Source organism: Schistocerca cancellata, chromosome 3 (genome assembly GCF_023864275.1).
Source record: "Schistocerca cancellata isolate TAMUIC-IGC-003103 chromosome 3, iqSchCanc2.1, whole genome shotgun sequence".
Taxonomy (NCBI): Eukaryota; Metazoa; Arthropoda; class Insecta; order Orthoptera; family Acrididae; genus Schistocerca; species Schistocerca cancellata.
The window spans coordinates 75,322,394-75,394,482 of record NC_064628.1 but is presented as its reverse complement, the minus strand read 5'-3'; the positions used below and the strand labels follow the sequence as shown (position 1 = coordinate 75,394,482).

The following is a 72,089-nucleotide window of genomic DNA, read 5'->3' as shown; positions in this document are numbered from 1 at the left end:
AACAAGTTTTCCAATCTCAGATGATAATGATGGTTATGATGTGGTGGTATGGGGCACAGCAACAAGGCCTTTAGTGCCCTTTTCCAATATCAGTTGCAATGGCAGGGAAGGTTACTGTTGTACAACGTCAGTTTCCGCACACAATCCTGACTGTGGTATATCAAACGAGGCTTTCCGTTACATTCAGACCCAATAACCAGAGGAAATGTTCGACCTTTATGTTTTCTTCTAGTCTTGTGTTAGAAATTGGTGCATAGGTTCGTAAAGTTTTTCCGTAAGTTTAATAAGCACAACAGAGACACATAACAGACACTTTCGTCATCAATAATGTATCCTTCTTCACTATTTACAACAGTGTGCCAACACTGGGATAGCTTTTCGATTCCACGACTGAAGAAATTACGTGGTTTTCAGGACAAGAACTCGGAGCACAACCGATCGAGGTGGCGCTGTGGTTAAACACTGGACTCGCATTCGGGAGGACGACGGTTCAATCCCGCGTCCGGCCATCCTGATTTAGGTTTTCCGTGATTTCCCTAAATCGCACCAGGCAAATGCCGGGATGGTTCTTTTCAAACGGCACGGCCAACTTCCTTCCCCGTCCTTCCCTAATCCGATGTCTGGTCTCCTTCCCCAAAACAACCCAACTCGGAGCATATTTTCACCCGGAAAGGTAGTTCCTTGAAAGCTGTTAGACACAGAGAGAAAATGATGAGAATCTGAGACCACAAGATCAAATGAATAATTTTGCCCTGAATGACTTCCTAACCCAACACGTGTATAGTGTTTTTTTCCAGTGTAGTGAAATGCGGGTGATCATTATCGTAGAGTAACATCACTTCACACAATGTTGCCGGTAGTTGTTCTCGGATTGCGCCTGCAAGACGTCTCAGTTGTTGACAGTAACTGTCAGCACCTATGGGAAGCAATTCGTAGTACACCGTACCGTCGCTGTGCCACAGGATGCATGACATTATCTTTTGCGGATGCGCCCAGATCTTCATACGGGGAGTTGTTGTTTGGTTTGTGCTCAATCATTATCTCCTTTTCGCTACGCTAGCAAAAATTCACCATTTATCGTCACCAGTAACGAGACAGGATAGGAATCGGCGGTGTTGTTTATGAGCCAACTGATGAAGAGCAAGCATATATGCACATACGGTGTATGCCAATCTGCTGACTTTTTGTGCTTTTGGTTTAGAGCAGGCAGTACCCAAACATCCGATATTTGAACCTTCCCCATTGCATTCCACGATGATCGAGTGATCACAGTTCATCACGTATGGCAGTTCTCGAGTAAGCTTAAGTAAGTATGATGGCGGCCGAGTTTAGGTTCGTTGTGCGCATCTGACGTCAGAAAACACAGTCAGCCAATGAACAGAGAACGACGTTGCCAGAGCTCGACTGCAGTGCAGAGCACGGACGAGTGTCTTCAGTTTTAGAAACGTTCAGTCATAAATGAAGTAATTGAACTAAAGCAGTGTCTTGATAGCAGACTTTCTTTTATAGAAAGTTTGGAAAAAGCATTCTTTATACCAATTGCTTCATTTTCTATTAATTAATTAAACCAAACAAGCAATAAGCCTCCTAATTCAGGCGATAGCAAGGAAAGGTGTTGGTACCATTCTCACAAACCGCTTTTTCGCAATAAAGAACAGCGGTAATTGTTTATCTCCTATTGTACTTCGACGAAACGTGAGTAATTTATAGTCATACCAACAGTGTTTGTCGGTATTTTGCATGATATTTTAAAGTCTTCTGGGAGGCATATTAAATGACGAGCTGCGTTAGCGCAATGGTTAAAGTGTATGGCTGACTAAGGGAAAGGTTCTGTAGATCGTTGTGGATTGTAGTGTTTGAACGATGTTCATTAAATGACGAAGGTCTTCCTGAAACTGGAGAGCCACTAATGTGAAAACGAGCCTCTTTAAACATGAAAATGGTTTTCTCTCCATGCTCTGTCCAGTGATATTATCCCCCTACACGGTACAAGTGTTTTTGGTTATCTCCGCTGCTGCCACCGCACTATTGAACTCAAGCAGAAGAATATAGCGGACATGTACGTGGCACTGCATTTTCAAGTGTCCACTCACTACCTCTAAATATCAAAATGACAATATGTAAACTCAAAGAGCAGCAGTGAACTACAAATAAGAAATGGCAATCGACAAATAAACCCATAGCAACCGAAATACCGACAAGCAAAGCTGAAATACTATGAACACGCCACAACCTATTAATGGTTCAAATGGCTCTGAGCACTATGGGACTTAACTTCTGAGGTCATCAGTCCCCTAGAACTTAGAACTACTTAAACGTAACTAACCTAAGGACATGTCACACATCCATGCCCGATGCAGGATTGTAACCTGCGACCGTAGCGGTCGCGCGAATCTAGACTGTAGCGCCTGGAACCGCTCGGTCACTCCGGCCGGCCCACAACCTAGTAGCACGAGACTTGTTTTCTTGGAATTAGGAGACCATCTGCCCTCTGCGAACCACAATTTTGAAGTCGTCACTTCGATAATTGCTAAATTACTTACGTTTCATTCCAAGAATGTACGAAACTCGTGTCATCCATAAACTGAAATATTGCCTGACTCATCTGTTTAGATTTGTGGCACATTACATATACAAATCAAGAAAAACAGTGCTCCTACAAGAGAAAAATGTAACACCCAACATTTTAGGAAACTCCTGAGTTTGTAGCGTAATGTTAAGACAATAGGGTACTTGTTGCAGAATTGCAGTGATAAAGGAAATAAGGAATCACAGAATTTGTTTTGTGATGTTTTATTTATTTTTATACGACATAGATAGAGACGTTATGAAGGGAAGATTAATCAGACATTTCAGCCCAGCAGAGCAGCCTTGGCGTGGAGGTGGGCGGCAGCTGCGAGGGCACCGGGGGCAGCATAGGCGGCGGGGGCGGCGTACGCCACTGGAGCGTGGGCGGCGTACGCTACAGCGGGGGCGGCGTAAGCGTGGGCGGCGTAGGCGTGGGCGGCGTGGGCGGCCAGGGCGGCGGCGCCGTTGACGACGGCGTCACGGGCCTGGGTCTGGGCGACGGCGGTCAGGTGGGCGGCTTTGGTGACGGCAACGTCAGGGGTGTCCAGCAGGTAGCCGTCAGAGCGGACGGCGACGGGGGCGGGGCCGTAGGCTGCGTAGCCGGCGTGCACGGGGGCGGCCACCACCGCGGGGGCGGCGTAGGCCGCGGGCGCGACGACTGCGGCGGGGGCGGCGCCCAGGTAGCCGGGCTTAGCCACGGCGACGGCCAGGACGGCGCAAAGGACGATCTGAAATGCGAGAAGTAATCTCAGGCAATGCTTTATTTTCCTACTGGTGTAATGTAACAGAAAAGTACCATCAAAGGATTTTCAGTCTGCGTGAGTGGTGAATAAACACCACGGCAAGTACGTACCAGGGTGTTCATGGTTGGGGGAGTTCCTGCTGCTGCTACTGCCGCTGCCGAAATGTACCTCAGTAGTGGACGGTGCGGGTTTATATACACCGGCTTCACTTGACGTGAAAGCATTGCTCCTCGCGCCGAGGCCTTGCCTGAGGTCCTGTGTTGGGCGTTGGCTCGAAACTGCCGGATTTAGTCACGCATGCTACAAAAACCTGCCGATTTCGGCTGAGAGAAGCGGTAATATGCTGTATCAGTGCTGTAGTGTCTTTCAGCTTCTTATGATTGGCTACGAGTCTTTCAGCTTCTTATGGGTGGCAACCAAAACCTCAGGAAATCTGAGGAATCATATCGTACCAATAGGCTGTACTTTAAAATTGTACTTCCTAAAGCACTTCTAATTTCAAACGGGATTCATTATCAAAAGCATCTAAAAACATAAAAACACACCGTAATCAAAATCATTTTATAAAGTGTACATGTTTATGCTACCGTCACATGTGTACAAGAGTTCACGGAAAGATGTAACTGTCAAAGAGAGCACAAATAAGGCACCATCAATGTAACCGTACCGTAAGCAGCTTTATGTAATGGTTCAAATAGTTCTGAGCACTATGGGACTTAACATCTGTGGTCATCAGTCCCCTAGAACTTAGAACTACATAAACGTAACTAACCTAAGGACATCACACACATCCATGCCCGAGGCAGGATTCAAACCTGCGACCGTAGCAGTCGCGCGGTTCCGGACTGAGCGCCTAGAACCGCTCGGCAGCAGTATGTAGGTGTACTTTGTGGCTGTGCATCGTGATGTTTGTTTCCCGCTTGTTAATTTTTATTACCACTAGTATGAGTATCAAGAGCTCAGAAGGAAACCCAGTTCTAAGCAAAGAAGGGAAAGCAGAAAGTTGAAAGCAGTATATAGAGGGTCTATACAAGGGCGCTTTACCTGAGGACAATATTATGGAAATGGAAGAGGATGTTGATGAAGATGAAATGGGAGATACGATACTGCGTGAAGAATTTGACAGAGCACTGATAGACAAAAGTCGAAACAAGGCCCCAGGAGTAGACAACCGCCGGCCGGTGTGCCCGAGCGGTTCTAGGCGCTACATTCTGGAACCGCGCGACCGTTATGGTCGCAGGTTCGAATCCGGCCTCGGGCATGGATGTGTGTGATGTCTTAGGTTAGTTAGGTTTAAGTCGTTCTAAGTTCTAGGGGACTGATGACCTCAGAAGTTAAGTTCCATAGTGCTCAGAGCCATTTGAAGCACTAGACAACATTCCATTAGAACTACTGACAGCCTTGGGAAAGCCAGTCCCGACAAAACTCCATCATCTGCTGAGCAAGATGTATGAGACAGGAGAAATGCCCTCAGACTTCAAGAAAAATATAATAATTCCAATCCCAAAGAAAGCAGGTGTTGACAGATGTGAAAATTACGGAACTATAAGTTTAATAAGTCACGGCTGTAAAATACTAACGCGAATTCTTTACAGACGAAAGGAAAAACTGGTAGAAGCTGACCTCGGGGAAGATCAGTTTGGATTCTGTAGAAATATACTGCCGTGAGGCAATACTGACCTTACGCCTTATCCTAAAAGATAGATTAAGGGGTGTTGCGTGCTGTCCTTAGGTTAGTTAGGCTTAAGTAGTTCTAAGTTCTAGGGGACTGATGAGCATAGATGTTAAGTCCCATAGTGCTCAGAGCCATTTGAGACATTTTTGGTAGATTAAAGAAAGGGAAACCTACGTTTCTAGCATTTGTAGACTTAGAGAAAGCTTTTGACAATGTTGACTGGAATACTCTCTTTCAAATTCTGAGGGGTAGCAGGGGTAAAATACAGGGAGCGAAAGGCTATTTACAATTTGTACAGAAACCAGATGGCATTTATAAGAGTCGAGGGACATGAAAGGGAAGTAGTGGTTTGGAAGGGAGTGAGACAGCGTTGTAGCCTATCACAGATGTTATTCAATCTGTATATTGAGCAAGCAGTAAAGAAAACAAAAGAAAAATTCGGAGTAGGTATTAAAATCCATGGAGAAGAAATAAAAATTTTGATGTTCGCCGATGACATTGTAATTCTGTCGGAGACAGCAAAGGACTTGGAAGAGCAGTTGAACGGAATGGACAGTGTTTTGATTCTTTATTTTTTAATTGTGAAACCTGTGTACAGGCAGGCCAGCAGCAGCATACTGCGCCGCTCTTGGGACACAGAGAAACACAAAAGATACAAATGAAGACATTTAGAGAAACATATACGGTGGACATATAAACGGAGACAAACACTTCTTAAAAATACATGGAGCCGTTCACAGGCATAGAGTCCAAGATAAAATGTGTTCAGGCACTTCGACACAGACATAGACGAAAATTGTCACACGTGAACGTAGGTGTACAAAACGAATAACACTGAACCACTGCAGCACAAAACAACGGCACACACAGAACACGAGGCGTTGATCTCCGGCGCGCGAATGTTCACTAACCGTGTACGAGTCCGGGGACCTGCCAAGAGAGGAGGAGGGGGGGTGGGATAGGTAGAATGGAGAGCAGATGCCTCGGACAGGGGAGATAGGGGGAAGTGAGGAAGGGGGAGGGGAAGCCCGGGGGAAGAGTGGTGGAGGGAGGGGATGGGGGAAAAGGAAAGAGAAGGGAGGGAGGGTCCTAAAGGATAGGACACAGGTAGTGGGAGGGAGAATAAAAGTTGATAGGAGGGGTAGATGTAGGGGAGGAGGACATCATCAGGGAGGGGGAGCTGGCGGAAGCCACCTTGGGAGAGGGTAATGAGGGTGGAGTCCGCGTGGGACGAGGGAATACAGGCGCGGCAGCAGGCGGGGGTGTGAGAGGATGGGTGAGATAAGCGGATGAGGAAGATCGAGTTTGCGGGAGGTGTACAGGATCCGTACCCTTTCAAGGAAAAGGAGGAGGTGGGGGAAGCGGACGAGATCGTATTGGAGGGGGAGGGAGAGGGGACAGATGCGATAGGCGAGGCAGAGAAAATGGCGTTCAAGGATTTGGAGGGATTTATAAAAGGTAGGGGGGGGGGGGCGGAGATCCAGGTCGGATGGGCGTAACAAAGGATAGGGCAGATGAGGGACTTATAGGTGTGGAGGATGGTCGAGGGGTCCAGACCCCACGTACAGCCGGAATGTAGCTTGAGGAGACGGAGTCGGGAGCGTGCGTTGGCTTGGATTGTCCGGAGATGGGGAGTCCAGGAGATGGATAGTGTCTTGAAAGGAGGATATAAGATGAACATCAACAAAAGCAAAACGAGGATAATGGAATGTAGTCGAATTAAGTCGGGTAATGCTTAGGGAATTAGATTAGGAAATGAAACACTTAAAGTACGAGGTGCATTCAAGTTCTAAGGCCTCCAATTTTTTTTCTCCAGCCTGGAAAGAGATAGAAACACTGGAAAGAGATAGAAACATGCGCATTGTTTTAAAATGAGGCCGCGTTCATTGTCAATATGTCCCAGAGATGGCAGCACCGTACGGCAGATGGAATTTTACCGCCAGTGGCGAGAATGAGAACTGTTTTAAATACTTAAAATGGCGACGTTTTCCTTACTTGAACAGCGTGCAACCATTCGTTTTCTGAATATGCGTTGTGTGAAACCAATTGAAATTCATCGACAGTTGAAGGAGACATGTGGTGATGGAGTTATGGATGTGTCGAAAGTGCGTTCGTGGGTGCGGCAGTTTAATGAAGGCAGAACATCACGTGACAACAAACCGAGACAACCTCTGTCTCACACAAGCCGGTCTGACGACATGATCGAGAAAGTGGAGAGAATTGTTTTGCGGGATCGCCGAATGACTGTTGAACAGATCGCCTCCAGAGTTGGCATTTCTGTGGGTTCTGTGCAATCCTGCATGACGACCTGAAAATGCGAAAAGTGTCATCCAGGTGGGTGCCACGAATGCTGACGGACAACCACATGGCTGCCCGTGTGGCATGTTGCCAAGCAATGTTGATGCGCAACGACAGCATGAATGGGACTTTCGTTTTGTCGGTTGTGACAATGGATGAGATGTGGTTGCCATTTTTCAATCCTGAAACAAAGCGCCAGTCAGCTCAATGGAAGCACACAGATTCACCGCCACCAAAAATATTTCGGGTAACCGTCAGTGCTGAAAATATGATGGTGTCCATGTTCTGGGACAGCGAAGGCGTAATCCTTACCCATTGCGTTCCAAAGGACACTACGGTAACAGGTGCATCCTACGAAAATGTTTTAAGAACAAATTCCTTCCTGCACTGTAACAAAAACGTCCAGGAAGGGCTGCGCATGTACTGTTTCACCAAGACAACGCACCCGCACATCGAGCTAACGTTACGCAACAGTTTCTTCGTGATAACAACTTTGAAGTGATTCCTCATGCTCCCTACTCACCTGACCTGGCTCCTAGTGACTTTTGGCTTTTTCCAACTATGAAAGACACTCCCCGTGCCCGCACATTCACCAGCCGTGCTGCTATTGCCTCAGTGATTTTCCAGTGGTCAAAACAGATTCCTAAAGAAGCCTTCGCCGCTGCCATGGAATGATGGCGTCAGCGTTGTGAAAAATATGTACGTCTGCAGGGCGATTACGTCGAGAAGTAACACCAGTTCCATCGATTTCGGGTGAGTAGTTAATTAGAAAAAAAATCGGAGGCCTTAGAACTTGAATGCACCACGTAGTAAAGGAGGTTTGCTATTTGGGGAGCAAAATAACTGATGATGATCGAAGTAGGTAGGATATAAAATGTAGACTGGCAATGGCAATGAAAGCGTTTCTGAAGAATAGAAATTTGTTTACAGCGAGTATAGATTTAAGTGTTAGGAAGTCTTTTCCGAAGATATTAGTCTGGAGAACTTCCATGTATGGAAATGAAACATGGACGATAAACAGACAAAAAGAGGATTGAAGCTTTCGAAATATGGTGCTATAGAAGAATGCTGAAGATTAGATGGGTAGATCACATAACTAATGAGGAGGTATTGAATAGAACTGGGGAGAAGAGGAATATGTGGCACAACTTGACTAGAAGAAGGGATTGGTTGGTAGGACATGTTCTGAGGCATCAAGGGATCACCAATTTACTATTGGAGTGTAGCGTGGAGGGTAAAATTCATTGAGGGAGACCAAGAGATAAATACACTAAGCAGATTCAGAAGGATGTAGGTTGCAGTAGGTACCGGGAGATGAAGAAGCTTGCACAGGGTATAGTAGCATGGATAGATGCATCAAATGAGTCTCAGGACTGAAGACCACAACAACAAGAACAAATGTTTATTGTGGTCTTTATTTTTGTGTTATTGCTCTAACAATCGCAATCATTGTCACTCTGTGGGTTTTATGTTTTAGATTGCCACTTTGACGACAGTGGTATACACGGATGCTTATGAAACGATTTTTGTGTGACATGGTTGGCGTGTCCTAATACTTACAGACAGTTACCGTTATTTTGGAAAATACTGCTCCAATACGATTGTGGAGGCTTTTGTAATTCGGCTGTTATACACTTCTGGAGTGCTAGTATGTTTTTAAATACACCTTGGAAAGAGCGACTGTCGAAACTAGAATTTCTTTGTAACGCACAGTTTTAAAAAATATATGTCGGTGATGTGGTAAGCTTTCCATATTATGTGTTTCTCAAACTATCTTGTGCGTGCCTAATCACTTTTGTTATTCCAAGAAATTGCTGGTTTTTATCTCCAAGTGTCATTATATTTCAGTTTTCCTTGTAGTCTGCAACTTTTCCTTCTGTAAGTGACACTGAGATGGACTGTATAGATAGAAGATGACCAAATTATTAATCAGGCATTATGGTGAGAGATGTGGTGGATTAAAGGCTTAAGGAGAAAGGGAAGAGTACTTCTGAAATGTAATTATTGATTTTAAGATTATCAATGTCAGCACAAACGTGGACCATCTAACGACACACATTCTCTCTCATATCTACCGTGTTCAGTTCACATCCAGCATCTTCCTGGAATTATGAAACTTTCCCATTATTCGGATACAGACAGTATCTAGTCAGCTTTCTGTTCAACACCTGTTGCAGTCGGACGTCTTCCTACTGGAGATCGTGTGGCAACAGAGACATGAGAAAGGGCAGGCAGCAAATTCACTTTTAGTTTCAGCTTTTTGTACGTTTAAGAGGGATTCTGAATCGATACGGTCATCCGCAGGTTAGTCGAAAAGATCGGTTCTTCTCAGCTTGGGGTGATCGGCATTTTTATCCTACGTAATTTGCGTGAAATATGTTTATTATATGCACGAGTGAGCGACTGCTTCTGTGGCACCACTGGTTATCCTGTTCCACGGAAATGTCTTATGAAGTGATATACTCAGGTGCGCGCCGTCTTTGGTATACAACGTGCCCTTTGTGGCACGCAGTGAGGCTATTCAATAGGAGCTAGCACATATGGGATGTGTTCTGAAAATTAAACAGGAAAACATTGCCCAACAACAGGCAGTTTACTCAATATACCAGTTGTACTGATCGGTTAGAAGAGATATGTCCTCTCATACTAGCTCGTAACCGTTCCAAGGTTACACTCCACATGAAGATCAGCCTCTAACCCATGTGGTGTTCGGAACTTCACTTACACGTCCAAAGCCTGGTTATAGATCCAGTCAGACAAGTACTTAGGTCCCACGAAAATGGACGAACTCAATAGTTGAAAACAGTGTCCTATTCACCCTAATTGACTGATGGCTGACCCCCTCCCCCCCCCCTCCCTCACCCAACCTCCCAACTGTAACATCGGAAGCAGTTGAACTCAGCCACCGACACTTGGCCTCGAACACCAGCCTCCCTCGGCCTAGGCAACCGCCCCCCCCCCCCCCAATAGCTCGTCGGCCGCGCCACGTTTTCCCCAGATGCCAGCCAGTAGAACAGACACAGCCAGAAATCTTTTGAATTAACGCCCAGAGCACGCGGCACAGCGATAACCGAGTGTCCAAACGAGACACCACGGCACGCGCTACCTTCCACAAGTGTGCATACCGAACAGGTAGAAGGGTGTTGCTTAGCTGCTCGTACAGTGAATTTCAACTATTTTTGTCCTTCGAATACTTTCCAGTCCTGGGAACAAAAGTGTCGTGTCCTAACATATTTTGCATTTTTCCTCTGAATAGTGTCTTATTATACAAATTTCTGGCTTAGCTCATGACTTATAACGGAACTATTAATTGCAAGAAAGCGAACAGTAAGAATGATATGTGTTCACCTGTACTCATCTTGTAGACACCTTTTGAAAGAAGCATTTAACTGCATCTTTATATTCTGTATATGATATGTGTCATAAATGATGAACAACGATTTGACTATTACACTAGCAGTAATAATTACCTATAATTAAAGCTGTAAGTGCCTCTGAAGAGAGTTCAATGTGCATCAACTAAGGTTTTTCATCATTCACCCTATAACATAAAATGTGTGTTGAGAAGCGAAGCAAGTTTTAAATCTAACGTAAAACCATTTCTTCTGGACACCTTATACTGTTACACAGACGAATTGTTATTTAAAAACCGATAGACTGGAAACAAACAAGCTTTTTGGTTCAGTTACTTGAGTAGAACTGAAAAATATGTGCAATAATATTAAAACTAATCATGTATACACATCCTGGTCACTCGAAACGATTTCTATATTAAAATATCGTTCAAATAATCCATGGTACACGGTAATAACCTACCTACTGTAGCTTTCGAAATGAATTTCTGATACCTAAGCATCCTCATCAGATGGTTTGCAACGCACGTTGGACACCAGGAGGATGTGGACTCAGCTGTTTGACAATGCAAATACGTTGACATACACTATGTGATCAAACGTGTTCGGACACCTGGCAAGAAGTTACTTACCAGTTCGTGGCGCCCTCCATCAGGAATGCTGGAATTTAATATGGTGTTGGCCCACACTTACCCTCGATGACAGCTTCCACTCTCTCAGGCATACGTTGAGTCTGGTGCTGGAAGGTTTCTTGGGGAATGGCAGCCCATTCTTCACGGAGTCATCAACTGCGGAGGGGTATCGATGTTGGTCGGTGAGGCCTGGCACGAAGTCGGCGTTCCAAAACATCCAAATGGTGTTCCACAGGATGCAGGCAGGACTCCGTGCAGGCCAGCACATTATAGGAATGTTATTGTCGTGTAACTGCTCCACCACAGATCGTGCATTATCAACAGGTGCTCGATGGTGTTGAAAGATGCAATCGCCGTCTCCGATTTGCTCTTCAAGAGTGGGAAGCAAGAAGGTGCTTGTTGTTGTTGTGGTCTTCAATCCAAAGACTGGTTTGATGCAGCTCTCTATGCTCCTCTATCCTGTGCAAGTTTCTTCATCTCCCAGTACGTACTGCAGCCTACATCCTGCTGAATCTGCTTAGTGTATTCATCTATTGGTCTACGATTTTAATACGTCAATGTAGGCTTGTGCTGTGATAGTGCCACGCAAAACAACAAGGGTTGCAAGCCCCCGCCACGAAAAACATGACCACATCATAACGCCACCGCCTCCGAATCTTACTGCTGGCACTACAAACGCAGGCAGATGACGTTCACCGGGCATTCGCCATACCCGCACCTTGCCATCGGATCGCCACATTGTGTACCATGATTCGTCACTCCACACAACGTTTTTCCATTGTTCAATCGTCCAATCTTTACGCTCCTTACACCAAGCGAGGAATCGTTTGGCATTTATCGGCGTGATGTGTGGCTTATGAGCAGCCACACGACCATGAAATCCAAGTTTGCTCACCTCCCTCCTGTCATAGTTCTTGCGGTGGATCCTGATACAGTTCGGAATTCCTCTGTGATGATCTGGATAGATGTCTGCCTATTACGATCCTCTTCAACTGTCGGTGATCTCTGTCAGACAACAGACGAGGAGGGTCTCTACGCTTTTGTGCTGTACGTGTTCCTTCACGTTCCCACTTCACTATCACAAAAGAAACAGTGGACCTATGTATGTTTAGGAGTGTGGAAATCTCGCTTACAGACGTCTGACACACGTGACACCCAATCACCTGACCTCGTTCGAAGTCTGTGAGTTTCACAGAGCGCCCCATTCCAATCTCTCATGACTACTGAGGTCACTGATATTGATTACCTGGCAGTAGGTGGCAGCACAATGCACCTAATATGAGAAACGTTTATTTTTTGGGGTGTCGGGATACTTTTGGTCACATAGTGTAAAACATTTATTTTATCTTTTAGCAGTTCATTTGAGTAGCCTATCATCTGATAGTTAACATCGACACCTCTTCGTCCACTGTTCCCTTAATCGTTTCGCTGATGAATTCAGTATTAAATATAACTAAATAATAAGCAACCAATTATATAAAAGTAATTTAGTTTGTCATACTTCTTTTATGCAACTGGTTGCTTATTATTTCATTAATACTACAGAAGCTGATGTATAAGATACAAAGTAGTATGATATGTTGACCTAGTATGTAAAAAGATATTTGAAGCGTAAACGTTTTGCAAAAGTTCCCCATAAAATTGGGCTTAGTTTTCACACAGAGTAAAAGTCTGGAAAATGTGGGCACTAGCACATTTTGCAGCTGATGTAATACGATTCAAGATTAATAGATCCAACTGGGAACGTAACTCAGTGTTCGACATCATTTGACCTCAATCTGTTGGCGTTTTCTGTCTGGGGTCATCTCAGAAGTGCAGCGTACGGCTCTTCCGTTGATATGGTTGCAGAAATTGAGCAGCACATTATACAGACATGTCAAGATCTATGAGATGGTGTGCCGTAACTCATAGGATATACGAGTTCAGTACTGCATCCAAATGTGAACATGATGCGTGAAACATCTCCTTTTACAGGCATGAGTCTACAATAAACTGTGACATGTAACCTGCTGAAGTAGTATTGTATTTCTATTTAACGTAGGCCATAGATAAAATTTGAGCCCGGACATTCGGTGACTTAGTGAAAGCGTCTCAAACAACCAGGAAAATATGTCATACTGAAATCAGCGGTGACTCGTCACCCCATAACTGAAATAATATCGCGAAAGATTTTTTCTTTCGGACGAACGTCTGCTGTAATGTTCTTACTTCTGTTGTAGTAGGACCCATGGTTTCTCTGTTGCTTGAATATTTTCGGTCTCAGATGATGATGATGATGATGATGATGTTTGGTTTCTGTGGCTCTCAACTGTGTGGTCATCAGCGCCCGTACAAGGTCCCAATTTTTTTTACGTAGTCCAATTTTTTACGCAATCCAATCGAGCCACTGTCACGAATGATGATGATGATGATGATGATGATCATGAAATGATGAGGATAACACAAACATCCAGTCCCCTGGTAGAGAAAATCCCCAACCCGGCCGGGAGTCGAATCCGGGTTTCGGTCTCAGAGACTGGCCAGTGATTCTAAAAGAAGTAGCAGTTCCTCCGTCTGAAAGTGAAAGACTGATTTTTGAAAAGTTCTCTGGCCTATAGCCAAACCGTTTCCCCAAAATGTACTTCTTCTAACCTTCGTCTGAGGCTGTTTTGGGTACTGGTAGTAATTGGAAAATAACTGCAACGAACATTTCGAAAGAGTCAGTGGTTAAAGATTACGTCTCCAGATAATGCTTAACCAAGTTGAGAGAAGAAATCAATGATAGGCTCCGTAACAGACTAAGCAAAAACAGCCGAAAATATTGAGTCATCCTTTCTTCTAGGGACACTAGTCTAGCAAGGTACATAGGTGTGCTTCTGTGAAGTTAGGAAGGTAGGAAAGAAGTTCTGGCAGATGTAAGGAAGTGAGGGCGATACACTTTCTTACAATGGACAACAACTTTTAAATAATAAATTCCCAGCTTAATCAGAATTAAAGTGCCCACCAATCTTAATGACCTCTCTGAATTAAACTGAATGCGTTTTAACTGTGCTACCCTGGGATTTCCTGGTTTGACGAAAGTGCCGCACAAGTTCTCTGCCGAGCCGGTGGAAATCACTTCGTGTCAGTAAGTCAGTCGTGATATTCTGGAACGAATATATAGTCATGTGGCTACGAAGGCTTTCCCGGCGTAGTAATTGATAATATTATTCTCGGGTATGCAGCCAGATCATAACGTCTTCATGACACAATATTTCCGCGGTCCAACTGTCCGCCATCTTCAGGTGAGGGTGCTGGTGCACGATCTCGCCGGAACTGACTTCATAGCGCAAGCTGCGGCCCCTATATAGGCCGTAGAAGACCCACAACGCGTGCGCGAGAAGGCGCCGTAACTGCCCTCTAGCGCAGTAAACATACCGCGCCGCCAGTGGTGGAAATAGGTGAAATCGATATATCGCTGTCAAAAATTAAAAAATTTTTATTCCGACGATCGAAACACAGACCGTTGTTTTTTAATGTCAGATAACACCGGGTCCCACGTCTTACTTAAAAGATAACCCTTGTCTCTATTAATAAGATTGTCAGATAAACGAATCTCTATGGATTCTTTTAAAACACAGTCCCAGTAGCGAGATGCAGGGGCAACGATTTGTGTCTCGTCATAGAGCATTCTGTGTCCCTCGGTGAGACAGTGCTCCGCCACTGCAGATTTCTCAGGTTGAAGCAGCCGTGTGTGCCGCTGGTGCTCAACACATCGGTCCTGAATGGTCCGGATTGTTTGACCAATATAAGCCTTCCCACAGTGGCAAGGGATCTTGTACTTACAGGGCTTCCTCAAACCCAAGTCATCCTTTACAGAGCCAAGGAGCGCTCTAATCTTGGCTGGCGGACGAAAAATATTTTTGATATGGTATCTTTTCAGATTTCTTCCTATGTTCGAGGAAATGCTCCCAGCAAAAGGCAGAAAAGCCACCGATTTGCAGGTAGCTTCTGGTGGTTCAGGCGAAGGTCCAAACTGGAAAGCACAACGGATCTGTTTATCTGTATAGCCATTCTGCTTGAACACAACCTTAAGATGGTCCAATTCTTGTGTCAAGCTTTCTCCATCTGAAATGGCATGAGCTCTTCTCGCCAACGTTTGCAGGACCCCCGTACGCTGGAACGATGGATGACAGTTAGAAGCATGCAGGTAACGCTCCGTGTGTGTGGGCTTTCGATAAACTCTGTGTCCCAGTGTCCCACCATCCTTTCTGTACACCAGAACATCCAGAAACGGAAGGTTTCCATCACTTTCCACCTCCATGGTAAACTTGATGCTAGGATGCAGGGAATTAAAATGATCTAGAAGGCGGTCAAGAGATACTCTCCCATGAGGCCACACCATAAACGTATCGTCAACGTACTTCCAGAAACAGATTGGTTTTAAGGACGCCGTCTTCTGCGCCATGTCCTCAAAATCTTCCATAAAAAGATTGGCGACTATTGGAGACAATGGGCTCCCCATAGCCACTCCGTCAGTCTGATCAAAATATTTGCCATTGAATAAAAAGTACGTCGACGTCAGCACGTGGCGACAAAGCCTGGTTGTTTCCTCATCTAGTTCCTCACCAATTAATTGCAAGGATTCTTCCAGAGGAACCCGGGTAAAAAGCGACACGACATCAAAGCTCACAAGTAAATCCGAGGGACTAAGAGACAAGGACTTCAATCTCTGAATAAACACCATAGAAATGGAAATGTGATGTTCGCATTTACCGACGTGAGGGCCAAGAACAGATGCTAAATACTTGGCTAGATTGTAGGTAGGAGCACCCAAATTACTCACGACCGGACGAAGTGGGACCCCTTTCTTATGAATTTTGGGTCGACCTATAATCTCGGTGGCACGGCAGCACCAAGACGAAGGTTTTTGAGAACGTCGTCAGGTAAAGAACTCTTCTTCAGCAATGAAAGCGTCTTCCGTTTTATCCGTTCAGTTGGGTCGTCCTGCAATGTTCTGTATGCTGAGTCTTCAAGTAAGAGATCCATCTTTTCCAGATAGTCATAACGTGACAGAAGAACCGTTGCGTAGCCTTTGTCCGCTGGTAGAACTAGCAGATCTTTGTCTTCTCTAATGGACCGGACGGCTGCCCTTTCGAGAGAGGAGATGTTACTCCGTGGAGGCGGCGCCCGCCGCAATGTATGTGAGACCTCTTGCCTAATCTCTTCAGCTTGGTCCTCCGAAAAGCTGGACACTGCTTGTTCGACTGCGCAGATGAATTCGGTGATAGGCACATTCCTCGGTGTAGGGGCAAAATTCAGGCCTTTCTCCAACACTGACAGCGTGGCGTCGTCCAGTTCTTTACTCGTGAGGTTAATCACTGTCCGTCGACGGGTGTCGTCATCAGATATTGTGGGTTGAGAACAAAGCCGTTGAAACTTCGAAGACTGTTTCACGACGGTGCTCTTATGAGTCCAATCTGATAGTGCCCAAGAAGAACTATCCACCCATTCCCAGGATGCGTCCGACAGCAGCGACGATAACTCCAAGTGCAAGAAAAGTAAATCCTTGAATATGAGATCCAGTTGTCTTCGAGTGAAGCGAATGCGCTCCTTGACTAAGGCGAAACTGGCACGCTTCTTGATGTTGTTGGCCGTTTTCGTATCAATAAAATGCACAAATCTAGCAAACTTAGATATTACTCTACCATCGCGGCATCTCAGCAAAAAGGCGAGGGCACTCAGCAACTTGCCTTTCTTCTTACGAAATTTATCAAACTTCTTCACAAGTTCCACCATCTCCTCCCCGTAGAGGCTTCTGATGTGGTTACGAAGGCTTTCCCGGCGTAATAATTGATAATATTCTTCTCGGGTGCACCAGCACTCTCACCTGAACATGGCGGCCAGTTGGACCGCGGAAATATTGTGTCATGAAGACGTTACGATCCGGCTGCATATCCGAGAAGAATATTATCAATATATAGTCATGATATTGTATAAAAACAGTTAAAATGTATCTATTATACAGGATGAACTTGTATTACAAATTTACAAAGTGTTTATTAAGCGGCATGCCGACAAGCGTAAACACATGTGCGAGCAAGGAATTAATCATTTGTGGAGGAAAGAGAAGGTGAAGTTCACTGACAAGAATTCTCTTATCGATCATACAAATCAAGAGACTGAAAAGCTACGTACTCATACAGTTGAAAGGAAGTTTTTCATCTGCAAAATAAGTAAAGGTTCAATATCATTTAATATTATTATATAATGTACTAATGAGATGTCAATTTTTTTACATTTCCGTCAAAATGGTTAATAATATATATTTTTAAATTTTCATTCCATTGTGGTAGGGTGCCATAGCAACCAGTTTCGAATTATTTCAGAATAAAAACAGTGTTCGTTGCAAATATTGTACTGTGTCAACACAGTAACATTGGTGTGCACGCCAAACGGACCTTGTGTTCTGTACGGCTCATACCGCGACTTCTGTAAGCGCGGTCCTATTTTATGCAGCTATTACGGAATCATTTGGTGCTCTCAAGGTCCACCATGCGTTTGTATTTTTTTTTATTACGAATGGATTAAATATCCAGTTGCTTTTAAGCCCATATTCCATTTTATATGACTTCATGATGGCTGAGTTACATTCCTGGCTACGTTTAGGCAACATGATGATGCTCCAAAAGGATGAAACGCGTCATTGATATTAAATAATTGCGCAATCATAACTGTTTTTCTTCTGAAATGATACTACTTTGGTGGAGGGTCTTCGCCCCTTGTAGATGTCCGTTCGGGTACTACTTAAGGTTAGCATACAGTATTTAAAGAAAAGTATTTTAGTCACGTGTTAAAAACACCGTTTAGTCATCATCATCATCATCATCATCATCATTTAAGACTGATTATGCCTTTCAGCGTTCAGTCTGGAGCATAGCCCCCCTTATACAGTTCCTCCATGATCCCCTACTCAGTGCTAACGTTGGTGCCTCTTCTGATGTTAAACCTATTACTTCAAAATCATTCTTAACCGAATCCAGGTACCTTCTCCTCGGTCTGCCCCGACTCCTCCTACCCTCTACTGCTGAATCCATGAGTCTATTGGGTAACCTTGCTTCTCCCATGCGTGTAACATGACCCCACCATCTAAGCCTGTTTGCCATGACTGCTACATCTATAGAGTTCATTCCCAGTTTTTCTTTGATTTCCTCATTGTGGACACCCTCCTGCCATTGTTCCCCTCTACTAGTACCTGCAATCATCCTAGCTACTTTCATATCCGTAACCTCAACCTTGTTGATAAGGTAACCTGAATCCACCCAGCTTTCGCTCCCATACAACAAAGTTGGTCGAAAGATTGAACGGTGCACAGATAACTTAGTCTTGCTACTGACTTCCTTCTTGCAGAAGAGAGTAGATCGTAGCTGAGCGCTCACTGCATTAGCTTTGCTACACCTCGCTTCCAGTTCTTTCACTATGTTGCCATCCTGTGAGAATATGCATCCTAAGTACTTGAAACCGTCCACCTGTTCTAACTTTGTTCCTCCTATTTGGCACTCAATCCGTTTATATTTCTTTCCCACTGACATTACTTTCGTTTTGGAGATGATAATCTTCATACCATAGTCCTTACATTTCTGATCTAGCTCTGAAATATTACTTTGCAAACTTTCAATCGAATCTGCCATCACAACTAAGTCATGCAATTTATAAATAAGGCATTGTTTTATTAAAATTAAAGTGTTTTCATCAGTGCCTAAAACAACTAAACACAATTCATTTTTACGTTTACCCAGACTATGGTGACGGAAAGGGGAGGAGGCGGAATGTCTCACATCTCACCAAATCTCAACAATGTTGGAAAGGGTCCACATCTTTTTTTTTTTTTTTTAAAAAAAGTCACAGTACCGATCCAGCTGCCTGGAATGTCACTGACACGAACAGAATTTTCTTCAGTGATCCGCTTCAGACTGAGCCCCCATCACTTTCGGTGGGATACGAACCAGACTGTCGCCAGCCTTACGGATCGACAACCAAGAGTGGTGGTCTGAGTTGCAATCTCACGTCGTAACAGGACACGTTTGGTTGTTATCTGCGCCATTATTACGGAGCAACGGTACCTCGATTATACTCCACGCCCCATTTTTTGCTCTTCAAGCAGGCCATCCTGGGATTACATTACAGCAAGATAATTCCCGCCCGCACAAGGCTAGAGTATGTGCTTGCTAAATCCCCATCAAGGTCATTATGAGCAGGGCCCTCCAATCAGCGCGGGCTTTCGGCGATCTGACGTGGCAGCAGAACTGAATTTGGCACGATATCCCTCAGGAGGAGATCCAAAAACTCCCTCGATCAATGCCAAGCCGAATAAGTGCTTGCTTAAGGGCCAGAGATGGAGCAATGCGCTACTAACTTGTTCGATGTGTGAAGGTCCTTCTCTTGAATAAATGATCTAATTTTTGTGAAATTGTGATAATATGTTTATCTCTACATGCACATCGCATCCACCTATCTTCATTGGGAATAGTATCAACATTAAGTGAAAAATAGCAAGGCAGGAATCCAAAGCTGGTGGAAAATTTACCACGATATAGAAGCAGATTATGAATATTTAATCTGTAAAAGTTTATGACCAAAAATACAGGATGTTTCAGAAACACACTGGTATACAAAACTTAAGGAGGAAAGTAACGTTAGCATAACGGGTCAGTACTCGATGAAACTCGGACCGTAACTGGAAAGAACTGCTATAGTGTAGTAAAGGAAACAGCTTAAATACATAAATAAATGAGAAGAACGAGAATTAATTATCCAAAGACAATAACTACAGTGAAGTCTTGGAGTATTATAGTGGTCCCCTGGACATTACAACAGGCGGGATATGGTCTTGACTAGGGTGTGTGATCACCGCCGACACCACCGACACAAACGCATGCACTCCAACGTGCTTCCATGCTGACCACGGGGTTGGTAAACAGTTCTTGTGGTGTTTCTCTACCAGCGGGGTTAAAAACTACTGGATGGTAGTTGGAGCATCTGGATGTGCTGCAATACATCTCCCCAACGCATTCCACATGTGATGATGGTGTTTGGTTTGTGCGGCGCTCAACTGCATGGTCATCAGCGCAGTTTTTACACAATCCAAATGGTTCAAATGGCTCTGAGCACTATGGGACTCAACTGCTGAGGTCATTAGTCCCCTAGAACTTAGAACTAGTTAAACCTAACTAACCTAAGGACATCACAAACATCCATGCCCGTGGCAGGATTCGAACCTGCGACCGTAGCGGTCTTGCGGTTCCAGACTGCAGCGCCTTTAACCGCACGGCCACTTCGGCCGGCTACACAATCCAATTTTTACACAATCTAATCCGGCCACTGTCACGAAGGATGATGTTGAAATAATGAGGACAACACAAACACCCAGTCCCTGGGCAGAGAAAATCCCCAACTTGGCTGGGGATCCAACCCAGGACCCCATGATCTAGAGGCAGTAACACTAGCCCCTAGACTACTAGCTGCGGACCATGCCACACGTGCTCCATGAGATCTACGAGGTGTGACAATAAAGTAATGAGACTGATGTGAAAAAAATGTTGCTTGCCGTTTTAGTCAAGTTTAGTGATCTCTCCTTCTGACTGCACACAGTTTTTCCAGCACTTCTGCCACTGATGGTACTCTGCATTTGTAATATCCTCCAAGACCCTCGTCACAGCTTTTTGGACATCTTCTGTAGTTTGAAAATGGTGTCTCTTGACCGCCGTTTTGACTCTCGGAAATAGAAAAAAGTCTCACGGAGTGATATCTGATGAATAAGGTGGCTGTGGCAGTATTAAAATTTCTTTTGAGGTTAAAAATTGCTGTACTGACAGAGCAGTAAGGGATGATGCATTATTGTGATGCAGAATCCAATTATCAGCAATGTTGGCACATACACGAAGAACTCTTTTACGAAGTCTTTCTAAAATTTCTTCGTAGTAATATTGGTTAACTGTTTGTCCAGGAGGCACCCACTCTTTATGAACAATTCCCTTGGAATAAAAGGAGCACACAATCATGCACTTCACTTTTGACTTCGACATGCGAGCTTTTTTAATCTGGGTGATCCCTTTGAGCACCATTGCAAGCTCTTGACATAACATCCTCTCCAAAAGCCTTCTGAAGCCTATCGTAAGTTCTCGTCTTCGTGACGACAGACACAAACATGTGTTAACTTATTACAGCACAACTCACGACTGAGCAGTTGCATCCATGTGCATATATGGACTATATGCAGCTTATAGACAAAGGTCAAAGATATTGGGCCTACGCAAGCCAGCAGGGTTCCCACATCTTGCAAAGAAAATCAGTCTCATTACTTTATTGTAGCACCTCGTATGTCGGGGAAAGTTGAAGGCCCATCCATTCGCCAAATGTCCTCCAGTTACATGAGCTCTTCTACCTGCGCTTTTCGGTGTGGTGGCCCATTGTCATGCACAAAAATTAAGTCAGGGCCGAATGCACCCCTTAAAAAACACGGTTGGCGTAGCAGTGCAGTGTCACAACAACTTTCAGTTCTACAATGCCTGTTGCAGCTGTAGTTCTCTTGTCGTCGCAATCCTCCTCAATGACTGTCGGCTACGATCACTCAACACACACTTTTGTACCCGTCGTGGCTTAGCGGATAACGTTTCTCTCTCTCGCTGCATTCGGTAATAATGTTCGATAGAGTGCCTCTTTAATCACCAAACACTATGGCTAACTTGATTATGCAAGCACCTGCCCGTGAACCAACAATTTGCCCACATTCGAATTAACTTAGCTCCGACATAATGCACTCATAGTTACACAGACCACTTTTCTCACTGCATCTGACATTTCCAACGTCCTCAGGACTTTGGACGGGCGCTGTTCCTGGTCAAATACGTCATACGTCGTGCTGGCTCTGCAACTATGTTGAAGCATGAATTTCTAGCGACGTGTCCATATTTTCGACCAACCCCTGTAGTTCTGTCGTATTGAAACTAGTCTACTAAATAAATGTTGATAAATGTGTGACGGAATATAAATTACCGCGTGACACAAAACTCGAGGCTGTTATCTACCAGTTTTGATGGGGATTTAACTGTTTGTAGCAGTTTAGTGAAAACGAAAATAAAGTGCTCCAGTTATCCACTAATGGTTTCACTTGTCTGTTGCTACCGCTCGATATTCTTCAATTCATTATTCTCCAACCTGGTCAGCTTTCTTTCTTCTAACCTAACACTACACTCACCATATTACTGGAAGAAGATGACTTCAACGCTCATGAACTCACATTCTGTCTGGAATTGATTCTTCGTAGGAAATTATTCATTCACTTTGTTAAATCGAGACAGCATCTTGCAAACTACATACAAAACACAGTTTTGTTTGGTGTAGGTAAAGCGCTGACCAAATTACGAATGAGGTTAAAAGCGCCGAATAGAAGAAGAGACATTGTGCAATAGATGACAGCACATAACTAGTCCCTACAGAAGTACAGTTATCTGTCTGTTCTACAGAACAGGATTCCCTACCCTAATTTGTGGTTTGAAATTGTGAATGTTTATTAGTCGTATGAATTGCTTATCTCACTTTAAGCAAAGTCTGAACACAATATTTTTCTCTGCCTCGTGATGGCTGGGTGTTGTGTGCTGTCCTTAGGTTAGTTAGGTTTAAGTAGTTCTAAGTTCTAGGGGACTTATGACCACAGCAGTTGAGTCCCATAGTGCTCAGAGCCATTTTTTTGAACACAATATTCCTGATATCAATACCATGTCGTAACATTTCTGCAGATGGTATCTGTTCTTTCGTGGATATATATATATATATATATATATATATATATGTGTGTGTGTGTGTGTGTGTGTGTGTTATCAATACCATGTCGTAACATTTCTGCAGATGGTATCTGTTCTTTCGTGGATATATATATATATATATATATATATATATATATATGTGTGTGTGTGTGTGTGTGTGTGTGTGTGTGTGTGTGTGTATGTATAGCTAAGGCTCACTGACCATCTTCTTCTGTGCGGATGCACGGTGCCCGAATTCTTACGAGAATCGGCAAAAAGCCGCGAATAATGAGTATAATGACCAGAGTCACTGTGAATATAGTGTGGGACAATAAGTTGGGATTGTGGGTCTTACGGGAGGCGTGCCAGAGATAAGTCCCTGCAGTCGCACTATCCTCTGTGTCCACGGTGGCTCAGATGGATAGAGTGTGTGCCATGAAAACAGGAGATCCCGAGTTCGAGTCCCGGTCGGTACACACATTGTTAACTGTCCCCGCTGACTTATTTCAACGCCTGTATCATTTCATTGCAATTTCAAATATAATATTGCTACCACTGGATTATTTTCTTTTGCTCTGACTGCATAAAATCATCAGGCCTCTAGTTTCACCCGAATTCTCCTTACACTGCCTCTGAAGAGGTCTCAGAGCTCGGTTATTCTAAATATGAAGTGCTGAAGGATCTCATAGGAACAGGAATGAAGAGAAAAAACAGTTAAGTATTTGATGACTTTATCATTTTTATTAATTTTTATACAAGACAGATAAAGAAGATTTCATAGATGGAAGCTTGTTCAGAGACATTTCAGCCCAGGAGAGCAGCCTTAGCGTGGAGGTGGGCGGCGGCGGCGAGGGCGCCAGGAGCGGCGTATGCCAGGGGAGCGGGTGCGGCGTAAGCCACAGCGGGGGCGGCGTAGGCGTGGGCGGCGTAGGCGGGGGCGGCGTAAGCGTGAGCAGCGTAGGCGTGGGCGGCGTGGGCGGCCAGGGCGGCTGCGCCGTTGACGACGGCGTCACGGGCCTGAGTCTGGGCGACGGCGGTCAGGTGGGCGGCCTTCGTGACGGCGACGTCAGGGGTGTCAGCCAGGTAGCCGTCGGAGCGCACGGCGACGGGGGCGGGGCCGTAGGCGGCGTAGCCGGCGTGCACGGGGGCGGCCACCACCGCGGGGGCGGCGTAGGCCGCGGGGGCGACGACTGCGGCGGGGGCGGCGCCCAGGTAGCCGGGCTTAGCCACGGCGACGGCCAGGATGGCGCTAAGGACGATCTGAAATACAGAAAAATTTCGTCGGAAGGGGCTACATCTTTTCATTTCCTCTTACGGAAAACTGACTTGACGCAAAATTGACAAGTGATTAAATATTAGTGTCTGGCATTGCTAATGAAAGACGGGAAGTTTTTGTACAGTTCTGCGATCACGATGCGTTACACTAATGTGGTCTGTCTAGATCGCATTTTGTTTGTTCAAATGGGTAACGCGTTTCGGCAGACTGCCATCATCAGTTAGTACATCGATTACGTCAAACAGTACACGATCGTACGAAGTAAAAGCTCATATTGGTGTTTGTTCGGAACGATCATGTACTATTTGGAACGATAAGCTCACACTGGTGTTTACTCAGTACGTTTCTGTACCATTTGACGTAATACTGTGCACTTATTTATCTGTCGATGACCGTTTGCCTATACGTGCTATCTATTTGAAGAAATGAAGTGCGATTTAGAAAGATAGTTTTTATGAATATGACATTACTTTGGCTGCACTTACCAGGGTGTTCATGGCTGGGAGGGTTGCTGCTGCTGCTACTGCTGCTGCCGAAATGTGCCTCTGCCTTGGACCGCGACGGTTTATATACACAGGCTGTCCAGCATGCGTCATCTGCATCCGACGTGAAAGTCATGTTCCTCGCGGCCTGACCTTGCGTGAGGTCCTGTGTTGGGCGTTGTCTCTTGACCACCGGGCCTAGTTCCGTGTGGTGCGCCGAGCTGCCGATTCGTGAAAAAAGGTGGACTTCTTGCTGTAGTGCTTGTGATGTTTATTTGCGAAACTTAAGTCACAAAAGGCTCCAGCTGTGTACACAAATACGTTTTAATTGAACCCTTGTTGATGTCTCAAGGATTAAACTTGATCTTCTTTATATCGGGCTTTCCTCTTCCCTGCTATGCAGAGACACACTGCGTACGTATCCTTCGCTACACGCTATTACCATAGTAATACATTTACAGTTACCATCAAAAAGGCTCTGCCATGGATTCATTCAATACATAAATGATTAGCGTACAGGGTACATAGTTTCTGAGAGTACACAACTTACTCTGCAATGTGAAGGAGTTGAGGAATAGAGATTATGCAGAGGATACGCTATTGTGTCAGGCATAGGATATAGTGGATTTTAGTGTTTATTAATTGAGCCTGAGCAGTGGTATACATATCGGTATTAAATATTCGATGTCGATTGTCATGTTTGTCCATACAAGTAAACAAAATCAATCATATTTCTTTGTGGGACCTATTCGTGTTTGTAATAGGAAATTTTGTGGCGCGGTAGACTTCAGACGTTATTTGAGAAGAGCGAGTCAGTATAAATATGATTAAGTTCGCTTCGAAGAAGTCATGGGCAATATGATCTGACCAACTACATCAATCAGCACGACCTGACTTCATTTCCGTGCCAGTCATTTCACATGTCGGCCCCACTGCGAATGCGCGACTATTCAACGACGTAGTCGGTGTGAGTAATACGTCAGTCTTAGCTACGGCAGCTCCTAGCAGGCTGTACGTGTGTGTGTGTGTGTGTGTGTGTGTGTGTGTGTGTAGTGTGTGCGCACGTGTATTTCTCCTTCAGTGCACCATAGCCTATGCTCCTTACAGCTGAAAAGACATGTACTCGAGTAAGAACTACCTACTAGACTTTTAACGTTAAAAGCGTAAATTAACGGATAGAAACGATTTGCAATGGCGCTGTTTTTAGATTGTGGTGATTGTGCGGTGAGTCATTCACCGTCGTAACGGCTGGCTGCTATGTTTCTTGGCGTATCACGAATGTATCGACACGATAATTCGTCAATAAAGTCGCTTCTCAGGTTAACAAATTTTTCCAGTAACGCGCGCACTGAAACGTGACGATTTGGAAATCCCCACAACAGTTTCTGAGAATTCATCGGACACCTGATGTGTTCGCAGATGGCATTTACATTCTATACGTTTGATCAATTTTACTTTCTATTTATTCCCAGTTACTAACGGAAAAACTTGAACATGTAATTCATTGCAGTCTGTAATAACTATCTTCAGGCCTGATTTCAAGAATGCTAACATATCTGACTAAGATACCTGAGCATTGTACAGCCCAAAGATAGGAATTAGCCAAATAGCCATGTCATCTTGCGTAAAAAGTAAAGAAGCGAATAGAACGCAATATAATAGGAAACATGTCATGATCATACGATATTAAAATTAGGTTATAGACTGTAACAGACTCAGTCTTAACGTAACGTTGTAAATGTCTCACATGCTTCCCTTTGCTTTTTACACAACAAGACGTAGGCTATTTGACTTAATTGTGTATTTGCACTGTATCATACTCACATAAGTTGTTTGTGTGCGTTAGCACTTTTTCCTATATTCAGGTTTAAAGATGGAAGTTATGGACCGAATTTATTTGCCTTTTAACGTTTTGTAATTACTGGTTAGACAATATTATTTATTCGTCCAGAGCTGTGCCTACTCAGTAACCATGTTACAACTCGTGGAACTATATATTTCCTACAAAGCAAACAGAATTCAGGAGCAGTTATGATTAGAAAGTATTTTCCAGTTTTCGTTTAATCGATATTGATTTCATCATACTTATATGGCAATGCAAATAAAATATTTCGCAAGATAGTCTGTGATAAGAGGGAAAATATTTGATAACTGCTGGCTAGTCAAACAATATACATTTCACGTGTGCTTCAAGGTACAAACTGAGTACAATGCCAAAGGAACAGGATTTAAAAATGACATCGTTAGAACTAAAAACTAGTTACACTCTTATCAAAAAATAAAATTTATCTGCTTTAATACTAAAGAGTGCATATCTTTGATGTGTCCCTCGATTCGAAACCGGAATCATGAGAAAACTGACATGTTAAGAGTGTGTGGCGCACAGAGGCTGCAGACGACAGTTCTGTATCGCTACTGCAGTGTTATGTCACACCTCGCCGACAGACCGACTGTCTCTCTCCGTCAGTAATGCTCTCTTGCGTTAGTGGAAAACTTGCTACGAAAGTCACAATGGTAGCAGCAGGTTAACCTACCGTTTTAGCAGAACCAAAGTAACAGTATTCGGTGGTGTATAGTTACAGCACTGCTTGAGACGATCGGACTCCTCGTAATACAACAGTCTCTGTGATAAGGAGTAGTGAAGATATGGTATATGTTGTCACACACGTGTAGCATAAAGGTATGGGCTACAAAGTAGCAGAATTTGGAAACGTAATAAGCAGAGTGTTCACCTAAGTTCTTCAACAGAAGAAGCAAAAATGTTCCACTATCTGCATTTGAAACGTCCCCTTTGAACAATTTTACATGTGAAACGTCCACTTAGAACAATTGTACAAGACTGTGCTTAACCTGGCACACAATAATTAGCGCAACGCAATCTGACTATCAAAAATCCCTACAAAACAATGGCCCTGACTAACTTTAACCTATACCTTTTACAAATCACTTACCTCACAAAAATCTTCGCTACTCAAGCTACTGCAAAACAGCGAGCGCCACTACTGCCAGCTAAATAAAAGATTCAAACCACTGAAGGTACTAACTACTGATAGGGATAGTTAGCAAATGAAAGATATTAATAGAGAACAAACAATGTATTTACCTTAATATTCATAATTGACATTCAGTCTTACAGATTATCAAAACTCCGCCATCTCTCTCCACACGTCCACCACTGCTGGCGGCTCACCTCCAACTGCCCAACGCTACGCGCTGTTCACATCCAGCTGTAGCAGTTCATGACAACAATGGCAGACAACAATGCAAACTAGCCACATACTGCACACAGCACAGCCAGTGTTTTTCATATAGAGCGCTACGTGGCATTACCCATATAAAAATCTAAACAGCCTTATGAAACGTCCCCTTTGAACAATTTTACATGTGAAACGTCCACTTAGAACAATTGTACAAGACTGTGCTTAACCTGGCACACAATAATTAGCGCAACGCAATCTGACTATCAAAAATCCCTACAAAACAATGGCCCTGACTAACTTTAACCTATACCTTTTACAAATCACTTACCTCACAAAAATCTTCGCTACTCAAGCTACTGCAAAACAGCGAGCGCCACTACTGCCAGCTAAATAAAAGATTCAAACCACTGAAGGTACTAACTACTGATAGGGATAGTTAGCAAATGAAAGATATTAATAGAGAACAAACAATGTATTTACCTTAATATTCATAATTGACATTCAGTCTTACAGATTATCAAAACTCCGCCATCTCTCTCCACACGTCCACCACTGCTGGCGGCTCACCTCCAACTGCCCAACGCTACGCGCTGTTCACATCCAGCTGTAGCAGTTCATGACAACAATGGCAGACAACAATGCAAACTAGCCACATACTGCACACAGCACAGCCAGTGTTTTTCATATAGAGCGCTACGTGGCATTACCCATATAAAAATCTAAACAGCCTACTTACACATTTACCACCCTCTTCCTCCAAAGTTAAAGGCAGCAAAAATACCTGGAGATGACAGCTAGGTGTACCGTTGATATATTTAGTCCACTTGAAGATGCTGCTGTAAACCCAAAAAGAGTCAGACATAAATAATAACACGAATGAACTTTTATAAAATAATATGTGGGACGCGCTACGTAAGCGAAAACGAATGAGAAACACAGCAAATGAACTCGCAATTGCGAATACGGACTACCATCAGCTCGAACCCGGATTTCCCACTTATCTCGTGCGGCCGCCTTGCCATTTTTTTCCCTTTCTTTTTCCTTTTTTATTTTTTCATTTTGTTCGGTATTGTTCGTTGTGTTTGGTCTGGGCGGACGTCACAAGACGTCCGCTCAGGTTGATCGTTGATTCCTTTACTCAGTTTTTTATTACAGAGGGCGAGCAGGCCTTTGACCTACCAAGCCAGCATACCATTTGGCTATCAGTGTACGACCCACGGTCCGACCCAAACTTCCATATGTCCACATGTCATCAATCGTGCGTCTACGACCTATACTCGTACATCCATTACGTAAATTCCCGTACAGGTCAAAGTTTTACTTGAAAGTCCCTTGCCCAGTATGGGCAGAGAAATGAGACATTGCAGTTTCAGTACGATTCTGATTACGATGCAAAGTTGTTTTGGACATGCATTCGTAATCAAAATAATACAGGCACTGCAGTATCGTATGAATGAGAAAGGCAGACACAATAGTACAACGCCTTACTGGTGCAAACCAACCTCAGGGTTGAACACTAAAGAAGAAGAATAACTTAAAGAAGTGTAGGGAAAGTACGTGAGTCGTGGGTCGTTTACAAACGACGAGAAAGTAAGATCCAGGCAGTAGAAATGCGGTTTCTTAGGTTTGTGATGGCTGTACCAGAGCAGAATGATTAACATACATCGACATTAAGAAGTAATTAAACATTAAAGTAAGAAACAAATTGAAGACAAGAGAAGAAAATGAAGTGAACATCTCGACAGAATGAACTGCAAATGACTACTTTATAAAGTTATAAATTATAATCCAGTAGGTCAACGCTTGCTGGGAATGCCAACAAAGAGACGGGCACAGTAACAGGCTAACGCTTAATACTTGAAGTGCAGGAGAAGAAGTATAGTAATACTCCACGGTTTATGGCAGAACTACGACTTCATCCACTGCCTTGCAGTTGCAACGAATGAGATGGAAGGTTCTTGAACACATTTCGGAAAGGCCTCATAAGTCATAATCGTAATGACACTAGATAGTAGTTCATGGGTACAGCTAGTACGGCAGAAACATTTCGTACGGAATGGATCTATTAGCTACGTGAGTAGTTCCACCGCCTATACATCCTATTGGATGAATTGAAAATTGGCCGCGCGGGACTAGCCGAGCTGTGTAGGGCGCTGCAGCCATGGACTGTGCGGCTGGTCCCGGCGGAGGTTCGAGTCCACCCTCGGGCAAGGGTGTGTGTGTTTGTCCTTAGGATAGTTTAGATTAAGTAGAGTGTAAGCTTAGGGACTGATGACCTTAGCAGTTAAGTCCCATAAGATTTCACACACATTTTGAACAATTGAAAATTTCGTAAGACTGTCGTGGCAGAAAGTTAAAATAAGTGTAAAAGCGAATATTGAATGTGTCTATGAAATAAGAAAAATGTCATCCCGCTTAGTAGCGAGAGTAAATTAATGACTGGTAGCACAAAAGCATTCTCATCTGTCTGCCATATTGTTCATTTGTCACAATGAGTCTGGAAAACTTCCTCTTTTTTGGACAGCAGTTCGTCACATTCAGTATGTGTGTTTGTGCAGAAGCCTACGCGCGTGTCCATACTCAGCAGGTCAACTTTCGGTGTGTGGCAACGTGCACCCTTGGTACCACCATCTTTTCCCCGCTTCTTTATTCCATTCGTGAATGGGGCGTAGGAGGAACCGCTGTAGATAATTCTCCGCTTGAACTGTTAATCTCTCTGGTTAGTTCGTTGTGGTCATTTCACACATTTCCCTTCTGGAGTCCTGCCTACCCGTCTCTTATACGGTGCCTAAAGGATGCTGCTTTCTTGGATGGCTATACAATAACTCAAGCAATCACATTAATTGTTTTATTACGATAAAGTACATTGATGATACTTAACTTTGTATTTACAAGAAGTTGTCGCAAGCGATGGGCGACATGCAAACAGTGAATGTCCTTCACTATATACAATGTCCATGTAAGCATTGGTTATGGATCACTAACAACTGCTCCACGGGTGTCCGTTTTCTACTGTGCCGGTCTGCTAGTACCGGTGTAGTAATGTGCGGCCGAGGCAGGCAGGACCGGCGCTTATATTCTCTTCTTGTAGAGGCTGTAACATTATGTGATTGCCCTACAATTTTAAATCATTCACAGACCGAGCGGTTGCTCGGCAAGAGCTACAGTTAGCAAATAACGTCCTGTGACGTGACGTGTTTATTGTGGAAGCGCCGCCAGAGATGCAGTGAGCTACTGACTGAAAGCCGCTGCGCGAAAGGCGGACAAAAGAAGAACACTTTAACACACTCTTTTGATGTACGTGATATTCTCGATGAACAGTTACTCACTCTTCTGTCTCTTGTAATTTTTGTCGGACACGCATATCTTGCCACCGTATTATTATTGTTCAAAAAATATTATTTTAGTGTAATGTGAAAGTGCCATACTGCATAGCAGTAGATTTATGTGAGAGGCGACGTGTATCTGGAAATGTCAAAGGATGTAAGTTCGTTATCTATTCATAATCATCATCATCTTGGACAGTTTCCAGCCACTGGCTGGGTCTGTCGGGAACACAAGCCTCTCCATCGTGTTCTGTCTTTCCACCATTCCCCCTCTTCCACCTTCGTCCAGTTCTCTCCTCTTCTTATCGCACATTCCTTCACTCCCTTCACCCATCTATCCCTTGCTCTTCCTCTGGGCCTCTTCCCCTCCAGTTGCAGATCAAACATCCTCTTTGGAATTCTTCCCTCATCCATTCTCTTCATGTGTCCATACCACTGCAGTCTTGATTTTTCTATCCTGTCCTGTACTGGTTCCTCCTTTAGTCTTTCCCTCACATACACATTTCGCAATCTGTCTCGTCTTGTTACACCCAACCTGCTCCTCTGGAACTTCATTTCACTAGCCTGTATTCTACTTTTGTCGCTTTTGTGCATTACCCATGTCTCACTTCCGTATGCCAATATGGGGACAAAGTAGGTTCGGTATATAATTCCCTTGGATTTCTGTGGCACCTCCTTGCTCCAAATAAGCCCCCTAATACATTTGTAGAACTGCCCTGCTTTTCTGCACCTTTCATTTATTTCCATTGCGTTTCCCCCCTTACTTTGAATCACTCTTCCCAGGTACTTGAAGTTCTCTACCACTTGTAGTTTTTCCCCTCCACAAGTTATATCCACATTTGGCCTATTCTTCTTCCTTGTTGTGACGATTATTTCACTTTTCTTTGCAGAGAAATGCATTCCATATTGTGCTGCCGTTGCCTCCCATGCATCTAACTGCTCTTACACCTCCTTCTCGCAATTTCCCCATAACATCAGGTCATCGGCAAAAAGCACTGCTTTCATTTTATGATCTCCAATTGCATCTGATACTTGCTGTAGGATTTCATCCATAACAATAATAAACAATAAAGGCGAAAGTGCACTTCCCTGTCGCAGCCCATTTTCCAGCTTGAACCATGCAGGAATTTGTCTCCCATAAGTCCAACCCCTCGTCCAAGTCGTGGGAGATGGGCAACGGCACAAAGTAGGGGACTGCCTATAGGGGCGATGTACAGCGGGGACTTCGTGTGCCCCAGGACCGCTACGGTAGCTGAGAAGGCCCTATGGGAACCCTGAAACGTGACGGCTAACGGGGCTCTGGTGAAGCTGCGATAGGCCTAGCAAGCCAGTAGTGGATAAATCAACTGCTTTCAAAAAGGGGAAAAAAAGGGAACATTCGTTATCTATTGATTGCCTTAAATTCAAAGTTGAATGGATCTTGTGTATGGACTAATTTTTAAGTATCTAAGCTATGTCTCACTACTTCATGACCATATGTATTTTATTTTCTTTTGTTTCTGCAAAGTTTGATGGTTCACAGTCACGAACTGGTTCGTCGAAATCGGACGAAAGTTGCATACGGCGAAATATTTTCTCCGCACCTTAGTCTACTGGTAAATGCATGATAAACTTCGGTCCCTTAGGAAATTCATGTTGAACTACTGAAAAACAATTATATTTTCAATAATCATTTACCCTCCTCTGTAAAGCAACTTCCAACTGATCATACGATTCAACAAGAAACAGACGCACACAGTCGGAGTAAAATTCCTGACCAATGAAATACAATATATATCATTATGTGCTTTTCTCTGCTGTATGTTAATGCAGAAAAGTAAACATATTGTTATAAGGCCGCTCCTGTCGTGGTGCGGTCCCAGTCAGCAGGCTATTGGCTGACGTCCTCTCACAGCCTTCTCTTGCGTTCTTCATCTTCGAGCCGGCGCTTATGGTTACGCCGGAACATCCGTAATGCCCTCGTGCTGTCTAAGCGATCAAGAGACGGATCCCGCCCATCTTCTTTGGATATTCTCTACGTCCTCAATTCATACAACCTGGCAACGGTTCCAAAAAGATGGGCAACACTCAATAAACGATCTTGCAAGGGCTTTTTGAGCGCTTTCTTTCGTCGACGAATTACAGTTCCTTAACCTTCTTCCAGTTAATAACAGCCAGTTATACTCTTACCTTACCTATATAATGACACTCTAGCCTCGGCCAAAAAAAAAAAATTTTAGCCGGCCGGAGTGGCCGAGCGGTTAAAGGCGCTACAGTCTGGAACCGCACGACCGCTACGGTCGCAGGTTGTAATCCTGCCTCGGGCTTGGATGTGTGTCCTTAGGTTAGTTAGGTTTAAGTAGTTCTAAGTTCTAGGGGACTTATGACCACAGCAGTTGAGTCCCATAGTGCTCAGAGTCATTTGAACCATTTTTCTTGAACCAAAAAAATTTTATTTAGTTTCTTCTTTGACGCGTTTCGGCATTACTCCATTTAACTTACGCTCAAGTCCGTTCCCGGTAGCTGAACGTCAATCCTAAAGGCCCGGGTTCGATTCCCAGCTGGGTCGGAGATATTCTCCGCTCAGGAACTGGGTGTTGTGTTGTCCTAATCACCATCATTTCATCCCCATCGACGCGCAAGTCGCCGAAGTGGCGTCAGATCGAAGGACTTGCACTCGGTGAACGGTCTACCCGACGGGAGGCCCTAGTCACACGACATTTACATTTACTTACGCTCAATAGGAGTAAGTTGGATGCGATACTTCGTATCAACAGTGTTCTTATACTGTGACACTGGCATAGTACCGAAACGCGTAAGGAAGAAATAAAATAAACATTTTCGGTCAAGATGACAGTTTCATTATAAGTGCAGAACATGACCGCGACGTTTTACAAAGGCTTCATGCAGTGTGTGTTCTTTTCTTGTAATGTACTGTACGTGGTCACTGCACTTTCGGTCGCTCCGTATGGTTGCTGATAGGTATTACACGGTTAGATGAAGGAGAAACAGGAATTAAAATAGCTGGAATAAATGTAAACAACCTCAGGTACGCAGATGATACGATCCTGTTGGCAGAAAGTAAAGAATTGAGAACACTCTTACTGAAGGTGAAAGACGAAAGTGAAAAGGCCGGTCTTATGCTGAATGTGAAGAAAACGAAAATTATGGCAACTACACCTACCAATTCGTGGGATATAGCAGGAGAAACCATGGAGGTAGTGACCACATTCAGTTATCTCGGTTCCCAAATCTCTGCTGACGGCGACTGCAGCCATGAAATCCGGAGACGCCTGTTGCTCGGTAGACAGGCGATGTCAAACCTTAACAAGGTTATAAGGTCCAGAGATATAACACCAGCAACAAAGATCCGTATTGTGAGGGCTATGGTCTTTCCATTTGTGATGTATGGATGTGAGACCTGGACCATTAGAAAGGCTGAAAGGCGAAGAATTGACTCCTTCGAATTGTGGTGTTGGAGGAAACTTCTTAGAGTTCCATGGACTGCAAAGAGAACCAATAGATCAATATTGGAGCAAATTAAACCAGATTTGTCCCTGGAAGGTCTAATGTTAAAACAAATGCTCACCTACTTTGGGCACACAATGCGAAGGCATGCCTCGCTGGAAAAAGACATTAATGCTGGGGAAGATTGAAGGAACTAGAAGAAGAGGACGTCAGAGGATGAGATGGATCGATGGCATCACAGAAGCAATGTGTTCCAACCTGGAAGGTCTACGGGAGAAAGTGCAAGACAGGAAAAATTGGCGTGATTTGTTTCATGGGGTCACGAAGAGTCGGAACCGACTAAACGAATAGAGAGAAAGAGATTACACGGTTGTTGCTGTCCCACTAGTTTGTCAACAGAAGCGTGACTGGACGTGATTGCTCTCTTCACCTGTTTGCGCATAGTAGGATACGTTTGTTTACACGTAGCATGTTACAGCTATTTGCGCTGAGGATCAATTGCTACTCCCTGTATCAACCGCCAATCCTCCGCAGTTTCTTCTGCATATAGTTACAATGTTGTGCTGTGAGAACGTTGCTAAAGGCAAGACAATGGTCTGCGAAAAGCCTCATGGAGCCTCTGACTTTCTCCGCAACATCATTTATTTGCAAGCAGCACCGGCCCTGTAACAGGCCCTTGGAGTACTCACGTATCGATTGAAGCTAGTGATATCTTAAATCGGAAGGTGCTTTTAAAAGTGCAGGTGCCGCTGCATAGCCTGGAAAGGCCGACGGGCGCTGTTGTGTCCCGTCCTTGTCTCCCAGCGGTGCTGGAATTCAGCGGCCTGCGGTTGACGCAGGGTCACATGCTGAGAACCGTTCACTAACAGAGGCGTCTGACCTACGTCCCGTAGCAGCTGCGCAATGTGTGAGCTGCGGCCCTGAACGGAACTCTGCCTTCGCAAGCCGATACCAGCAGTGGAAAATTTGAAAAATTAAATGATGAAACGCTCCAGTAATCCTCTCCAGCTCAGTTGCGCACCAGCTGTCACACGACGGTCATATTTTCACAGCTGCGAGAGGAATTTTAGAACAATATTAACATAGGATTACTAAGCCCTAGTAAAATTTGCTGCACTTATTGGTATCTCTTTGCGGTCGCTGCCAATCAGTATACAAGAGCGACACATGCTTTTTAGTACCTTCATGGCGAACACAGTTGTTAACAAAGGCTGTCTGTGCGACTCCAACGGTTTCCTGACATTGGTGGTGTGCTTCGTTTCTGATAGTCGGCATATTTGTTTTATTGTTTGCAACTTAGGCGAAATATCAAGCAGTCACAGTTAGGTGATGGCTTAGTTTCTGTCATCTTGGCTCTCGTCTTGTGCTACTGAAATTACAGCAGTATTTTTGGTGCTGATGTTGATTTTGACAGTAACCTACAGGGTGATTTGCTTGAAGAAGCTGATAACGACACAGACAATAGCGAATTTATTGAAGAAAACAACAGCCACAAGGGAGAAAAATATGCTCATTTTGTCCTTCGATCACACGAAGAATAACAACGACATTTTGTAATCACTGATATAGAGTAATTTGTGCATAACACAGAGCTATGTCTTGCTTAGACTGTAATAACAGTGTTTAAAGCAGAGACTCTCTATTAAGTTTGTGTGTAAAATACTCTTGGAGTTGGCACGTAACATAAATTGTGACTTCTTTTCGAATAACATTTTGAGCTGTAAAATTGTCATTATAGAGCATAAAGTAAGACATGTTGTACTTATTTCGTACGTAACATACAACATGAGTTCTAATAACTGTAATTAACTAGTGCATAACCTATAAATTACGACTTCCATTGAGTAAAATTTGGAATGGTAAAATTTACGATGGTTTTGTAGCAATGCAACATTTTCTCCTGTTTAGTGCTCTAGGGTTAAAGACCTACAGATTAGGAAAGCAACAGATAACGGTGAAATTTCTTTATAACTAAAGAGGGATGACATACGTGCAGCTGATTATCGTATGGGATGCGCTACGTGTGGGGAAATGAAAGACGTAGACAGGCAAAAGAGTGGAACGGATGCAGTGCGACCTTAGGTTTGAACACTAAGGAGGAAGAAGAACTTGAATTCTCCTTTCTGATATATTTCTCTGGGTTATGAATAACTCTCGATATACGAAGGCGGTGCATTAAATGAGATGACAACAGTTCTCACTGGTGTATAAAAGACCCTGTTCGACTTGAATTCCATTGTTAGACAGACGGCACAGTCAAACGCCGCCTACAGAAGGAGATAGTTGTGACGCTCCACTTCGATACACAACTGACACATGCAGTATTGGCGAGTGAAACATGAAATGTATTAAGGTGTTTGCGTATAACAATTAACCGCAAGTCATTGTTAGGTAGAGGCAGTATACCGATAAAATGTAATGTCACGTTAAGAGGCGAGATTATGATGCCAGGAATTTGATAAGGCGACAGCAGATGGATGTGACGAGCGGAGGACTTAAGATGGCCAGCACGTCCACCTCACATGGCAACGTGTGCCGTGACAAGTGGCTGATACAAGCCGATCGTTTCCTTCATGCGAGGCACATTGCTCACGTGATCAATATGTTCATTGGTGGCGTATGGATACCATAAACAATATATTGCACTGAAAACGTGTTCTCGATTGCTACCGTGGCAACTCTCACTATCAGACGAGAATAGATTCTAAGTAATGTGCTCGCACCTCCAGTATTCCTACACCGTGTCTTCGCAGTTTGCGGTAAGTGGGTATATCATGTCACACCCACAACGACTAAGGCATCGATGTCATGGAGACACAACTACAGTCACTGTCTTTATAGCGACACTACCACCCAAGACAAGATAATGCAGTTACTTGTTAGAATTTTTTTATCTAACATGGTGAAGAAGATGAAGTATTAGGTGGAAAATACAGATTCCAGTAATTACAGCTACATTATTAAGGTTATAACACACATATGCATTGTCTCCTTCAAACACTGGAAGCAAAAAGAGTGAATGCTGGATTTCCGACAGTTCCACATCGTACCAATTCTCCTAAGTTTCATGACAAGGAATTTTTTGTTTCTTTACAAGAAAACAGGACTGAGACAAAGAAATATTCTTTGAATCACTGGAACATCTTAGTGGTAAATTAGTAAATTTTTTTACTGGTTCAAAGCCAAAATTAGTATTATTGTAACCAACACACTGAATTCTTTGAACGTTCTTTTCATAAATACTTTAACGTGTTTGTAAACAAAGATTACCGTTCTTTTTACGAAGCCATTCAGTTCAGTATCAAGTGAGTAGTCTCCCTCATCGTGTTTACAAGAAGAAATTGTCTTCTTTACACATCTCCACAGCCGAGAGTAAGCTGCAAGAAATTTTCATCCTCAGTGTATGTCATGTAAGTGCACCATAGTCATGTGTGATTTCTCGAACCTGACCACAGAGACTCATTGCGTGAGGGACCGGCAGTGGTTCAGTGACGATGACGGTAAGTGTGGAGGTGGCCTTCATGATAATTGAGAATAGGCCGTTTTCAACAGTTATCGCTCTTCATTTTATTTTATTTACGTAATCATCTGCATATTATCAGCCATACCACTAAGTTGCACAACGCATCTTTACGCTCGTTCAGACGAAAGAGATGCGTCTTTATACACCAAGGAATTAAGGGAAACAGTGTCACTATTTGTATATACCGGGTGGATAAAATAAAAGCTGTCAGGATAATATTTATAAGACTAACGCAGAAACTGTCCCTGTTAATGATCAGGAGAACTGTCCATTACAGAAAACGCTGGAAACCGAGATTTCGATGCACTAGTCACGAGTAAGAAGAGCAGACGTCTTTAGTGACCAGTGGGATGCAACACAAAATTATGCTCATGATAAGCCAGCCCGTGTTTATTGTCGACAGCTATGCGAAGGACATTTTGTGGAAAACGTGTACGGAACCCTTTAAACAGGAGTTTACGGGTGAAACTGTTTTGCCAAAACCTCCAGCAACGAAAGCAAGGAAAAACAAGGTAGCCAAATGGCTCGAGATGGTCCCTGTAGCGAATAAAAACTATAATTATACGAAAAGAGTTCTAACATGAGAAAATATTGCTAGTCTGAAGTGAAGCCTTTGAGAAAGTCTGTTCGTCAGTGCCGGTGAAAATTAAGAGCTGGTCGTGTCGAAACATTATCAAAATGGAGTTGTATCTGCATCCTTACAAATTTCCTGCTGTGCCGGAGTTAATATGTTCAGGCGAACTTCTGCGTTTTCTGCTCGTGGTTTCTGAATGAAATGGAACGAGGACTGTTGGATATTCAGTTTATCATGTCATCAGCTGAGGCCGTTACGCACCAGAAATTCAATTTATATTAAAAATGAAATTCCTCCAGCTGCATTTAAGGTGTCGATTTTATTTTGGCAACTTGTTACAACGTTGTAACAACGTTATCTTCACACACGGAGCACGTCCATATCTCACCACTGACTTCTGGTATCAGCCGCACGCAGTTGACGTCAACAAGTGTATGGGCCTGAAGTTGACGTTGTTACAACGTTGAAACTAGTTGCCGAAATAAAATCGACACCTTAAATACAGCTGGGGGACTTTCTAGATTTTTAATATAAATTTATACTATCTGACGTCCTACTGTCCTTCTTTTGAACTATGGATGTACGAAGAGCAAATCATTTGGATTACTCTGTATTTCAGGAAGACCCTCGAAAACGGACGACAGCCATTAGATTGAATCTAGTGACTAGACGGCGTCTCTATTTCCCCTTTTAATTGCGGATGGATTGCTGCACAGTATTACTTGCTCGTGTGCCGCTGCCAGAGGTGAAAGTACCGAAGAAACAGGTAGTGATGATTCTTCGGAGCGCATCTTGGTGAGCTGCCAAGCCTGGCGGTGTCGACGGCCCCTGGAGCGGCAGCTGGCCGCCGACCTTGTCCAGCGCGCGGCGCTGCTTGGAATGAATACCAGCCTCACCTCGCGCTACTGGGAACTGGTCCAGGAAGCCAGGTGTCACGCCGACAACGGATTACTCACCCTGGCATTCTCTCCGCCTTTTACGAACCTTGCTTCCGGCACTTTCATTTCTGTCAAACTCTAAAAACACGTGGCTTCTGGGTAGGCCGCCCGTACTTCCCTAAATTTTGTATCGTCTCTATTTGTGACAACCAGAATACAAATGAAAACCATTCATCACCATATAACGTCGACAAAAGTCGTACTTAAAGTTAAAACATCACATGTACCACAATAATCGTGAATTGAAAGGGAAACAATGAGCTTTCGTGTAAATTTAACATATGTGAATGTACGTTTCGCGTCTTTGATAGCCAAGCGACGATTTTTATGTGTATGTATAGACACACAGATGTACCCTCGCGGATATTCCGACGCTGCCATTCCTTGTCACTCTAGAAAAACGTGATCCAAACGCAGCCGACAGCTTTAAGCTGTTAGCCACATTCGTAGGACGATGATTAGAGTTTAAGGTCCCGTAATGAAGGTCCACCAATGACCATATTGTGATTGGTCAAAGTCGTCATAGCAGCCTCTCAGTCTATGCGCTCAAGAAGTGGTAGCTAATAAACTGTTGTTTTAGGCAAATCTCTGTAAGGGTTGTAGGGATTATTTTTGTACTGTGGTTATCTATTTGTGGTGCCATCTACTTATTTATAAATGATACGTGTTACATCTACATCTACAGCTACATCTACATCATACACTATGTGATCAAAAGTATCCGGACAACCCCAAAAACATACGTTATTCGTATTAGGTGGAGTGTGCTGCCACCTAATGTCAGGTACTCCATATCAGAGACTTCAGTAGTCATTAGACATCGTGAGAGTGCAGAGTGGGTGACTCCGCAGAACTCAAGGACTTCGAACGTGGCCAGGTGATTGGGTGCCACTTGTCTCATACATCTGTACGCGAGATTTCCACACTCCTGAACATCTCTAGGTCCACTGTTTCCGAAGTAATACTGGAGTGGAAACTTGAAGTGACACGTACAGCACAAAAGCGTGCAGGCCGACCTCGTCTGTTGACTGACAGAGACCGCCGACCGTTGAAGAGGATCGTAATGAGTAATAGGTAGACATCTACCCAGAATGAGATTTTCACTCTGCAGCGGAGTGTACGCTGATATGAAACTTCCTGGCAGATTAAAACTGTGTGCCCGACCGAGACTCGAACTCGGGACCTTTGCCTTTCGCGGGTAAGTGCTCTATCATCTGAGCTACCGAAGCACAACCCACGCCCGGTCCTCACAGCTTTACTTCTGCCAGTATCTCGTCTCCTACCTTCCAAACTTTACAGAAGCTCTCCTGCGAACCTTGCAGAACTAGCACTCCTGAAAGAAAGGATACTGCGGAGACATGGCTTAGCCACAGCCTGGGGATGTTTCCAGAATGAGATTTTCACTCTGCAGCGGAGTGTGTGCTGATATGAAACTTCCTGGCAGATTAAAACTGTGTGCCCGACCGAGACTCGAACTCGGGACCTTTGCCTTTCGCGGGCAAGTGCTCTACCATCTGAGCTACCGAGCTGTGAGGACCGGTCATGAGTCGTGCTTCGGTAGCTCAGATGGTAGAGCACTTGCCCGCGAAAGGCAAAGGTCCCGAGTTCGAGTCTCGGTCGGGCACACAGTTTCAATCTGCCAGGTAGACATCTATCCAGACCCCCGCAGCCGGTAAAGTCATGGCGGCGACACTCTGGGACTATGAAGAAGTTATTCCATTTGATGTCCTCTTCCATGGTCCAACGATCAACTCTGAAGTGTATTATGGCACCCTCACGCAATTGGAGGAACGACTTCAGCGTAATCGCCACCATAAAAATGCAAACGAACTTCTCCTTCTCTATGACAATGCAAGGCCTCATACGTGTCAGCCCACTCGAGATGAACTCACAAAACTTAATTGGACCCTTCCTTATAATCCACTCTACAGACCGGACCTCTCGTCTTCCGACTGCCGTCTGTTTTGGCCAATGAAGGATGCATTCCGCGGGAAGCATTACGTGGATGACGGGGAGGTTACTGATGCAGCAAGGCGTTGGTTCCGACGTCGACCTGTAAAGTGGTACAATGTGCGCATACAGACCCAGTGACGTAGCATGTGAAAGTTGCTGGATTTGGACGGGTTACTGCTGTAACGAAAATATAAGATCTGAAGATGGTTCTGAATGAACCGAAACCGGTCATATGAATAATTAAAAAAAAATTTTTTTTTGCAATCAAGACGGATTTTAAGCAACATTATAAAATCACTGATTGCTGTTATCCCATAAGACATTATGTCTGTTTTTGCAAAAAAAAAAAAAAAAAAAAACAGACCCAGCAAGGTCGTTCAAATGGCTCTGAGCACTATGGGACTCAACATCTTAGGTCATAAGTCCCCTAGAACTTAGAACTACTTAAACCTAACTAACCTAAGGGAATCACACACACCCATGCTCGAGGCAGCATTCGAACCTGTGACCGTAGCAGTCCCGCGGTTCCGGACTGCAGCGCCAGAACCGCACGGCCACCGCGGCCGGCCACTAAGGTCGCATAAGGGTCGTAGCATTGAAGGGAGAACACATTGAAAATAATGTTTTATAGTCAAAAGAATGGCGAATAATATGGTGTATTGGAATCGAGAATAAAACGAACCTGCTTACAGAAAAAGTGTGTTGCATTACTTATTGAATTCCCCTTGTACTAGTGCTCTCCTTCAGAGATGAACTACAGATTACTAGATTTCTCCCAATGTATCGAAGTAGACCATTCGCCTTGCCCACGACCGACCGGATGTGCTCGTTCCATTTCTTGTCACTTTGCGACGTCACGGCTAGATATTTAATCGCTTTAAGTGTCATGACAAGCAGTTACTACTAATACTGTATTATAACACAACTGTTTTCCTACTCCTCAGCGTTAACTAAAATTTACTCATATTTACAGGAAGCTGCTGTTCATCGAACAGAATAAAAAATATTTCCAAGTGATCATTTATCGTCCTACAGACAGTCAAGGACGACAATTCCTCATACACCATGCCGTCATCCGTCAACAGTCGCAGTATTATTTCAACAAATACGGCAATGAGCCACTTCGTTAGGCACTTTTATTTATGCCAAGACGCGTTTCGAACTTTCACCCATCTTCATTTGCCGGGCTACATGGTGGATACTGCGCTGTTTTTGTGCCATATGCAAAGAAAATGTTTTTTTGCGACTTTCATAAATGCGAAAAACTGGAGCAACGACAAGCAGGATAGAAAGGCATCTGCAGAACACAAACTGAAGTCGATGTTTTAGCAAAGGGCTAACTCAATGTTACACATGTACTACGCCAACTGAAGGTGGGTAAAAGCTCGAAACACATAATGGTATCAATAAAAATAGATAAAAATTAGCTGGTTGCTGTATTTCTTAAAATAATATAAGCCGTAGCTAAGGAGCTCAACAACCAGTAAAATTTAGAATCTAATGTAAATACCTAGCAAATGCTGCTAACCGTATCCATCAGATCGTTTCTGTACATAGGAAACAAGACTGGTCACTTTCCTGGGGCCCACCTGACGATACGTTTGTCTCCGATGAGCACTCGTCGCAAAACACAACGTATTGGGTTCTATTACTTAAAACCACTCAGTTCACCGTTTACGTTCAAAAGTATGAAATTTCTTATTTAACTCATAACTAATCTGAAAGACAATATTTCTTTTATTTGATGCTTTACACTCTATCGGTTACTTACAATTACAATGAAACTCTTCTTCTTGTTTTACTTTCGCTCTCCTTCTGTCACCAGCAGTCAATATACTCATGACTTCTACCCTGCATTACTGCAACGTAATATTTATTTCGTCTCTTAATATTCGTTATTCCACATGGAACTAAAAGCCGTTTACTTAAGGCGATCGTGCGTACACGGTACCATAACTCATTTTCATATGACACAAATATTTATTCTCAATTTTAGATCTGAAGCTCGTGCCACTTCTCCATGTTTTAAATCCTCTCTCCTGTACTGGTAGCTAAAACTGACCTCAATAATGTCGTAGACTTTACAAACGTCTAGTATTTGTAGAGGGGAGTGAACAAGGACTGGTCTGAATAGCAACTCATGTCCGGAAGCGTACAGTCTCCGTTCTAGGACGCTTTCAGTGAAGAAGTTTAACTGACTCACTTCTGCTTCATGTCTGAATTAGGTGTAACGCCGTACAATTATTAGGTAAAAATTGGAAAGGAAATATAACGAAACATTATTTATCAGTTAAGTTCACTTAAACAGTACATATTTATATTATTCTGAAAGAAAGAAGAACCCAGCATACTTTACTTAGAGAACAGTACTGATTACAACAGTGGTTCGAAGTGGCGACCACAAAAGTTGTTACAGACATAGTTCTTACGAAGCACGTTCTGGTACACACTCTCCATTCCACCACGTACTTTTCATTTTCTAGTGCAGCGGCCAGATTTTCCTCTGTCTCTATAGCAGTCCCGTGAGTTAAACTTTGCATATGACTCCACGAGAAGTAGTCCATAGGAGTTAAATCCAATGACCCATTCGAATTGCTACCTAATAATGGTACGGTGTCACGCCTACTTCAGTTCTTCAAGGAGAAGTGGATGAGTGAAACCTGTGAATTGAAACCGCCGTAGAACGGAAACAGTACGTTTGCGGACATAGGTTACTGTTCAAAATATGTACATCAGAACTCCTGAAGATAGACGTTCACTGTGGATATTGTATCACAGACACAGTCCAGTTGATAGTTCGTAGATGTCACTAAACCTATCCAAAGATTTAAACAACAATGCATGAGCAGCGCCTATTAGACGGAGAGAGCCCGACAGCCGATCAGTTCCAGTCATTCCACGATGAAGGCCAGGAAGGAGGTACACGGCTCGCGTTGTCTGTAATTCAACAACGCCTAGGCTGTCAAAACCGGAGTTCGATCGCGTCCGCATTGTTACTTTGTACCAGAAAGGGCTCACAACAAGGAAAGTGTCCAGGCATCTAGGAGTGAAACAAAGTAATGATGTTTGGACATGGAGGAGATATAGAGAGACAGGAACTGTCGATGACATGCCTCGCCCAGGCCGCCCAAGGTCTACTAGTGCAGTGAATGACCGCTACCTGCGGATTATGGCTCGGAGGAACACTGACAGCATCGCCACCATGCTGAATAATGCTTATGGTGCAGCGACAGGACGTCGTGTTACGACTCAAACTGTGCGCAATACGCTTCATGATGCGCAACTTCACTCCCGACGTCCATGGCGAGGACCATCTTTGCAGCCACGACACCATACAACACGGTACAGATGGGTCCAACAACATATCGAATGAACTGCTCAGGATTGGCATCACGTTCTGTTCACCGATGATTGTCGCGTATGCCTTCAAACAGACAATAGTCGCAGACGTGTTTGGAGGCAACTTGATACTGTTCAGCGACTGCAGCAAGGTGGAGGTTCCCTGATGTTTAGGGGTGGCATTATGTGGGGCCGACGTACGCCGCTGGTGGTCATGGAAGGCGGCGTAACGGCTGTGCGATACGTGAATGCCATTCTCCGACGGACAGTGGAACCATATCGACAGCATATTGGCGAGGCATTTGTCTCCATGGGCGACAATTCGCTCCCCAATCTTGTACATCTTGTGAATGACTTCCTTCAGGGTAACGAAATCGCTCGATTAGAGTGGCCAGCATGTTTTCCAGACGTGAACCCTATCGAAAATGACTAGGATAGACTGAAAAGAGCTGTTTATGGACGACGTGACCCACCAACCACTCTGAGGGTCTACGCCGAATCGCCGATGAGTAGTGGGACAATCTAGACCAACAGTGCATTGATGAACTTGTGGATAGTATGCCACGGCGAATACAAGCACGCATCAATGCAAGAGGAAGCGCTACAGGGTATTGGAGGTGCTGGTGTGTTCAGCAATCTGGACCAACACCTCTGAAGGTCTCGCTGTATGCTGGTACAACATGCAATGTGTGGTTTTCATAAAAAAAGGGAGCAAATGATGTTTATGTTGATCTCTATTAAAATTTTCTGTACAGGTTCGGGAACTCTCGGAAGCGACGTGATGCAAACCGTTTATTGATGTGTGTATGGTGTATTCATTCCTTCTGCAAGTACTGGAAGTTCTGACTTTCCGAACGCTCTGTAAAGTGCGTCAAATTATTTAAATTATTTTTATGATCCAGGTCATTACGTGAAGTTCCTCTGCACGTCACATACTCAGGGATTTGTAAGCGTTTACAAACTAGTAAACATGTAACTAGGCTGCATAGGTTTTTATATTGGTAACGCCACGTAGCGCTCTGTATGAAAATCACTGGCTGTGCTGTGTGCAGTCTGTGGCTGGTTGGCATTGTTGTAATATTCGCTTTTGTAGTGTTGGGCAGTTCGATGTGAACAGCGCGTAGCGTTGCGCATCTGGAGGTGAGCCGCCAGCAGTGGTGGATGTGGGGAGAGAGATGGCGGAGTTATATATATATATATATATATATATATATATATATATATATATATATATATATATATATGGATTATGAATCAAATGACGCTGCCCCTACACCACGGGTCTTTTAAACACTATTAAGGTAAATACATTGTTTGTTCTCTATCAAAATCTTTCATTTGCGAACTATGCCTATCAGGAGTTAGTGCCTTCAGTAGTTTGAATCTTTTATTCAGCTGGCAGTATTGGCGCACGCTGTATTGCAGTAGTTTGAGTAACGAAGATTTTTGTGACGTAAGTGATTCATGAAAGGTATAGGTTATTGTTAGTCAGGGCCATTCTTTTGTAGGGATTTTTGAAAGTCAGATTGCGTTCCGTTGAAAATATTGTGTGTCAGTTTAAGCACAGTCATTTATAATTTTTCTAAGGGGACGTTTCATAAACTGTGTTCTCTTTTACGCTGAATGATGTTCATAAAACAATCTATGATCAGTGTACAGCATTCTGAATCTATGTGTATTGTTATCTTGGATTAAGCTGTATAGATTTCCAAATTAACTTTGCTCTCAGTTGTCATGGACACCCCTTATGTGCATTTCATGCGAACAACGGGCCGCGGCCGCTGTCTCTGTTGTTTTATTTCATACGTGCTTCATCTTTGTAGTATCGGCGTAAGAATATGCTTCCTAACTCTATATTAGTTTACAGAATTTTTGTTCAGATCTGGAGGGGTGAATATGCATATTCTGTCTCTATGGAAACTGTAGACAATTCTGATAGTTAAACAGACAGTATAAAAAAAATGGAAAGTACAACACAAGACAGTTTCATTGCCATAGTTTATTATTAATATTGTATAATATATACATTATTCACAAAGGAACGTTGTTCAGGATGACATTTCAGCCCAGCAGAGCAGCCTTAGCGTGGAGGTGGGCAGCAGCGGCGAGAGCGCCAGGGGCGGCGTAGGCAGCGGGGGCGGCGTAGGCAGCGTGTGCGGCGTAAGCCACGGCAGCGGGAGCTGCGTACGCCACAGCGGGGGCGGCGTAAGCGTGGGCGGCGTAGGCGTGGGCGGCGTGGGCGGCCAGGGCGGCGGCGCCGTTGACGACGGCGTCACGGGCCTGGGTCTGGGCGACGGCGGTCAGGTGGGCGGCCTTCGTGACGGCAACGTCAGGGGTGTCAGCCAGGTAGCCGTCGGAGCGCACGGCGACGGGGGCGGGGCCGTAGGCGGCGTAGCCGGCGTGCACGGGGGCGGCCACCACCGCAGGGGCGGCGTAGGCCGCGGGGGCGACGACTGCGGCGGGGGCGGCGCCCAGGTAGCCGGGCTTAGCCACGGCCACGGCCAGGACGGCGCTCAGGACGATCTGAAATTCGTAAAAGTATCGTTAGGCAGTGCTTTACTACTCAGTTAATTCCCTAAATCAGAAGTCCTCCATACGGAGGTACCCAGTTCGTTGATCCAGTGAATTATGACGGTCTACACACAGCGCTAGCTGTACGTACCAGGGTGTTCATGGCTGAGGGAGTTGTTGCTGCTGCTACTGCTGCTGCCGAAATGTGCCTCTGCTGTGTTGGGCATGGCTTTTATACACGGCCGGACCAGCGCGCGTCACCTGACGTGAAAGGAGCGCTCCTCACGCCGTGGCCTTGCGTGAGGTCCCGTGCTGGGCGTTGTCTCGTACCCGGCGGATTTGTTCCGCACGCTGCACTGACCTAGAGGTTCTCCTGAACGGACGAGGTTTCAATACACCCCATGTTCTACGTATCTCTGCTGACGTTCTGATCCAAGTGTGATATTTGCTCGACTAATACGTCACGATGGCGGAATAGAGTACGACGTGTGGTGGTGCTGTGTTGCCTGGCATTCAGTGTTTCAATGTAAGAACCTCTTAATAAGTATGTATGAAAGAATGACGTCCGCCTCCGTAGCGTTACCACCTACCACGCTAGGGGCCGGTGTTCGATTCCCGGCAGGGGACTGGATGTTGTGTGTCCTTCATCATCATTTTCATGATTCGTCCCCATTACGGTCGGAGCAAGGCAATATCAAACCACCTCCGTTAGGACCTTGCCTAGTCGGCAGTGCGGGTCTCCCGCACAGTCCTTTACACCCTGTCAAGGAGTATGGGACCTCATCCTCATCATCATCGTAATGGAAAAAAGGGTCAGTATGCAGCATCTAGTTGTGCTCGACCAATGAAAACGAAATTATGTCGATGTGAAAATCCTGCAAACAAAATAATAAGTTAAGCAAAATAGAGCAATCGCGAATGTTGACGTACTTCATTAGCCACGTCGTATAGCTTAATGTAATATCTGGTATCGTTTCGCATTTCGTCCATAAGTCAGTAAGAAATTCCGTTTGCAGTGTCCCGCATGTAGCCTGTAATAACACCATTGTTACCTGAACTGAATCAAATCTACATCTACATTTACATGGATACCCTGCAAATCACATGTAAGTGCCTGGCAGAGGGTTTATCGAACCACCTTCACAATTCTCTATTATTCCAATGTCGTTTAGCGCGCGGAAGGAATGAACACCTATATCTTTCCGTCCGAACTTGGATTTCCCTTATTTTCTCGTGGCGATCGTTAATCCCTATGTAGGTCGGTGTCAACAAAATATTTTCGCATTTGGCGGAGAAAGCGGAATTTCGTGAGGACATTCCGTCGCAACGAAAAACGCCTTACTTTTAATGGTGTCCAGCCCAAATCCTGTATCATTTCTGTGACACTCTCTCCCATATTTCACGATAACACATAACGTGCTGCCTTTCATTCAACTTTTTCGATGTACTCCGTCAGTGCTATCTGGTAAGGATCCCACTTTTCACAGCAGTATTCTAAAAGAGGACGGACAATCGTAGTGTAGGCATTCTCCTTAGTAGGTCTGTTACATGTTCTAAGTGTCCTGCCAATAAAAAGCAGTCTTTGGTTAGCCTTTCCCACAACATTGTCTACGTGTTCCTTCCAATTTAAGTTGTTCGTAATTGTAGTACCTAGGTATTTAGTTGAATTTACGGCTTTTAGATTAGACTGATTTACCGTGTAACCCAAGTTTAACGAGTTCCTTTTAGCACTCATGTGGATGACCTCACACTTAGCGTTATTTACGATCAAACTGCCATTTCTCGCACCATTCAGATATCTTTTCTAAATCGTTTTTCAGTTTGTTTTGATCTTCTGATGACTTTATTAGTCATCTGCAAACAACCGAAGATTGTCTACCAAATCGTTTATATAGATAAGGAACAGCAAAGTGCCTATAAAACTACCTTGGGGAACGCCCGAAATCACTTCTGTTTTACTCGATGACTTTCCGTCAATTACTACGAACTGTGACCTCTGTGACAGGAAATCACAAATCCAGTCACATAACTGAGACGATATTCCATAAGCACCCAATTTCACTACGAGCCGCTTGTGTGCTGCAGTGTCAAAAGCCTTCCGGAAATCAATAAATGCGGAATCCCTTGTTAATAGCACTCCACACGTCATGTGAATAAAGAGCTAGTTGTGTGTTCACAGGAACAATATTATCAAAAACCCATGTTGACTGTGTGTCAATAGGCGGTTTTCTTCGAGGTAATTCATAATGTTCGAACACAATATATGTTCCAAAATCCTGCTGCATATCGACGTTAACGATATGGGCCTGTAATTTTGTGGATTACTCCAGCTACCTTTCTTGAAAATTGGTGTGACCCGTGGAACGTTCCAGTCTTTCAGTACGGATCTTTCGTCGAGCGAACGGTTGTATATGATTGTTAATAGGGCAATAATCGGAACAGCACCCGATTGCAATGAATGATGAAAGCTTCAGTGATAGCGACGATATATTACCTATTAGTTGTTACTTAAAATTTTCACTCTGTGTGTCTAGACTTATCACTCGCTTTCTACAACATACAACGAAGGTAATTTTATATAAAAATCTCACTTGCTGTCAGTTTTCGGGAACCCACATCAATTAATATGGTTTACGCAGGGAAGTTAAGCAAGGGTACGACTGCAGCTGGACCTTCAGCACTCTGCGATGTTAGGTGTTGCAGAAAAACAACTCACACAAGCCGATAAACAAGAACCTCAGGCTGAATACCACCGTGATACAGTTCAGGCGGGTTGTGACCTGTACACCCTGACCACCTGATGCAAGAGCCGGTCGAACCACAGAGAGCCTTGCTCGCTAACTGGCGGGAGGATATCCAGCATCCACGGCAGTGTGAGCATAATCACCGCCAGCGCAAATTGCACGCGCTCTGAGGAACAACGCTGCAAGCAGGCTGGCGCATTTGTAATTTTCTTAACAATTTCGTATTATGTCGCGGCAGTACAGCCAGACGGATTTTGATAAAATGCAACACAGTTTATTGGGTTCTGTCGAGACAGAAACTTATGAAGCTATTTTCATTTTTAATGAAATACCACTGATATGAATTTTGTATACGTAGAAATAGATGACAAATAACGTTGCTGGATATATGCGTAATGATGTTTAAAGCTTTCCCGGCATACTGATTGTTCCATAATAACACGGGAGAACTGCCGGATATCAGTAACGTCCTACCGCGATATTTCGCACAGAGTCTTCTGGCCACCTTCAGGTGAGTGCCACTGTAGTAGTACTGGCGAGTACGCGCTGAGCTCCGCTATTTAAAGCCATACTGACAAGGGAACCTCCCCATCGCACACACCCCTCAGATTTAGTTATAAGTTGGCACAGTGGATAGGCCTTGAAAAACTGAACACAGATCAATCGAGAAAACAGGAAGAAGTTGTGTGGAACTATGAAAAAACAAGCAAAATATACAAACTGAGTAGTCCATGTGGAAGATAGGCAATATCATGGATAGATGTAACTCAGGAGCGCCGTGGCCCCGTGGTTAGCGAGAGCAGCTGCGGAACCAAAGTTCCTTGGTTCAAGTCTACCTTCGAGCGAAAAGTTTAATTTTTTATTTTCAGACAATTATCAAAGTTCAGGCACTCACACATAATCAACTTCGCTCTCCAAAATTCCAGGACATGTTGAGATTTGCTTGGACATAGGCAGGATTTGACGGTCTACACACGAAAAAAATTGAAAAGTTAAAAACATTTTTTTTACAGGTCACAACTGTGCGAAAATAAAGAAAAACTTTTCACTCGAGGGGAGACTTGAAGAAAGGACCTCTTTTTTTCCATCTTTTTTTAAAATTTTATTGTAATTTTCTTTAACTAAAAAAAAGAAAAAACCTAAGTGCCACCGCCACTTTTCATCCTATAACAAAAAAATCTGGTCCACTTCAGGCGTTGGCTCCTGGCTAAAGCTACTCCAGAGAGCTGCCTATATACCAGGGGAAATATGGGAAATCATGGTTAGGGCTATCCTTACAAACAACAAAATCTTCCTTTTTTTGAATTTTATTTTTATTTTTTTTATTTTGTTTTGTGTAGTTTTGTTGTGTATTTGATCAGAGGCCTTCTGCGCCCCGCTGGTAATATGTTGAGTCACGTCTTCTCCAAATTGATGTGTTCCGTTGAATTGTTCAGAAATGCTCATTGGTTCAAACAGGAAACCTTCTTCTCTCTTGGCTTCACACGTTCCAGCTGCGAGGCGTCTCGTGGAAAGCACTCCCAAGGAAGTTCGAGAAAAATTGTCTCTATTTTGGGTGACGGACAACGACATAATGACGGTCATTGAGGTATGTCCAAAAATCGAATACAGAGTCTATAGTTTGTCCAATTAGGTAGTGAATGGCATGTCCGCGTATCCAATTCACAGCATTGGTCTCTGTCCGAGGAAAATAATCACGTTCCGGAAATAATAATGAAAGGGGAGTAATCCGATCCGGAATGTCCCGCGTTAGAAAAGCCACAATACGTCGAACCAAGTGCCAAACCTCCGCCGCCGGTCCGCAACCAAACCGATGTTCATCATTGTCTGGCACTCCACACGTGGAACATAGAGGTGATTGGGCGAGGTGGATACGATGAAGGCGAAATTGGTTGACTTGCTTACCATTGACAGTTAGGTACCAGACAGATTGAACATTCGTGTCAAGGTAACAGGCGAACACCGCGCGCCATACATGACGCCAGTCAACCTGGGGGAACTTTTGTTCAATCGGGTTAGGTGGACGACCGAACTGGAGGACATTGTATACTGCCTTCGTCTTGAGCAAAAGCTGTCTTGGTAAGGTGAAGCGTAGATAACTGAGTTTGAAACGTCCCCTTTGAACAATTTTACATGTGAAACGTCCACTTAGAACAATTATACAAGCCTGTGCTTAACCTGACACACAATAATTTTAGCGCAACGCGATCTGACTATCAAAAATCCCTGCAAAAGAATGGCCCTGACAAACATTAAACTATACCTTTCACAAATCACTTACCTCACAAAAATCTTCGTTGCTCGAACTACTGCAATACAGCGAGCACCACTACTGCCAGCTAAATAAAAGATTCAAACTACTGAAGGCACTAACTACTGATAGTCTTAGCAAATGAAAGATTCTAATAGAGAACAAACACTGTATTTACCTTAATAGTCATCAATAGTCATAATATATACAGCAGCTCATGACATCAATTTTTACAAATTTCAAACTCCGCCATCTCTGTCCTCACATCCACCACTGCTGGCGGCTCACCTCCAACTGCGCAACGCAATCTGCTGTTCACATCCAGCTATAGCAGTTCATGACAACAATGGCAGGCAACAATGCAAACTAGCCACATACTGCACACAGCACAGCCAGTGATTTTCATACAGAGAGCGCTACGTAACGTTGCCAATAAGAAAACATAAACAGCCTACTTACATAGCCCCCATGCTCCCCACAAAAAATTTTACAAAACATTTTTGGGCAGTGGCCAATAAAGATTTGATAAAATTTTTCATAATTACAGTAAGAAAGATATCAAATGCACACACTGATTAATACAATGTTGGTCAAAAGCTAAAATTTTCTCACAGTCCATAAAGACAGTCCTGATCATTCACCACAGTAAAACTGCCGTTTCTTTTATCAAAGTCTGAGCAGTAAAAGACAATGCACACGGAAGTAGTGGATGTCCATGCAGTCTTGAAGAAGTAGTGTTGTCCTTCCAACAGAAAGACAGTGCTGACTCTTGACATGCTGACAGGTAATGGGCCACAACAGAGCAAACCCACAGCAGAGTCAGTCGAAGTTGATGAATATTGGTAGGTAGGTCATCACAGAGTAGACCCACTGTAGTCCTGGTAGAGATTGTGGTATTGGTGGGCCACCAGAGGTGCAGACCCACTGCAGTCCTTGTAGAAATAATGGTATTGGTGAGTCAGCAAAGGTGTAGACCCACTGTAGTCCTTGTAGAAATAATGGTATTGGTGGGTCATCAAAGATGCAGACCCACTGTAGTCCTGGTAGAGATGGCCAGCAGCCATCTGCTGCGACTGTGCAGGTGCACAATCACCATCGAAGAGTCTTGCGGATAATATAGCAAGTCCACAACCACCACTTGTCCACTCACAAAGTTTTCTTTTTTTTCTAATTGTCCTTAGAACCAGCAATGCTGTTATCCAGTCCCTTGCTGAATTATTAACACACGTGCAAACACTATCAGTCCCTACTTCTCACATATTGTCCATATACTATGACCAACAGAAATGTGTGCAGTGAAATGTAACATACAAGTTACTTAATGTGATAAACTGGTGTCAATTACAATTATATAACATAAGAATACAATTACAAAGATACAAAATACATCATTAAAAACATAACAATACAGATAATATTTGTAGTGCAGGCTTTACAAAACAATAGAAATAAACATATACATCAGTGTTACAGGAATGATGACATGAGTACAAAAATAAAAGATCAGAATCACTTTTAAAAATTCAACTTCACACATGAGCATGAAAACAACACAGAATAAATTATGTCTAAGCATCTTTACAAAGAAAATAACAAAGTATTAGAAAAATTCTACAACATAGCTCTCATCAGCTAAACACATAAAGACAGGAAAAACACAAATACACAAGGGTACACAAACATATAGCGGAATAATAGAAGGAAAGGACAGGGTTTGTTTTACTGCAGTATTTTGCAAACAAAACTTTCTTTACTTCTCGGAGATCTCCCTTCATTCATCATTATTCCGAAAAAGTCCTATCTATACCTCCTTCCTGTATTCTATTCATATTTCTTTCAAAATAATTATTTCTGATTGTACAATACTCATTTGGGCCCAAATCTTTTTCATATAACTTCGCATTGCATTCTTTACCTATTCTCCATAGTCAGTTTCTTATATAGTCTACCCCCTCTTAAGCTAACTTAAATCTACTGAGCTCAGATGCTAAACTAAGGGACGAGGCAATGCAGCAAAAAAAAATAATTAACACAAACATCAATGACAAAAAATAGAAATGGCAAAGCAAGCAGCATAAATTAGCAAAGCAAGTGCAATATTACAACTAATATAAGACAATGCAGGAAACAAGAAAAACTAGCTTAGAAGAGTAACACAAAGTCAAATTCAGTAACACTATGCCTGACAAACAGCAGCAACTTATACCTAAACATGACATAGCTCAAGCAGAAAAAATATTACAGGAAAAACAACAATGCAGACAAGGGAAATGTCTATTCACATCTTAATGTCTATGTAATTAAAGTGGTGCACCATAACAACTGATTGTAAAAAAATATTACCATGTACTTGAAAAGAAAATTTTGTTTTACTGTTGCTAGTTCCTTCTTATTGTTCTTTCCTTTCCAAGTGCTCCTTTTTTAAAGAATGTGGATTACAAAATTATCATTTAATAGATCTGTTGACAGAAAGAGTTCACATTAGCAAATGCATCTCATTTTATAAAAGCAATGCTGCAACACAGCTGGAAACCAGATATCAAATGAAATAAGCAATTACGCAAACCAAAGCATAAAAATGTCATTCAGTAGTCATGTGACATTTCATTTCATAAGTTAATTGCTCTCAACTCTCGTACAAAGACTCTTGTCATAATCAGGTGTGCAGATGTAAAAATATTTCTTGTCATTTTGTTAGGCATTTCAGTAAATATCATAAATTTTTAAGTAACGAGGGTGTCGCATTAGCGATGAAAGGCACATCCTAATGGTTTATTCTCCAGGTGTTTGACACAGCTGTGTGCCCACAACGCATTACAAAAATCATATGTTTTCAAGTAACGAGCGTGTCGCATTAGCGATGAAAGGCACATCCTAATGGCTTTCTTTTCTACCTGAGCGTCTGAAAAGGCTTGTTCTCCAGGTGTCTGACACACCTGGGTGCCCACGTCGCATTATGTGCAGGTGGTCACTTAACTTTCTTACGGAAATATTTACGACAGCAGTTTCCGCTACAGTGACAGTCTCATATAAAAACATTTCATAGGTCAAGAATTTTATTGACATAAACATACCTCAACAGCATAATACACATCGTCGTCGTAAAAATAACATCATAACACCTCAGTCAAATGTCAAAAACGTCGTAGCTTCCTCCAATGATTTCAAAACCTAAAGAAAATTCTCTGCTCATTTCAGTAGTGTCATCTACCTCAAACGTACTTTAAAAATTATGATCTCATACCAAAATACATCATTCAAAGCTCTCATAGTATCACAATGGTACCAAAAAAGTATGAACAGTTCACACAGTACAGACAAAGTACAATTTCTTAAGTGTGAAGTAATCCAACTCTGTGATTGCGTAAACATGTGTCACTGACGTAGTAAAAGGATGTTTGTTTCTCTGTTAAATGATCAGATAGGTGTAATTTATGTGTTAGAGAAATATGGTACCGATGTGTAAAGTTGTATAAGCAAATACCATATTAGCTAGGGCTCCTTGTGCTTGCCAAACACATGGTACACAAAGTAGGCGTGTACCCCCCTGAGGTTTATTGTAATTATACCCTCAGGTGTTACAGATTTCAGCAATGGAATGAAATGTATTGCGAAAAACTTTCTTTGTAATTCAAAAATCTTTAAAAATAAATGTTTTAAGTACAAAATTAATCACTCAAATACGTGTCCTGTAGCGCTAAATGTGCGTCTTGCTGTAAGATAATCTCTGGGAAGTGTCGTAGTTATTGTCCTCCGAAAGCTAAGTTCTGCAGAAGTCAATGTACTTACCTCATGATAAACACAGTGAAATGCTTTGCGTATAGATAACTTAGTTATTACGCTTATTGCCGCGATGAAGGAATTATTGTGCTGTAAAGTATTGTTGTGCTACGGAAAAGGCTGTCTCATTGTAGCTATACCACAAAAGTTACTACTAAAACATGTCTCACTTTATAGAAGAATTCAGAAAAAACTGTGCAGATATAAAACAGATACACCGCAAAAGCAACATTGTAAATTGTCACGCATTAGCAGCGTCGTGATAAAATCGTGTAGCTGTCACATAAACTAACCACTGTGTCATCTGGCATTTCACAGAAAGCACCTCAAATCCAGAATCCACTCTCAAGCAAACCAAAATGTTGCATGAAAATTTCATTAGCAGTGCTGGTATATGTTCTAAGTATCTAAGCCGTATATTCGTTACGTAATCTTGCAACTAACAAGGAGGAATGTATAAATAACAACACTGTGTCGTCTGTTCGCAATAACAATGCATTCGCAATTACTTGTCTAAGTTACCTATGTTCTTGACTGGATGGTTAGTTAGCTTTAAAACATAGTTGCATGTTAACAGTTTGTAAGTGTGACAAAGAGTACTAGTAACGAGAAGTGAAAAATTTTATGGCAAAGACAAAGTTAAAAAGCAGATTATCTTTCAATAAACGGTTTTACATGTGAAATGTGGTGTAAACCTTTGCTCTTCTCAGTACGCAGAGTTTCAACTTTAACGCAATTATCATTTGGTATACGTCGGTGAAGAATACTGGAATTTTGCTCAAGGTTAGCGTCTATGTTATTTTTCCCTGAGCCAGCGGGCGCACGCGGCTGCCTGCGGTGTGAGTCATTGTCTGTTTCTTTGTTGGCGCGCGCCGTTACTGGGATTAGGAGGCCTAACTTCCACAAATTCGCCTTGCCGAGAATCCCGCCAGTTCTGATGGAATTCAGGTCTGTCGTTTTGTCGGTAGTTTAAATAGTTTCTTGTTCGTCGGTCATGTGGTGAAGAATTTCTCCCGGAATCGTAACTGCGCGCTGAACTGTTGCGTCTGAAGTTATTCTGTCTCCCTTGATAATAATTGTTCTGTTTACCATATTGTCTGTTTCTCTGATTGTCTCTGTGATAGTCATTACCGCGGAAAGGTGATCTTTCCCTGTAACTATTACTCTGCCAATGGTTGTCATATGGGTGGTGTCTGCTTTGGTCACGACTTATGTGGTGAGAATAGCCTTGTCGCGTCCAGTTATCGTTTCTGTCGTCACGGAATTGTGACGGATGTGACCTGTAGTGATTGTTTTCCTGTTTTCGCATTACGCGACTGTCTGTGTCAATTTCTAATTCTTGTAACAGTCCCTGAAAAGCTTCAATGTCGTCTTTGCAACGTCCTGCTAAAATAATATGTCTCAAATGTTCGGGCAGTTTGATTAAGCAAATGCGGATGAGTTCTGAGGGGCTGTATGGGTTTGACAGGTATTGATTCTTGTGCAACATGTCTTCAAAATATTTGACAAGACTGGAAAATTCAGATTGTTCAAAGTGTTTCATCATCATGATGCTATGTTTTACGCGGTCTTGTGTGGCTTGAGACCAATATGCTGAGAGGAAGGCATGGTAAAACTCTCCTTCACTGTGGCAATCGTGAATGACCGATCGCATTCTTACAGCTGGTTCATTCTCCAAGTAGCCACACATAAATTCTAATCTGTGTTCTAATGACCAGTTGGGAGGAAAACAATGAGAGAATTGATGGAGCCACGCTTGTGGATGAATGTCGTTGCCAGAATTCTTAAATGTTTTGAATTTACGTGTAGTAATGAACAGCTTATAGTCAAAATCATCATGTCGGCGAGTCACATATCGGTCATTGTTACGTCGTGTCGGCGGTTCCATCTCAAAATTCGGTGCACCTTGCCAATTTCTTTCATAATTACCGAAATGCTCTGTGTTATTATATTGTGGCTTTTCCGTATTTCTATGTCCCTCTTCCAGTATTGGGGCGCGAGTGTCCTCTGAAATACGTAATTCTTGTATCACCTGCGTCAACTGATCTTGTACTTCCCGGATTTCTCTTTTATACTGTGTATTAATTTGATTTTGATTTTGTTTGAATTTTCTTATTTGTTCATAGTCTTCTGTGTCAGTGAAGGCTACGGGTCTTGTGTCATTCAGATCATCATCTACCTTTGTAGATAAGTTAGTGACCTGATCCAAAAGTTCAGCTACTTTCTCCGATAGTGAACACATTTCCTCAGTGTGTTTTTCTGAACCAAGTTTCAGAGTGTCCATTTGTGTTGAAATCGAATCTACTGTGTTCTTTAAGTTTTCCTGAGTTTTTGCCAGTTGCGTAACCGAATCGGTAGATGCAACTGAGTCAATTTTAGCCCACAAGGTCTCATGATTTTCATGAACAATGGTTTGCAGTTCTTTTATGGCTGCTTCGTGATTCTGTAATACATTCTCATGACGCGAAAAAATAGGTTGGAAATGCTCACAAATTTGTGTTTTTACGTCATTACAGACTTTCTGACATTTCGATTCTATTTTATGTAACTCAGTAGTTAAATCTTCACGTGTTTGTTCAAGCATATGTTCCACTGAGTCTAACTTTTGAAGCTTTTGTTCCATTGTGTCTAACTTTTGAAGCTTTTGCTGTGTTTGTCTCTGATTTTGTTCCATTGTGTCTAACTTTTGAAGATTCTGTCCCATTTGTTTCTGATTTTGTTCAAGCGTTGTGTCTAACTTTTGTAGCCTTTGTCCCATTTGTTGCATTAACTGTAATAACAATGCACTGGTGTCTGAAACATGTTCCTCAGTGCTTTTCGGCAGTGAATTTGCACCGGCAACATTCACATTTTGACAAGCGGAAAATGTGTCTTGACTCATTTGAGAAAACGGTGAGGACGCAAAACCTGAATCTACAGTATTTGCAAAATTGTGTCCTATCATTTCAGATTCCTGAGGCGAGCTGTTGCCGACCGATCGATCGACAATGCTTCCCTGTTCACTACCTGTTTCACTGCCTACGCCATTGTCTGACGCCCGCTCCATTTCCCTATGCACAGTTACCAAATTACTACTTTGAATATTAGTTAATTCACTACCCAGTGGTGCTGATAAGCTACGCTCGTCGTCACTATTATTTCTCAATTTAGTTTGGAGCCTAGTGTTACGTTTTTCACACGCCATTATTGTCACTATTTTCACACGACAACACAGAAAAGCACAATTTGAATAGCAAAAATAAGAGAACACATTAACATAGCACTGAAAATAATATCTAGTTAATTGCAGCAGCGAAATACTTGGCGCAAATCTACATGCATGCCACAACTGTTTTACAGTACAACAATGAAAGGCTGCAACTACAAAGGAGATTCTCTCTACAATTACGCGCTAGCAATAAACAAAAGCTACACTAAATACACAAACTACAAGAAAAAATCAGAAGATTCCAGTGAGGTATCCTAGGCTAAGGGTCGACATATGAAATGTCCCCTTAGAACAATTTTACATGTGAAACGTCCACTTAGAACAATTATACAAGCCTGTGCTTAACCTGACACACAATAATTTTAGCGCAACGCGATCTGACTATCAAAAATCCCTGCAAAAGAATGGCCCTGACAAACATTAAACTATACCTTTCACAAATCACTTACCTCACAAAAATCTTCGTTGCTCGAACTACTGCAATACAGCGAGCACCACTACTGCCAGCTAAATAAAAGATTCAAACTACTGAAGGCACTAACTACTGATAGTCTTAGCAAATGAAAGATTCTAATAGAGAACAAACACTGTATTTACCTTAATAGTCATCAATAGTCATAATATATACAGCAGCTCATGACATCAATTTTTACAAATTTCAAACTCCGCCATCTCTGTCCTCACATCCACCACTGCTGGCGGCTCACCTCCAACTGCGCAACGCAATCTGCTGTTCACATCCAGCTATAGCAGTTCATGACAACAATGGCAGGCAACAATGCAAACTAGCCACATACTGCACACAGCACAGCCAGTGATTTTCATACAGAGAGCGCTACGTAACGTTGCCAATAAGAAAACATAAACAGCCTACTTACAAGTTCAAGAAAGAAGTACCGTATATAATGGAACTGGGCCAGAACATCCGAGATCATCACTGGGGCTGAAAGTGAGACCGGCGAATATACCGACAGGAGGAGACCAGTGAGGCTCGTTGGGCAACGTGTCCATACCGTCATCTGGGAGCTGACAAATAGGGCGCGAGCTCTATCCGGCACGTGAAGCAGACCTATCCCACCTCGTTCACGGGGAAGAGTAAGGGCTGCATAGTTAACTTTGAACAACAGCCGAGAGCTGACGAAAGATGCCATCGCTGCCAACATGCGACGTGCCACAGTAAGCGGGAAAGGTAGAACTTGTGCTACATGCGGAACTCGGGATGCGATATATATATTGACATATCGAGCTCGTTGGAGAATATCTAGGGATCGAAGGCGATGGTCCATAAGACCTGCTCTGATCATTAAAAGGAGGCGTCGGCACTTGATGGTGGCTGAACGCCGGAGATCAGATGAAAAATCTATTCCCAAACAGCGAATGGTATCAACGGTGGTGAGAGGCGTAACGCACTCCACGGGAAGTCCCGTGCCAATGAACATAACTTGTGACTTACGTACGTTTAAAGAACTACCCGATGCCTCATCATAAGTCGCTACCCACGTCAAAACAGCTCGAAACTCGTCGGCATTACGTAAATAAATGACTACATCGTCAGCATAGGCCGTGCAACAGAATCGGTAGCGATCTATGGACAACCCTACCAAACGTTGTCTTAGTCCACATAGCAAGGAGTCCAAGGAAAAGGCGTACAAAATTGCTGATAGAGGGCAACCTTGACGTACGGATCGACCTATTTTTATCGGTGGAGTGAGTCTGCCATTGTACATAATCCTGGATGAGGCACCCCGCAGAAGGCGCATCACTACCGTGATAACGGTGACTGGGAAACCCATATGGTGGAGAACGGCCCTAAGGAACGAATGGTCAACCCTATCAAAAGCTTGACTAAAGTCCAAAGACGCTAGTGCCCCAGAGAGGCGTTGTGCCTGGGTAACGGCGATCATATCCCTGTAGCGGCATAAAGCCGTGCGGATATTATTATCCCCTCCCAAACATGCTTGGTCTGGCGACACAACATATCGGGCAACGTTTTTAAGTCGTGCCGCCAAAAGGCGAGAGAAGATTTTCATATTACTGTTAAGGAGGGTGAGGGGCCGATAATCACTGATATTGTTGCCACCATGCGGTTTATGTACAGGAATAATAGTTCCTTCCATGAAAGCGTCCGGCACAGGTACTTCCGGAGACATCAGTTCCCGACAGATGGAGGTGAAGGTGGACTCTAACAAATCACGGAAGGTGCGATAAAATTCAAGGGGAAGACCGTCGGGTCCTGGGGAGCGATTGATGGTTCCTGCCCGGATCGCATCGCGGACTTCCTTATCAGTCACCTCTGACATCAAGTCAATCGCCGCATCTCCTGGGATACCACCGAAGTTGAGCTGTGTGACTTCCTCGATCAACTCTGGGGAATGTGGAATTGCGGCGTATAGCTACTGGTAGTGGGCGTGAAGCACATTCCCTATTGCAGATTGGGTTACGTAGCGACGCCCTTCTTGATATGTTAGGACGTGAATCAATTTTCGGCGTCGATTTTGGCGTTCTTGGATGATATGGTACATCGACGGATGTTCATGAGGCATGCGATCAGCAGTACGAGATCGTACTATCGCTCCTTCCAAATGCCTTCGCATGAGATTGGAGATTTGGGCCTTAGCATGGTTCATCCTTGTATGGCGCTCAGGGGAGGCTGGCATCGTGGAGCATTCTCGTAGGATCCTGTAGTAAAAGTCCACAGTGCTCTTCCTCCAGGCGACAACATCTTTGCCATACCGGATTAAAGTTTTTCGATGAGCAGGTTTTGCACGCTGGATCCAACAGGATATGGTAGACGGATACATGGGTCGGCGTCTATTACATGTGATCGAAGTGTCTTCTATTAGAAGTCGACCGTCAGGTGAATTAAGAAGTGCCGTGTTCAGTTTCCATAAACCACGTCCGTGCCATACTGCCTGTCTTGTGAGAACAACATCACAGAAGTAAGCCTCATGATCTGAGAAAGTAACAGGCCAGATTTCAGCCTGTCGAGTGTGTTGAATTAGGGATCGCGAGATGTAGATGCGATCCAGTCGGCTAGAGGAATGCGCAGTGTAGTACGTAAAGCCCAAAAGATCACCGTGAACATGTCTCCACGTGTCGACAAATTGTGGCCGCGTTACGACTGTTTCCAGAGCTGCGCATGGTGAGTGACGCGGCAATTGATCCTGAGGTCGCTGGGAGCAGTTGAAGTCTCCACCCATGATCCACTCATCGTGTGGTCCCATAAAAAGGGGTGTAACTTCATTCGCGAAGAAGGCATTGCGTTTACGGTGGTAGCTGGAGCCCGACGGCGCATAAATCTTGACGATGCGTACACCAAAGAGAGTAAGGGCCATACCTCTGCCGTTGGGGAGGTATAGGACATCTTCGGCAGGAAGAACTTCGCGTAAGATGATGGCAACACCACTACCGGTGTCCGAAGCGGGAGATAGATGCGCCGTGAAGCCACGTGGTGGTGAAAAATCGGCGACATGCACTTCCTGAAATAGCGCAATATCTATGTCCGCATCATAAATCATATCGCGGAGCAGCGCTAGTTTGTGGGGCGCACGAATGGTTGCGAGGTTAATCGTTGCGACACGATAATGCTGGTGTTGGAGTCCCACAGGCACAGGTGGGGCTTCTTCTTCAGGAGCGAGAGGTCGTAGATCGTGCCGGTCCGCTGAAGATGCTTCTATTATGGAGAGTTTGCGGGCGCGGGCGCAACCGATGGGGGCGCCCCATCATCAGCACCGTCCACCCCAGTCCCTTCGATCTCCACGTCGTCTGCCCAGGAGACTGATACTGCGGTAGGGCTTCGGCTGTGCACATCATACACGTGGAGAGGAGACGTAGTTTTCGTCTCAACGGATAGGCTCTCTTCCACGTCGACCTGTGGGGGCGACGGGCCAGTAAGAAGGGGTGTTCGTTGCCAGTGGTCGCCTAAAGCGGGTCGTTCGCATCAGACTTTTGGTCATCAAAGAGCGGTTTGCCGTCCATCTTCGGGTCTGCATCCCTGGTATCCATCCGTAGAATGGATTCATCAGGGGGTGTACGGCTACGTTTCTTTCTCTTTCGTGTCGACCCTTGTTTTCGAACAAGTCGTTCAGAGTCTGATTGCGGGTGGCTTCCGTCTGACTCCGGACCAGTCTGAAGGATAGCAGAAGTAGGTACCACTAACGGATCAACGTCCATCTCAGTAGCATTTTCAGTGACAGTGCTGCGAAGATCCGGCAGGTCAGGATCTGGCGTCTGTGGCACCTCAGAAAGAATCTCAGTAGCGGTTGCATCTACCTGATCAGACGACGGCAACGAAGCAGGAAGACCCTGTGGAGAGGTGCTACCTTCCTTGGCAACCTTGGCATATGTGACAGGGATCTGAGTGATCACCGCTGGGGACGCTTCCTCTCCGACCGGCGTCTGGATCAGGCGGCGTCGCATGCAGGCGGATCTGACGTGGCCTTCTTGTCGACAACCCGTACATGTTCGGGGTTGGCCGTCGTACATGACAATGGCTCGCACCCCGCCAATTGTTAGGTATGATGGTATATGTTTTTTCAGTTCAATTTTGACCTGACGCACGCCATTAAGGACGTGGTAGGTCGTGAAGGTTTGCCATTTTTCTTCTATGTAACCGATAACGTTATCGTATGGTTGTAACGCAGAGACAGCTTCGTCCTTCGGCACTTCGAAAGGTAGTTCAAACACCCTATTCGTGCGTTGACCGTACTCTGCGAGTTCAAGTGTTACAGCTCCGACGTGACCATCAGGCATAGTGGCGAATAACATCTTCACACACCTCGGTGTTTGTCATTTTAATATAAATGACACTATTCGTGATCGAAAAATGGATTCCGATAACGTGGTTAGGATCTAAACGAACTTCTTCACGTATGAACGTTTCAACTTCATGTGCACGAGGTCGCACATGTTCAGCTGGGAAAGAAACTTTAAGGGTCGCACGGCGGTAAGGGCTCGACATGTTGTTCACGGTTGACGGACACAAGCCTTAAAGCTACGACGCGGAAGTAAACAACGCCTGCAGCGGAGCACTGGCCGGCGCGCGGGGCCGTCCGCATGCTGCCACGGCAGAGAGCCGACTTACTTTGACAGAGCACAGGGAAAAGTGAGCGAGTGTGAAACTGTTGGATTCATTTGTTGCAGTTTATGTGACAAACTCTTATGTTTCCATCACTTTTTTGGGAGTAATTATCACATCCACAAGAAAACCTAAATCGGGCAACGTAGAAGAATGTTTTTACCCATTCGCTAAGTGTACAAGTTAGATGGGTCGACAACATATTCCTGTCATGTGACACACATGCCGTCACCAGTGTCGTATAGAATATATCAGACGTGTTTTCCCTGTGGAGCAATCGGTTGACCTATGACCTTGCGATCAAATGTTTTCGGTTCCCATTGGAGAGGCACGTCCTTTCGTCTACTAATCGCACGGTCTTGTGGTGCGGTCGCAAAGAACAGACACTAAACTTATTACAGTGAACAGAGACGTCAATGAACGAATGGGCAGATCATAACTTTGCGAAAATAAAGAAGAACGTTTCGCTCGATGGGAGACTTGAACCAAGCACCTCTCCTTCCGCAATTGCTCACGCTAACCACGGGACCACGACGCTTCTGAGCTCGATCATCTTTGATGTTGCCTATCTTCGCATGGACTACTCAGTTTGTATATTTTGCTTGTTTTTTCATAGTTCCACACAACTTCTTCCTGTTTTCTCGAATGATCTGTGTTCAGTTTTTCAAGGCCTATCCACTGTGCCAACTTATAAATAAATCTGAGGGGGGTGCGATGGGGAGGTTCCCTTGTCAGTATGGCTTTAAATAGCGGAGCTCAGCGCGTACTCGCCAGTGTCACAGTCACTTTCACAAGGCATGGTAGTAAACGGTTTTGGAATGTATTGGTTATCCTCTGATACTATTCCTCATGGACAGCAATGGCTGAACAAAAGGTTCGTTTCATGCATAGAAATAACTGCATGCGAGACGTTGTAGTACTACGGCTATACGAATAAATATTTTTCTGCACTGTCTGGTCATATGCACCCCTTGCTGCACCTATGGCTTAGGGGTAACGTCTTTCACTAGTAAACAAAACAGCTTGGTTCCTGAGTTCGAATGGAGCAATTGTATAAATTTTGGATAACAGTCATGGGCAATGTCGGCCGAAATCTTCCAGCCAATGGCCGTATCAAAGAGGGAGTAGAAGCGGACAGAGGTTCAGGGCACCCTCTTGCACCTGGAACAGGAAACTAACCCTGAAGATTCAGCAATAATCAACGGCATGAGGATGCAGAAGGCAATGGAAACCCCGGCAGCAAATACACCTAATGTGTACCTACAGGACTTGTGACTTGTAATTGATAAAGTGTCATGATGATTTCTCCGTCGGTAAAAGATTCCGGATGAGACCCCCATTCACATCTCCGAGAAGAGAGTGTCAAGGGGGAGGAGATCATGAGAAAAAGATTGAATAATCAACGGGTCATGGAATGTCAGAAGTTTGAATGTGGTAGTGAAGCTACAAAATCTGAAAAGGGGAATACTAAGGCTCAGTCTACATATATTGGTGGTCAGTAAAGTAAAATGGAAAGAAGACAAATTTTTCTTGTGTGACGAGTATTGGGTATTGTCAAAAGCAACACAACATTGTATAACGGGACTAGAATTTGTTGTGAGTAGTAATGTGGGTCAGAGAGTGACTTCCTGGGAACAGTTCAGTCACAAAGTTTGTCTTATGAGAATCACATCAAACCAACACCGACGTCGCAAGTAGTAGATGGAGACACGGATAAAATATATGACTATATTGAACAGGAAATTCAGAAAAGGAATTGGAATGCGGTTGTAGGCGAAGGAGTAGAAGGAAGGGTTACGAGAGACTATGGGCTTGGTAGAAGGAATGAGAAAGGATGAACACTAATTGAGTTCAGCAATAAATTTCAGCTAGTAATAGCTAATACTCTGTTGAAGAATTACAAGAGGGGGAGGGTATATTTGGCATAGGCTGAGGGATACAGGATGATTACAGCTAGATTAAAGCAAGGTCAGGCAGAGCTTCCGAAATACCCAGGAATAGACATAGACTCGGATCGCAACGCAATAAGGATGAAGAGTAGGCTGAGGTTTATCAGATTAGTCAGGAAGAGATGGTGTCTAGGTGGAAACAGTGCATTGAAGGCCTCTGTGAAGAGGAGGATTTATCTAATGACATAACAGCGGAAGAAACAGGGATCGATTGGAGAGAGACAGGGAATCTGGTATTACAATAAGAATTTAAAAGTGCTTTGGACGACTTGAATAAAATTGGGCAGGAGAAATAAATAATATTCCTCGCAATTTCGAAGATCATTGCGGAAAGTAGCAACAAAACGGCTGTTCATGTTGGTATGTAGAATTTATGGGACTGGTTATATATCATCGCACCTCCGAAGTTATCAAGAGCGAGAATTAATGCACAGTCAGCTTAACAGCTCATGCATCCACGTTGCTGACAATAATAATATACAGAGAAATCGAAAAGAAAGTTGAGGATGTGTTAGATGAAGATCAGTTTGGCTCTCGGAAAGCTGCAGACACTAGTGCTCGGATTAAAAAGGATGTAATCCAGGGAAGGTAGTCTTTCGCCCCTAATGTTCAATATATACATACAGAGTGAGATTTATTGAACTATATGAAAAAATGTAAATTAGCTACAAACTACGGTGTGTACACATTTTATTCAACACATAAATTTCACTACAGATAATCCGATTTAGCTTCGATATGCCTGCCACAATTAGCGAGGCTGTGGCGCAGACGAATAGCAAAATTCTGCATGACCCGCTGAAGCGTCGGAGCATCGATGCTGTCGAAGACCTCCTGAATGGCTTTTTTCAGCTCGGAATTGGTTTTGGGGGTATTGCTGAACATCTTGTCTTTAGCACAGCCCCACAAAAAGATGTCGCATGCTATCAGATCAGGAGAATACGGTGGCCAATGGAAGCCTATGAATGTGGCCTCTGGGTACCCCAGAGCCAGAATGTGGTACCCAAAGTGATCCTCCAGAACATAAAACATTCTCCTGCTCCGATGGTTCGAGCTCCGTCTTGCAAGAACCACTTCTTGTGGAAATCAGGATCACTTTGAGTAATGGGGATGAAATAATCTTCCAAAACCTTCACGTGCCGTTCCGTAGTCACCCTGCCATCAAGGAATATCGCACCGATTATACCGTGACTGGACACTGCACACCACACAGTCACCCGTTGAGGGGGAAGAGGGTTCTCGATCGCGAAATGCGGATTCCCACTCCCCCCAAATGCGCCAGTTTTGCTTATTGACGAACGCATCCAAATGAATGTGAGCTTCGTCGCTAAACCAAACATGCATGCGCTTACTGATTCCAACTTGCCCAGCGGACAACCGTGCAGTTTGAACGTCCTAACGCCAACCGTTCAGAAGTTATGACGATTTTATTTCATACAAACATGCAGATATTAGTAGTCGTTTGCAGATTGTCTGCGGAGACCTATCACGGTGAGTCGTTGGGAGAGGTGTGTGTTATCCTCGCAACAAGGTCGCGCACACCTGTGCGATTTCCTGCGTTCCGGCCGGCCGAACACATCTGTGACACCTGCAATGTTGGAACGTGCGGACACTCTCATTCGAGGTGATCGATGGATCAGGATATAACACCTCCCTGCTCAGCTGTTGAAGATTGTTGGTAGTAGCCACACATTCGTCCACCTGTTGGGGTACTCAAAAGTTTGTGCCCACTGGGGTCAATCCTGCCTAACAGAAGACCATTAAGAGCAACGAAGGACCATCTGTGCGGAATTTTTTGCACGTTACGAGGCTGATCGTGACAGGTTTTTGTCTAAGTCATCACAGGCGATAAAAAATCGGTTCATCATTTCGAACCGGAAACAAAATGGCAACCATGGTGTGGCGCCTCACAACCTCTCCTCCGAAGGGGGAGATAAAATCCGTACCCACAGCCGGTAGTCATGGCGACGACACTCTGGTACTCTGCTTCGTTTGATGTCCTCTTTCATGGTCCAACTATCAACTCTCACGTGTACTGTGCCACCCTCAAGAAACTGAAGAAACAACTCCAGCGTATTCGCCACCACAAAAATGCAAATGAACTTCTCCTTCTCCATGACAACGCAAGACCTCACACATGTCTGCCCACCCGAGACGAAATCAGGAAACTTAATTGGACTCTTCCTTCTAATCCACTCTACAGACCGGACCTCTAGTCTTCCCACTGCCGTCTGTTTTGGCCAATGAAGGCTGCATTCCACGGGAAGCAGTAAGTGGAGATTACTGATGCGGGATGACGTTGGTTCCGACTTCAACCTGTAGAGTGGTCCCTGTAAGATGGCATAAGGGTCGTCGCATTGAAGGGAGGATACGTTGAAAATAGGGTTTCACGGTCAAAAGAGTGGGGAATAATATGATGTATTGGTATCAAGAATGAAACGAACCTGCTTACAGAAAAATATGTGTTGCATTACTTACTGAATGCCCCTAGTACAAGTTTTCTCCTTCAGAGATGAACTTCTGATTCTAGAATTCTCCCAATGTATCAAAGTCGACCAATCGCCTTCCCCACGACCGACCCGGCGTGCTCGTTCAATTTCATGTCGCTTTGCGACGTTACGCCTAGATACTTAATCGTGTTGTCATGACAAGCAGTATACCATTAATACCGTATTCTAACAGGACTGTTTTCCTACTATTTAGCGTTAAAGATAATTTACCGACATTTACAGCTGGCTGCCGTTCATCGCACCAAATAAAAAATATTTCCAAGTGATTCTGTATCGTCTTACAAACAGTCAATGACGACACTTTCCCGTACTCCACGGCGTCATCAATAAACAGTCTAAGTATTATTGTAAGAAATACAGCATCAGCCACATCGTTATGCATTTTTATTTATGCCAAGACGCATTTCGAACTTTCACCCACCTTCATTTGCCGGGCTACATGGTGGATACTGCGCTGTTTTTGTGCCATATACACGACAAGCAGGATAGAAAGGCACCTGCAGCATACAAACTGAAGTCGATGTTTTAGCGATGGGCTAACTCAATCTTACACATGTACTACGCCAACTGAAGGTGGGTATAAGCTCGAAACGCGTAATGGTATCAATAAAAATAGATAAAAATTAGCTGGCTGCTGTATTTCTTAAAATAATATAAACTGTAGCCACGAAGCTCAACAACCAGTAAAATGGAGAATCTAATCTAAGCATCTGCCCGTGCTCACTTTCCTGAGGCTCACCTGACGATACGTTCGTCTCCAATCAACACTCGTCGTCGAACACAGCGTATTGGGTTCTGTTACTTAAAACTCTTCAAACTACTCTCATATCTGAGAAAGTATTCAGGATGCCCAGATCTTTGTAAACAGTCTACACAGATATGCATATTTTTATCACGTAACGCAGTAAATTATCTCAATGTTTTTTAAAAGCCGCTAACAGAGACTGTAAAGAAAATGGTTTGAATATATCAGTTCACCTTTTACGTTCAAATGTATGAAATTTCTTATTCATCTAATAACTAACCTGGAAGACCATATTTATATTATATCATGCAGTGCACTCTGTCGGTTGCTTTCAGTTATAATGAAACTTTTCTTCTTGTCTTACATTTGGTCTCCTTCTGTCACCGGCAGTCAATACCCTCATGACTTCAACCCTGCAGTTATTGAAACGTAATATTTATTTCGTCTGTTAATATTTATTTTTCCACAAAGAACTAGAAAGCGTTTACTTAAGGCGATCGTGTGTACACTGTACCACAACTCATTTCACCGGCCTGTGTGGCCGAGCGGTTCTAGCAGCTTCAGTCTGAAACCGCGCGACCGCAACGGTCGCAGCTTGGAATCCTGCCTCGGGCATGGATGTGTGTGACGTCCTTAGGTTAGATAGGTTTAAGTAGTTCTAAGTTCTAGGGGACTGATGGCCTCAAAATTTAAGTCCCATAGTGCTCAGAGCCATTTGAACCACTTGAACAACTCATTTCCATAATCCACAAACATTTATTCTCAATTTGAGATCTGAATCTTGTGCCATTTCTCCATGTTTCAAATCCTCTCTCCTTTACTGGTAGCTAAAACTGATCTCAGTGATGTCGTAGCCGTAGCCTAGTCTCTTAGTAGCTTCACACTCATATACAGGGTTTCCGGAAATTCTCTTTACAGACTTCTAGTACTTGTAGAGTGGAGTGAACACCTACAGATTACACTGAAACTGATGTACGGAAACGTACAGTCTCCGTTCTAGGAGAAGTTTAACTCATCCACTTCTGCCTGAGGGACTGAATTAGGTGTAACGCAGCGCATTTATTAGATAATAATTCGGAATCAAACATAACGAAACATCCATTTATCACTTAAGTGCATTTGTTTGTATTAACACATAAACAGTACATGTTTACATTATTCTGAAACAAAGAAGAACCCAGCATACTTTACGTACAGAAGAGTACTGATGCGTTACAACAGTGGCTCGAAGTGGCAACCACCAATGTTGTTACAGACATTGTTCTTACGAAGAACGTTGTGGTACACTCTCTCCATCCCACCTCGTACTTTTCAGTTTCTAGTGCAACGGCGAGAACTCGTCCCAACAGATTTTCCTCTGTCCCTACAGGAGTCCCGTGAATTATATTTTGCGTACTACTCCACAAGATATAGCATAGGCGTTAAATCCAGAGACCCAAAAGAATTGCTACCTACAAATTGTACTGCGTCAATTTTTCAAGAAGAAGTCGATGAGTTAAACCTGTCAACTGAAACAGTCGTAGAACGAAAACAGTACGTTTGCGGATATGGGCTCCTGTTCAAAATACACTCATCAAAAAAAATTTTTCATCACCCCGGTCCCCAGATCTCTAGAAGATAGCCGTTGACTGAGGATATTGTATCACAGACACAGTCCCTATTCATAGATGTCACTAAAGCGGAACAAAGATGTAAACAACCATGCATGAGCGGCGCCTATTAGACGGAGGGGCTCCGACAGCCGATCAGTTCCACTCATTCCACCAGGTAGGAGGTGCACGGCTCGTGTTGTCTGTAGTTCAACCATGTTTAGATGGTCAAAACCGCAGTTCGATCGCGTCCGCATTGTTACTTTGTGCCAGGAAGGGCTCTCAAACAAGGGAAGTGCCCAGGTGTCTCGGAGTGAACCAAAGCGATGTTGTTCGGACATGGAGGAGATACAGAGAGACAGGAACTGTAGATGACATGCCTCGCCCAGGTCACCTCTGCTGTGGATGACCGCTACCTACGGATTATGGCTCAGAGGAACCCCGACAGCAACGCCACCATCTTCAATAATGCTTTTCGTGCATCCACAGAAAGTCGTGTTATGACTGAAACTGGGCGCAATAGGCTGCATCATGTGCAACTTCACTCCCCACGTCCATCGCGAGGTCCAACTTTGCAACCAGGACACCACGCAGCGCGGTACGGATGGGTTCAACAACATACCGAATGGACCGCTC

General features: G+C 43.8%; 2 protein-coding genes across 4 annotated transcripts; both read right to left on the bottom strand.

Moving 5' to 3' along the window:
- Positions 1-2,777: 2,777 nt before the first annotated feature.
- Positions 2,778-3,478, bottom strand: LOC126177034 (cuticle protein 16.5-like). The gene is made up of 2 exons (XM_049924267.1): positions 3,422-3,478; positions 2,778-3,296 (listed from the first exon to the last, which is right to left on the bottom strand). The coding sequence occupies exons 1-2, from the start codon at positions 3,431-3,433 to the stop codon at positions 2,853-2,855; spliced, it is 456 nt and encodes a 151-aa protein (XP_049780224.1). The 5' UTR covers positions 3,434-3,478; the 3' UTR covers positions 2,778-2,852.
- Positions 3,479-23,750: 20,272 nt separating this feature from the next.
- Positions 23,751-47,896, bottom strand: LOC126177027 (cuticle protein 16.5-like). 3 transcript variants are annotated; one of them, XM_049924259.1, is made up of 2 exons: positions 47,752-47,805; positions 23,751-24,291 (listed from the first exon to the last, which is right to left on the bottom strand). In XM_049924259.1, the coding sequence occupies exons 1-2, from the start codon at positions 47,761-47,763 to the stop codon at positions 23,836-23,838; spliced, it is 468 nt and encodes a 155-aa protein (XP_049780216.1). In that variant the 5' UTR covers positions 47,764-47,805; the 3' UTR covers positions 23,751-23,835. The 3 variants fall into 3 exon arrangements, 2 of the variants coding, with proteins under 2 accessions (XP_049780216.1, XP_049780215.1); XM_049924258.1 differs by lacking the exon at positions 47,752-47,805 and adding an exon at positions 24,793-24,945; XR_007535738.1 differs by lacking the exon at positions 23,751-24,291 and adding an exon at positions 47,450-47,612 and having other exon boundaries at positions 47,752-47,896.
- Between the last annotated feature and the right edge of the window lie 24,193 nt (positions 47,897-72,089).

What these genes read in the sequence shown, in the direction of transcription:
- LOC126177027 (XM_049924258.1), bottom strand. Translation starts at nt 24,909, where the DNA reads ATGCAGATGACGCATGCTGGACAGCCTGTGTATATAAACCGTCGCGGT. An exon ending in TCCCAGCCATGAACACCCTG is followed by an intron (nt 24,292 to 24,792) that starts GTAAGTGCAGCC and finishes TCTGTATTTCAG; the next exon opens with ATCGTCCTTAGCGCCATCCT.